Source organism: Triturus cristatus, chromosome 4_1, assembly GCF_964204655.1.
Source record: "Triturus cristatus chromosome 4_1, aTriCri1.1, whole genome shotgun sequence".
Classification (NCBI taxonomy): Eukaryota; Metazoa; Chordata; class Amphibia; order Caudata; family Salamandridae; genus Triturus; species Triturus cristatus.
Window position 1 is genome coordinate 1,340,229,106 of NC_140585.1, and position 72,089 is coordinate 1,340,301,194.

Here is a 72,089-nt window from a genome sequence, read left to right on the forward strand (position 1 = left end):
TGGCAAGATGTCTGACACTGTTGCCTGGTGTCTGACTTTACCGCAACTCCCATCAAGGCCTTGTACTCCAAACAACAGTCACCAGTGTCAGCCATCTTGCCAATACTTTTCCACTCACTGCCAGGAAAGCAGAGTTCCAGTGGGGCTGTTTGGGTTGTGTGTGAGTCTGAGTGTTTGCTATGATTACAACTACCATCAGGCCTGTGCCCACACCCACCTTCCCAGCCATCCCAAACAGCCTACCTGTGACTCAGCTTTCCTGAGAGGTTGATGGCAAGACGGCTGAGGCTAGTGACTGGTGTTTGGACACAAATCCTTGCTGTGAGTCTGTGAGAAGTATGTACATGGTGATAGTTTGATGCATTTTCATTTTCATTGCAGGTATGTTTATCAATATGACATACACATCACATGATCATTGACACGTTTTTTTTTTATATCTTAGAACAGTAATTTGTTGAACTGTATCCTTTACAGGGATGTCTATAGAGGTGTAATTGGTAACTTTATTGGAATGTGGAGTTGGTACTTACCAGACTCTGGTGCTTCTGTGAATCCATAGATGCTCTCCAGAGGAAGGATGGCATGCACCTTTTCCTCTCATGAAGTGAAGAGCTCAGTTGGTGCAGGAGGGCCACTGCCAGTCTGCTGGCTTTGGGTGTGTTCCCTGGCCAACAGTTTCTTGACCCTCCTTCGCACATCATAATACCTGTTCCTGATATCATCCATTGTGTGCAGGCAAAGTGATTCAGCATTCACCTTGTTGACTATTCTGTCCCACATACTATTTCTCTGGGACAGTGGGGTCTATTGGACTTGGTTCCCAACAGTGGGGTCTATTGGACTTGGTTCCCAAATAACTGTGGCCCTACTCTGACTATTATCTTTTTTTAAAAAAATTTTTTAAAGAGTTTTATATAGCGCAAAGTTGACCTGAATCGGGTATCGGAGAGCTTTACATTGCATCCATTACGTTACACAAGGACATATTCATTTTTGTTAGGCACAGGGAGATTGAGTGATTTGCCCAGAATCACAGGATGGTCAGCATCATTGCCGAGACTCGAACCCAGTTCCCCAGATTCGAGGTCGACTGCCCTAGTCCTTAGGCCAACTCCCCTCCCCTATCTACAAGCATTTCCAACTCCTCTGTGAACCTAGCTGCTTCCTTGGAGCCACAGTGAGGGTGGGTGTGAAGGTGAAGTGGAGGGTGATTGTGTAGATGAGGGTGAGTGTGAATAATAAAGAGTGTGAGTTTCTGGGAATTGTTTTAACTAAACAAAAATCAGTGAAAGTTGTGTGGTGGGTGAAGTGTGAGTGTATGTGGTAGAGAGCAGGGAATGTGTGGCAAATCCAGTGAGCTAGCAGCATTTGTGTTGTAGCAAAGAATCATGGTCATATTTTTGGCCCTTTATATAGGTGGATTGGGCTAACATTTTAAAACATTTTCTTAGAATTTAGCTTTGCCAATGCTTGTTTTTGACAATTTCCACTTGCCATTTGTAACACAAACTGATACGGTTCCAAAACCGCATCTGATGCATTGTCATCTGTTTGCTGGGGACCGAGTCTTATTCTTAACCTGAATGCTACTCTTCAGCATTTGCGAATGAGTTGGTCGCAACGGGCTTGTTTACGAATGATTTGGTCGGATGGATTGGTGGGAGTAGAACAGGCATTGAATCAAAATCCGTCATTCAGGCAGCTCGCGGTCGAGTCATTTGGAAAGCATTCCTGAACCCAAACAGTGTCCTTTTTCCTCTCCTATCAGGTAATGGGGTTGGCTCTTTCCTAGAAGATTCTTGGCTTTATTCCCACATACATGCTAGGTAAACGTAGGTAGGGTCCACATCGTAGGGGTATGCTTGATTACTGTCATATTTATCTGCCTGTATATATTCACAGTTTTATTTAGCCCCATGTTCGCATTCTACCTTTTATTTACTCTGTTGGTGCTTGTAATCTCGTACGTTAGCTTCTGTCTATTGATTATTGCAACACATGTCTTTAATACTAGAATGACGCTGGTTCAATAAATAAAAGAGAGAGTGAGTGATTCAGCAAAAAGTACTGTACTGTTTCCATGATTCCTGATGGATCAATGGTTGTTATGTTCAATGGTTGTCAGAAACTATTCGCTCCTTGATAAGGTTAGGGAGCTTATGGCGGTACTGTGAGCTTGCTGGTCTATAGGTCGACACATTCTGAAGGGGTGTCCGCAAAAAGTCTTGACACCAATCCCTTCGTTTATGTTGTCCAACAAACCTGCAGATCCTATGTATTTCTAAAAACCACACTACAATGTCTAGTGATACACAGCACTGGCTGCTTCAACAAAGGTGAATCTAAGATTTTCTACTAAAGTGAGTGTTATCATGCACTACATTTACCATAATGTATGTGGGCTAATAGTGGCTCCCTGCTAAGTGGTTGGGTTGCTGAGCTCTGGATGCCTCTGCTCTCTACAGTTGGTACTAAATCTGAAAAGACTGTGAGCAGCATTGCCAGCACCCCCAAAGTTCACTTGTTACTCTCTATCGAAGAAGGACAACAATTCTGAGACATGGGTCTAGAGATCCACGGCACTAGCGGCACCAACCAAGGTGAAAAACCTTCTACTAAATTGAGTGTTCTCATAAACTGCATTAACTAGAATGCATATGGGCTAATTGTGTGCTAATATACCAGGCAGTGTGCTCCCTCCTCCTTTTGTAATTCTATATCCTGCCGGGATGGCCCTAGCTATGTCGGGTGCTGACTGGACAGTCAGCCATGTTTCTGTCAGGAAGTGGTGGTCTGGAAAGTCGTTCTCCAGATTTCCATGGTGTGTTTGCTGAGCGAGTTTGTGTTGAGGAGGATGCATGATAGTTTATACTCAGGTGCGTGTTTGCTGATTAGAGCAAGAGATATAATGTGTATGAGTTGTGTGGGTGCTGTCGGCATGGTTGGTTATGGTGCTCCACGTGAAGTGATATGGGTGTATGCAAAAGCACCCATCGTGTTTCATAGTGCAGTGCAGAAGCATCAAGGGAGTCGGCTGAGTGACCGAAAGAACAACGCAGAGTGCTGTAGGAGAGAGGAAGAACCAGGGTTTGTGGCACTGGGTGTGATTCAGGCACAGGCAGGCGCACGCAGGCTTGCCTTCAGCACTCCAGCAGGGTACCCGCTGCACGTCTGTACAGCAGCCACTGTTAAATAGGTTCTGAGAGTGGGGGGAGCACAGAGGGCAGTGGTGGGCTTATCGAGAGCACGGGAAAGAACAACGGCATGGGGAGGAACAGGGAAGGAGCGAGAGGATGAGAGAAGGGTTACAGGAGTTTGGAAGCAGAAAATGGAGCATGGGAAGGAGGCACAAAAAGTACCATGAAGCAAACAAACTCAGTAAAAGTAGTAAGAGTGGAAAAAGAGCTAAAGGTAAAAAGCAAAAAATGCACAAAGGGTGAAGAGCAAAAATGCACAAAGATTTAAAAAGATCAAAATGGCACATAGGGTGAAAAACAGTAAAAAAGCCACAAAGGGTGGAGAAGAGCAAAAAGGTACAAAGGAAGAATAGCAATTAGTGAAAAAGTCACAGGGCAAAAGAGCAAAGAGTGAAAGGTAAGAGTTCGAGGACTAAGAGTAAAGAGAAGGGAGTGAAAGGCAGCAAGAGCTAGAGGGGAAGGCACAGGCACGAGGGAGAGGGTTTGAGAGTGGGAGAGGTGGCCAGAGCCTCAAGGTCCAGGAGCCAGGTCCACAAGGGCCTAGACTGGTTGGAGGGCTGCTCTCAATTAAGTCCACGGAGGGCAAGGCCTGGGCACCTTCTTAGCCTTGTCTCAACAAAGAAAGTCAATATGGGGGTGGGAAAAACAGCACTACCCTGAACACAATCAATCAGGACTTGGCCCTCAGTGCCCAATTATGGCTCCATCTGAGTTGCACAAGATCCTTTGCCATGTCAGGTTACTAAATATTTAGAAAGTATACAGGTTGTCAATGCTTTTTGGATATGCTGTTGGCTGGTGCTCCTTTACAGGTACAGTTTTTGTTGGTAGCTCCATTACGGCATCTCCACAAATGGCACAAAATGTTACCATTTTGAAAGACTACAGGCAATTATCTGAAAATGGGGATCTGCCTGGTTGAAATTAAGTGCTCAATCCACAAAATATCATTTTTGCTGGTACTCCAAAACTCCTTGCACTAGAGCTAAATATGCTTTGAGGTTTCATTTCTCATATTTAACACCCTATTTTTATATGTTCATAATGCACTATTACTAAAACCAACCTACCGACAATATGACACTGTATGCCACTGTGAATTCAAACCTGTTGATGCAGCTGACAACAGCACCTGCATAGGGGTGGGCAGTAAACTCCACTCCACCGGAATAGTTTGCAGAGTTTTACCTACTCTTCGTTACACATGTAACACAATGGTTTCAGCAAAACTCTGCCACTCACCACATGACAGAGCTTTTTCTCACTTGCAGCTTGTGAGAATTGGCTATCCTAGTTAGATTTTCTTAATGCAGGCGGTCGAGGATAGTCATGGGCAGTTGCAAACTGTTTGGGTGAGAAAGCTGCAGCTCGAGTTGAAAATGTACTCGAGCGGCAGGCAGCAAAGTAACAGCACCCACTGGTATGTTGCGTGGTGATATTTGTACTGATTTTGCAGCACGGAACAAGTTCCCGGTGTTAAAAATCAGCACGAGCAGCATGATTTTCTGATTACACCCACTTGTGGAACTCCACAGAATCATGCAGAGGTTTCATGTAACTCAGCAAAATTTGTTTCTCGGCATCCTCGGAAATAAAGTCCCTAGTCTTACTAGGCCCTTTGGCTTTGGATCTTTGCCGATGGTAAAGAATTAATCAGAAGCTGCAAATCAAAATTCAAATTATACATTACAATTAAATATCCATTATTTTGGAGTCAATAATGAGATTATACTATGGGTTTTATTAAAATCTTTTAGTAAATATATTCTTTATTTGTCATCAATAAGTAATCAATTCATCAGTAATACAATACAGATCAATTGCATGAAACACGTTCCATAAAGTCAAATCCCTATTTTAAGGGCCTGATTACGATGTGGTTAGGAAAGCATTCCCACCGAACCGGTTTGGTAATGGTTTCTGACCAACCCAGATCGGGAGAGTCTGACCGACCAATTGCAATGCATCCGGATGCTTCCAGATACGATTGTGTCGGGCTCCCATTGACTTCAATGGGATCTTATGTTCTGACCAAATGCATAGGCTCGCTTTGAAGAAAGGGGAAAATCGGGAACCCTATGGCGGGCACCCCCTGGTGCCTGCCACACTGTGCATGGCTGGTAAGGGGAGAACCATGGGACCTCCATGAGCCTGATTGGGAAGGCTCCAGCTGCCAGAGGGCCCGCTACAGGCCAACAATGTCTAATTCCAATTCGCGATTAGTCAGATGGCGCGATTCGAAAAGGCTGTCCGAATCCAGCACCGTAATCAGTCGTTCAGAAATGCAGCCCGTAGAGACGTGCGATTCTGCTCTGTACAGTTCGCCCATTCCAAATGCTGTCAGGTACGGATTGGGATAGTCCTATGCCAAGGTCTCATCGTAATCGGTCGGTCGGAAAACTTTCCGATTGGGTCCGGAAGACACGTTCCCGATGCGATTCAGATGGAGCAAATGCCGTTAGGAGGCCTTCCTAACCACATCGTAATCTGGTCTAAGTCTATAGAATGGGAGAAATGTCTTTTAAAACCCATAAAGAGTTCCAAATTGAGAGATGAAAGCATAAAGCTTTTGTTGCAGGGATTCTGCGCAAACACAGAACTATGCATAGGATTATGGGACCTTAGTATATAGGGACTGAGTAATCCTACCACCTTAGTACCCATGAGCCTGGGACTGACTAGCTATAGTGTCTCACTTGCCCTCCTACTCACTCGTAGAGGAACAAGTGATGAAACACCCCAGAACACTACACAGCCGACTCTCTCAGGAATTGCATTTGCAAGACACACCCTTTCACTCACACTCTTATACTTGTCCACAATAAGAGACAGAAACAGAGACATTAACAAGTTTAAAATATTTAACCAACATGCTCTAGTATGCAGTATACGTGCCACAATAAGTAGAAAAATGCATAACACAAATACGGTCAGCATTGCAAGTAGTCCGTAAATCATTAAAGGAGCTGTCATCGCGAAAGACAGAGTAGCCTAACCTCCCTCCCCTTGTATAGAAGCAAGATGATTATATATTAGAAGATCTCTGGGCGTTATCTGCAAACCCCGTACCTCAGTCTTTAGATGTAGATCTACATCATAGGTGCTGTCATGCTCTTCTCCCTGGAAAGGTCCCTCTCCTGTGTCCGCTACCTATCCTTGTATTACAATAAGACCAAAGTACATATTTCCAAACAGCTGCATCTGTATGTTTTGTCTAGGTGCTAGAGTCTGACCAGAATAGAATAGAATTACAAGGAGCATTGTTGCTTGACCTTGTTCAAAATGTTCTGACTAAATCCCAGGAACCTGCAAAGCATGAACAGAGCTATAGGTTCTCATGTGAAAATATCAAAAGAGTCATTTGCAAAATAAACTTGTATAGTAGTGTGCGCAAAGCAGCGGACAGTCTGCAGCATGCTCATGATAATTTATGGAAGATGACAATATTCCCATGGGCCATGGGACCGCCTCCCCTTGGTCAGGACATTACCCCTGGACTAATAAAGAAGTCACTGGTAATAAGAACCAAAGCGTTTCCATCAGAGGACAAATTCAATTCAAAGTGCCATAGCAGGACTATAATAGGTAGGGAAAAAATAAAAATAAAAGTGGAATGCCATGAGCTCCAATAAGGCGTCAGACCATTCCAGAGTGAAAAGTGATGCCATCCAATTAAAAGAAACAGACATGCCCCTTGTATCCAAAGGCCACAAAGAGCATTCCTGGGGAACCTGTGTCGGCTTCGATGAAACTGAAATGCAAGAGGCGTTGTGAACGAGCAAAGGGACTCGCTTTGGCTGCCAGCCCCAACAAAGGATAGTACACAAGACACATACCCATGGAACAGTCCTGCCTACGGGACATCAATAGACCCATCAACAGTTCATAATCCTGGGCAACAGGTGAAGTAGTGGACAGGCAGACGTCCAGGGCCCATTGAAAAGGGCACCGGATGCAATAGAACACAGGTTGCACACAGGTGAAGTAGGCATAACGGAAGGTCAGTCAATAGTCAATGGCAAGAGCTTCCAATAGCATTAAACCTAAAAGCTGCCTCATCTGATCACGGTAAAGCTGCAACTGTGCCTGGCTGGGCAGTACCACAGATCAAGCAGCCATTGCGAAACAGGAATAGAAGTACCAAAATGCCACGAACCAGGAGGAGAAGCAAGGTAAACTCCAAATATGCTGGAAAAAATAGAATGAATAAAAGCAGGTAATACTCCATAGTCTGACATTATGTAACAAGGCCGGATCCCATAACTTTAAACAAGTGGGCTAGGCCTGCCGTATCAGATGTATTAAGGATTTGGTGAATTAGTTCTCCAAAGTGTAGGGGATGCTCGTGTTTAGCAAAGACTGAATCTCACTAGATTTTCTTGCCACCTGCAACGAGAAGGTCTCACTAGCTGATGTGAGAGCAACTTCTTGTTGAAACCATAGCGCTTTGAGTCTGCTTAGCTTTATTGAAATCTGTTTTCAGAGTCGGAATGCAAGGGCACAGCGAACTATCTATACTCCCATGTGGGAGGGAAACAGGAAATTACTGCAACAAGTAACTCGTTGTGAAACTGTTACTATGTACGGGATGCCTTCCCTTAAACCCCAGTAGTTTTGATTGTTGAGCATGAGATAACTTCCATTAGAAAGCAAAGTGAGAGATGGAATGATAGCGGGAACCAGGGTTTCTTTTAAAGAACAAGCCAAATTAGGTGTTAAAACGTTGCAGGCGCCGTGAAGTTTCACTTGCTTACAAACAAGGACGTGACCGACTGTAGAGTCACAATCCTCCCCTTTAAGGAAAACCTAATTTTCTGCACATGACAATGGAATGCAAATGGCAAGGACCACAATTCATGTATGAAACTGCACCCACGTGGTTCATATCTACCTACAGGATAGTGTTTCATGCAAGCTGTGAATTGGAATAGCGAGATGGGCAATGAAATAACAACATGTGTTAACCATACCGCTGAATCTGTTTCGGCTACAGTAAATGGTAACTGTTCTAGTTTCTCAATGTGTAACATACTGTACGTTGCATGTTTCATAGACATCATTTCCTGTTTATCTGTCAAACTGAAAGGCAAAAACAGTGCAGAAGCGTTCAGGTAATCCCATGGTACTCTACCATTTTTAAGTGTCTGTAAGGTCCAAACAAATTGCATAACTGAACGTAGCTGATTTTGACCATGATACAAAGTAGATACTTCATTCTGAACAATATCAATAACAAACAACATAATATTGTCTAAGGTATATATATATGAATAGACAGTGTGTTTATGCAGTTATCAACCACTGCAAGAACGTTGTCCAAATTATGTTGATTAATTTTGTGTAAGCAGAATGCTGCTTCCAATTGCGATAGTTTCTAGAATTCATGATAGGCTGCATCAACAAAATATTTAGTGTGAGGGAATTAAGGACCTAAAAGAAAATCTGAAAGATCAATGTCACCTGACAAAAGGGAAAGATGGTGGTTCATAGACAATAGTGTGGAATGTTCCAATCATTGTTAACATAATTTACCAACCAAATAAGTGGTAACATATTTGAGTGGGGGTAACGAGGATCAGGTCTATTCTGGGTAAATCCCTTAGAAGCATTTATGACACACAAATAACAAGCATTGGTGTGTGTAGGCCTTAACACCCAACCCTCCAGATTTATCATAGAAGAATTAAAAGTGCCATTTTGTATCATACAAGTCAATTCTTTAATTGTATAGTTAGTATGAGTGTGCCACATCTCATATTGACCCAGAGACGGAATAGATGGAGCATAAAAATTTTTAACAGTGGCTAAACCGAAACAGGTAGTTTGTTGGACTACATGATTTAAAATATTATTTGAGATGGTATTAAACATGCATGTTGCAAGGATTCACTCCCTTGCATCTGACAAACTTTAGTGCCCCAAATAGACTTTGTCAACAGTTTTTTTACAATAATTGGAACCTTTCAGGGACAGATCTTCAATAAAGGATGAGGAATAAATCACTTTAGTCTGTGTAAGCATATATTTGTTCAGTTTGGGGATATTCAATTTAAAATAATAATATGATCCTGGGTCGATAGATTATAACCAGTAAAATATGTCAATGGAGCTTATTTTAGATGGTGTAGGGCAATGTTCCCACTGTATAATAGGAAGTGGGTCTTTGAGTACTAGTTTTGTGAAGAAAGTGATGTTGGTAACAATATAAATCTGCATACTTTTCTGAATTTAAATATAGATTTTCTGTATCAAAAACAGTATAATACTGCAATTCAGAAAACAAAGAATTAACAACACTGACTTCCCAACCATCTGCATTCCAGGTAAAATGATATCCCCCAAAGCAACACGGAAGGCATATGAATTTTGTATGGTCTCTGTAAGACCATATACATTAAATGGCACTTTATCCTAAACAATGCCATCAGCATTCAGGACTACTGAAATATTAACAAAGGCTTGGTCTCTTTATATTTTATGCGAAGAAATATCCGGAGCCAGTACTCCATCAACCTGTTCCACCACCGAATCTTCAGGCAGGTACTGGCCATCAATCAAAAGAAAAAAAGACAGTCACAAATCCAATCCACATGAAGAGGCACACTATTGACAACACGATCCAGATGCAAGTCCATGGTGGGATCAGGTTAGTTCTTTTCAACCATGAGATGAAAACACAAATCCGAGAAGGAGGCACAGCAATAGAGGAAGACAATGAAGATGTATCTGAAGAAACGTTATCTTGGTCAATATAGTAATTGCTGGAGCTGAGTTGAAACAGGATAGGTTATTCTCTATTATAAGCAGAATGTATTATAGTTTCTGGGATATCGACTGTAAATTAAACTGGTACTGGTAGGGAAGTATACTCATTTACCACAGTTGTAGAAGTCAAAGGCAAAACAGGCAACAAATCAATTGAGTACTCAGTCTCTCCTTCCAAATGCAGAGTAGAATCAGAACCCATCTGATGGAGTGACATATCCCAACACGGAATGCTTGTAGGCATGCTATTGAGTATATGCCATATATGGTAACTTAACATGTTCAATTGAAATTAACCGATTGTCTTTGCATCCAGGTAGCGGAGGTAAGATCACAGTTCTGGTGCCCTTTAGACCAAGGACCAGAACCGGAGCACGGTTTGTCGGACCACATTCTTTCCTGTTTGCCACTTTCTTTCTGACCAGATCACCAATTTTAGGAAGCCAGCTAGAAACTGGGACTAGGACTGCTACATCCATTGTTGGGGGCAAATGTGTTTTTTCTAGAGCATCTCAATTCTTTTGTAGATCCTGTAACATATCACAATGGTTATCTACATCAAATGTTGCGGCAGCCGCCACAACGTCTAGTGTGTCAAGGTCTGGCACAAGCACCTTAATGCCAAAGAGCATTTCGTACGAGGTCCACCCACCCAGAGATCTTCTAGGGAGATTATTTAGTGCATGTTGAACCCCATAGAGATGGGTCACCAGCCCCGGCCTGTACCTAATACCCTTGCTGTTAACGATTAATTTAAGTCACAGTTCATCCGCTCCACAACAGAGTTGCCCTCAGGCCGATATGGAGATGAGAAATGCACCTGCACCCTTATAGACTTCATCGAATCATGGTAAGCCTTAAAGGCAAAAGCGGGACCTTGGTCAGAATGGAAGGTGCCACAGGCATAAGTCCCTACAAAGACATGCAAATCTTTTATAACAGTACGAGCGTCAGCACAGCATTGTGGCAAAACCCAGAGGAACCTAGGTCATGATTCCACTGCCACCAAAATATATTTGAAAGCATTATCTGACGTTAAAGGACTGCAGTGATCAAGATAATTGCAACCAAACGGTTGATTTGAAATGAAAAGTTGAGTATGTGGTGGACGTAAAACAGTAGAAGGTTAAATCTGTTGATAAATGTATTCAGAAAGAATGTGTTTGCATGTTTGTTGGTATAAGCTGTAAAAGAGAAATGATGGCTATCACTCCTGTATGTGCGTTAGCCATTCCATCATGGGCAGCCACAATCAATAAAAGTCTGCGATCCTCGTTGGGAATCAAGTGTTCAGTGACTGATGGGATAAACAGAACCTGATCAGCGGTTAAGAGTTAGGATTAATGTGAAGGGAAACCCTGGGAAAACACCATCCACTCCTTCGACACAGCAATAGCTGCTAAAATATCATCACCAATTTTAGCATGGACCATGTAACAGCTGCTATGAAGCATGTGGCTACTGCAGATTTGGCAGCCTCATCAGCCATAGAATTACCCACAGCGTGTGCTCCCACACGCTGATAGCCTAATGTATGGCTAACGTGTGAATGGCAAACATTCTTTAAGATCGGCCACTCTGACTCAAAGCGTTTTATGCTTTATTGCACTACCCTTAGAATCACAAAAATCATTCTGCTTCCAACATAATAAGTTGTCTTTAAAGAATTGTACACAGTTGAAGGAATCGCACACTATAAGAGTAGGCAATTCAGGATCAGCAAACTCAAGAGCCAAAAGCAACGCACATAACTCATCCAATTGTGCTGTGCAATCCCCAAGGGATTGTGTGTGAACCGAGGAGGATTTAAAATCACCGTCCACTATCGTGCCGGCCACAATAGCTCAGTCTGCAGAATAAGCATGTTTTGAACCAATGGCTGGCTGCGCAGACCCATCAGTGTAAATGAAACATTTGTACTGGTCAAGAGGGCGTAGGGCGTAGGGACAATTTAAGAGGATGAACATGTTCATATTGTAAGAACTCTTGTGTCTGCAAAGAATGATCAAAGACGAAATTGACATCACCCGATGTCAATTAACTAGCCTATTGAATCCAACGAGGATGCAGAGCTTTAGAATTTGGTACACTCGCTTTGTGACAGCTTCTATAGCGGGCACAGGCGAAACCATGAAAATGTGTTTGCCCTGAGCCAGAGAGCATTCCTTTAGAATCGCCATCTGCACAAAGTGTGACTGAAAAATCCATTGGAAATATCTAACTTCGTTTTGATTTTCTTCCGAACAATGTTATTTACTAAGACAGAGCTGTGTGTATTCTGTACTGCAAAAGTACGAACATGACTGTTCAAATGTATGTAGTCTAAAACTATGCAATTTGAAATGTACGGTTTCAATATCGGAAAAAGAGGATTATTCATAGATGGCACACAGGGTTCAATTACACCCTGATATTCAAATTGCATTAGAATGTCACTAGCGGATGCTTTAGCATCACGTTTAAAGTAAATATCATCAACATATGAAAAGGCATCAGGGTCAATTTCATGTAAAATCGACACAATGCGTGCCGCAAACACCCCGGGGCTATTCTTATACCCCATAGTTAATCTTGCATAGCGTCTCTGAAAGCTGATAGCGCTGAATGCGGTCAAGTCACAGCATCCTGGAGCCAAAGTGTGACTGAAAAATCCATTGGAAATATCTAACTTCGTTTTGATTTTCTTCCGAACAATGTTATTTACTAAGACAGAGCTGTGTGTATTCTGTACTGCAAAAGTACGAACATGACTGTTCAAATGTATGTAGTCTAAAACTATGCAATTTGAAATGTACGGTTTCAATATCGGAAAAAGAGGATTATTCATAGATGGCACACAGGGTTCAATTACACCCTGATATTCAAATTGCATTAGAATGTCACTAGCGGATGCTTTAGCATCACGTTTAATGGGATATTGTAGTTGAGGCTGAGGTGTAAATCATAAAGGAATATCCTGCAATGGTGAATCCTTATCCCAAACCGCTTGACTGCGATATGAAGCATGAGCCAAGGCTAGAGCCCACTCTGAAGCATAAGCTTGTTTAGTCTCCTCTGGGACATATTGTGAAAAAGAAGGTAGGATTACATCTTTGCCCCTAGAAGAAGCGAGGACAAAAGGTGTAGGCCAATCAACCCCTGCAATTTAAATGTCATAGGAAGATGTCAAACTGTCCCAAAAGACTGCATTTATTGTGCGTTTAATATCACCTTTAATTTGGAGATCTACTTCATAGAGTCTGTCAGGGGCTACGCGGGTGTCCGTAGTTTCAACCGTTATAAATGTGTCAGTTGCATTTGCTTCCAGACGCTGGTGGAGTGTCTGCCGAACTATGGTAAAATCCGCCGCGCTGTAGAGGAGAGTCACCACCCAACTACTGTCCAGCAGGAGGGTTCTCACCGCCTGGGGACTATTTTGCAGTCAAAGCGGCAACTTTTTTCTTTTGAAACAGTGATCGATATTGAAGTGGTTCCTCCCTTTTGACGTTCACGTCAAACTGGTACTGTGTATCTCATGTTTGTTGCGATCCTGTCATCCCACTCCACCTAATTGTTGATACTACATTAAAAACACAAGCATTGTTACAGTACGAACAAGAATATCCTCTTCCGAATGAAATAAAGCCCCCAGATGAGTATGAATACATAATTTACACCGACAGATCTGCCCAGCCTGTCATTGGAAGTAAACAGTAATACAGCGCAGCATATGCGATTGTGAAGGGTCATATTCGGGGTGGTAAGTTCCATTCTAGCAATATGCAGACGCAGTGTCTAGGATATTGCATAGCACAGCTGGCGTAAACTAAAAGTCCTGATAGTGACATTAAAAAATAGGACATTGAGGTGGGCATTTTTGATTTTTTAAAGTTACATTTTTAGCCCTCAGCAGCAAACCCCACGATTGTATCGTTCACACTGTGCAAGTGATATAATAATTAAACGTCCGTCAGATAAATATCATCTACGTAGGACTATGCCTCCTCATCACAGTTTTGAAGTAACTCTGACACTCTTCCTGAGAATAACCCAGGTCTATTCTTATACCCTTGGGGCAGTCTACAGAATTGGCTCTGAGAACCTAGGGCCATAAATGCTGTCAAATATCTGCCTTCAGGTGCTATATTTTGACTAAAAAATCAATTTGAGATATCATTTGGTACTGCAAACATCTTTGAATGTGTTCAAATGCATGTAGTCTAAAACTGGACGTTATGATTTGTTGGGTTTCATTGCGGGAAACAAAGAATTTTTCATATTCAAGTTGATCTAAGTTGTCCCTGACCTGTTTTTTTGTGTCGTGTTTAATTGGGTACTGCCTCTGCGGAGTTGGAGTAGTTTTAACTGGGATTTCATGGTTAGGTGACTCAGCATCTCACACTACATGATAGCCTTCTAATGCAGGAGCTAGTGCTTCCGCCCAATTGTGAGCGTATGTATGTTTAAGAGACTCTGGAACGAGGTCGGAGAAGGTTGGTAATATTATGTCTTCCCCTTTATGGCAGTCTATAACAAACTTAGATTGCCAATCTCTTTCGGCCAAATAAATATCGTATTCATAAGTCATGTTCTGCCAAAAGAGACCTTTAACTTTTCTGGGTATGTCTCCCTCAGTTTGGAGTATTATTTCATATAACTGATGTGACACACTTTACCTTGTATCAGGTGTTTCCACTGTCATATGTTCATTCAACACTGCTGTCACCAGAAATTCCATTAGGTTCTGGGGAGCTATTGTTACTTCTGCTGCGCTGTCTACCATAGTCAGAGTCCATTCTCCATTCAATATTTGAGTCCTCAGTAGTCAGGGCATTTCTTAATCTAAGACCTGCTACCTTCTTCTTTTTAAATTGAGTTTTTGATTTTAGTTTATCTTCTTATTTGATAATGTAGTCTGAAGTGCGATGTGTGTCTCTTGTATTGGCTTGGTCTTGTGATCTGCATTCTGACCGTCCTTCCCTCTCAGAGTTTTTTGATGAACCTTGAAGGGAACGAGAGGAATGTGTATCAATATCCTGATACTTGTTAGGTTTCTTAATATTGTCATGGTTTCTCAAGTCATATTTTCTATCAGCGGGTTCCTGTTGAGGAGACACACCCCGTGACCCTGATGCATTCTGCTTAAAATTTTTTTGATTGTTTGTTATCCCATTTCTTTTTAGAAGAATCAGGTGCTTGCTTTAAGTTATCCTTTTCAGGATTACCTATTTGCGGTTTCACAGGTCTAGCTCCCAAGTTATCTATACCCAGTGAAGCATAAGTATCTTTGATAATCGTAGGTAGTTCTTGCTCCTTTTGTGCAGGAGTGCATTCCCTCAGGCATTGGCGTATAGCCAATACTGTTTTCTCCCCTTTTATTTTAACTAACATAATTGTTGATACCTGCGCAAAATTGCCTATTAATTTCATCTCTAAGTCCAGGGCAAGCTCTGCCCTGTACTTATTCTGTATTTGTTTCAATACTTCTGTTATCACTGCTATTGATGTGGTACCATAAGTTCTAGTATAGACAGCAGTGAAAACTGTACCCTAAGTTGTACAATCTTCTATCGGGGAAGCTATACCCTTTGTCAAGCAAATAGTCAGTATTCTGTGTTTTTCTTATGGGCCTGTATGTGGAAATACTGCCTCAAGCTGTGCTATTTTCTGTGCTATCCAGAACAGCATCTGCTCACGTCTAGTGGGCATTCTTCCCATAATCGCGTTCAGTGTTTGTGGGTTTATTTTTGTGGTTGACTAGCTTGAGTGATCCTTGAAGGTCGTATTGTGTTTGCATAACAAACTATGTAAGATTTCTGTATCACGTCATTATTTCTTTGTAAAGTGGATGTAAGTCTGCTGCTGGCAATGTATCAATCTCTGGATGCGGTGTGTAAGCAGCTAAGACTGGCCAAGATACTCCGTCTCTGCTAAGTGGACAGAGTCTCACTCTATCTGTGATGAGGGCGCCTTTAAACCAATTGATATGTTCTTGGTAAGTTAACAGGACTTCTATGTCCTCATAGGGAGAATATTGTTCCGGTGGTTCTTCTGGAAAATAAGTATAAAAACAAATGAGTGTGTGCATCCGCAGGTGGTAATTTAACCCAAGAATAGAATACCTCTGTTCTGAATGCCTCATGTGCCTCAATCACAAAGGTAATGGTCCCATCCAATGATGGGACTCCATAATGTAATAATTTCATAGCAAGTGCATGTCTGCAATTTTCCAAAATGTTAAGAGCACCATCCTGCTCCGCTTCCTCTGTACTAGCACCATTCGTACTAGCATCCCTGTTGTTAGACATCATGGGAGGAATTATTTAAGAGAAAGAGATAAGGTTTTGCATAATGTGGGGAATTTATAATCCTTCAAGCTTGAACAAATCTACATCCAATACACAGGATATATGCACTCAGCTGCAGCGGATTTTTCCCTCCCCACTCTAGACGTCTCTGGTAATATGTGAATAGGGGTCTCAGAGAAAGCACGACTGAACTACTCAGATTTGACTGTTAAACAAGAACCAAACCAATGTTGGCGGCGCCATGTCATGTAGTTCATACAAATCTATATAGGATCTGCACATTTAGACAAATAAACTAAGGGTTTGGTGTCCCAACTGATTCAGACACCTCCAAATGATGTTTGCCTTTAGACCAGCTAGCTCACAGCAAGCCCCCTAACCTTACCAAGGAGCGAATAGTTTCTGGCAACTATTAAACATGATAACCCTTGATCCTTCAGAGTTCATGGAAACAGTGTCCTACTTTTTTCTCAATCACTCATGCTCACTTGGTCTCAGAGAAATACACAGAATAAACGATGGGGACGTTTTCAATAAGCATTTATTGAACCAGCCTCATTCTAGTATAAAATACATGTGCTGCGACAACCATTAGACAGAAAAAAATATATATGATTACAAGCACGAACAGAGCAAATAGAAGGTAGAATTCTACCATGGTCCTAAAACAGTGAATGTAGGTAGGCATATAGATGCATGGCAGTAATCATGCATACTCCTAAGAAGCTACCCTATCTAAGTGTACCTAAATGTACCTAGGATGTATGTCGGTGTGAAGCCAAGAATCTCCTAGGAAAGAGCCAACCCCATAACCTAATGGGAGAGAAAGAAGGACCCCCTCTTGGTCTCAAGTTGGACAAACCGCAAGGAATGTCAGAACACTGCGTGCTGTGAGTTCTACATGCAGGAATCTCAGAGTCTTGTGTCGGCATGGAAACTTCTTCTCTGGCTGCCCAGTGAAGATGTTCTTCTTTTATACCCAAAAGGTACCCTCAGGGGTTCTACCTAGATGTGTAAGGGTACAGTGGGCCTGTTGTCCAAGAATGGCGATAGCAGTGACTTTTGTACAGAAGATGGTAATCCTACAGGCAGGGGATTAAGATATGATACTAAAAATCCTCATGCATAATAAATTAGGCTAGTCTTCGAAGAAAACCACACATTTATTCTGGCACATACCTAGGTAAAAGGTCAGCGCCAGAGTCATTATGTAGAGCGAGGTAGGACAAATATATTTAAAAGGTTGTGCAGCTACCAAGGCCTATATTGGGGTACATTGGGGCGCATGATACTCTGAGGTAGGGAGACTTCAAAGAAAGTTCGATGTAACACACAAGACTCTGCCCTTTCTAGCCCTGGCTTCAGACACACTAGAGGGGGTATACAGCTCTTTGTGTGGGGACAGGCAAAGCCCCATTCAGGTACAAGTGTTGAGTTCTCCCACCACTGTAGATCCAGGAGACTCATCAGCTGGTGATGGGCCATCAGGACATGCAGGGCACACCTCAGTTCTCTTTGCTTGTGACTGTCTAGAGTGAATTCACAAAGTCCAGCTGTCATCCAACCTAGATGTATTCTAGGGTCAGACAGAGGCAAAGAATGGTTAAAGTAAGAAAAGGCCAACTTTCTAAAAGTGGTGTTTACAAACTTGCAATTAAAAAACTAACATCACTAAAAGATGCAATTTTCTATCTGCTCCCAATTGGAAGATACTTTCTAAAGTTTTACAAGGCAGCTACAATGCTAACCTATGGGTTTTAGATATAGAGCACATGCACTTTAGCACAGGTCAGTGCCCATACCTTAAACCAGCAAAAATGAAGTTCATCACACAGTCAAAACAGGAGGTCATGAGCAAAAAGACAGGGGAACCATGCCAAAAGAGGCCAGTTCTTACAACAAGCCTATGTAAATCTAAGTCTGAGTCAAAATATATGGATGGATGCATGGAAAGATCGTGCTCCACCCCTGTAACACCTATTCGGTGTAAAGTACCTAGGGCCAGATTTATCACAGTGCTACATTGCCTTTGCCTCACGCAAGGGCAACGCAACACTAAAGTCAAGGTTATCAAGCCACACAAGGCCATCTTGGGTGGCCCTGTGATCCTTGGTAAATCTGGAGTAAGGCAAGGAGCAAATGTTGCTGCCTTGCATTACTTTGTCCCACAGAGGCATTCCATGGGTGGAGTGTTGATGTTCCCACTCATCCACCCATGGATTTTGGAGCATTTTCATATATACCATTAGTGGTAGACCTGGGAATGAGTCAAAATGCTATACCTTCTCATGGGGAAGCAGAACAAGGAGAAATATGTTTTTCTCCTAGTTATTTACTTTTCTTATGTGTGCTGCATTCTGCACACATAGGAGGAAAAAGCCTCTGATGATGTGTACATACCTGCACAAAGCTAATCATGCCTACAACACAGGCACCCTTGCACCATGGTGCAAGGCTGCCTGCATAGGCACTAGACAGCAGTTTGTGTGCCAGTGCAGGCAGAGAGCAGGAATGCGCTTTTTAATGTTAAATACATTGAATTCCTGCCCTCTCCATTTCACACAGCACACCAAGATGGCTTGCAGCATTGTGTTGCGTGAATATTTGATAAATCTGCCCCTTAGTATTCCACTAAACCACAAACAAAAATGCAAATAGGCTTTGCATGTCTTAGTAATTGCCTGAAAGGATTTTGTGGCGGTTTCTGCAACAAAAATGACACAGCCCAGACACAAGATCATAGTATATCTGGGCTTCGTTGACTATGGTGTTTCTAGTCTCTAGTTACTCGAAGTGCTGCTTGAAGAGATTCACCCTTTTTGTCTCTGTGTTCCCTAATGTTTTCATTGTGGTTTTTGATTATAATGAAACCTTATGTTGTGATTTATATGCCCACGTTCTCATTGAATAGAAGACGGCAGAGAGTTTGATGGTAAGAGTTATCAATGCCTGGATCCCCTTACCGGTGACAAGAAGCGCTCTACAATTCTACTGATTGATTGATTGAATCCTTATGATTTGGAAGTTATTCTTGATAGCATATAATGACTTGTTCCACTCTTTCACCTTTTTTATCTGTTGTCTTTGTGTTCCTTGATTTTTTAAGAATCTTATTTGAATGAAGTATTCTTTTATCATCCAGTATTGGTAAGCACTAAGGCACTGACATCTTTTACATGATCTGCCATTCTTATAATAGGGTGACAGTGCAGTTTGCAACTGGGACAGCACTATATTATGCATTAGAATTTGCTATACTAACAGAGTGGTATTAACACTAAAGTTACTGTTTAGCATTGCCCTAAAGGTAATGTTTAAATACCTCACCCCTAAATCTGATAATGGTATTACTATTTTGGGGTAGTCTTCACAGAATTAGCACAAGAGTGTGTATTGAAGATGGGACCTGTGAACATGTGTATTATAGGAAATCAAGAGCACCTATCTACCTCTTCACAACCACTATAGACAACTTGCAAATGGAGTTTTTGATGGCTGCTTGCAAGAATGTGTCCTGCATAATCTGTTATCAGTGGTCTTCAACATTGTAGACCATAGTCATCTAGCTCTAGGATAGAATCCAATCATCAGGACAGGACTCAAATTGTGAAATAGCACACTTCAGACTCTCAGTAGTAGGAAACCTTTTGTGTAGTCCCACATAGGGCAGCGTTTTTCCTCCATGCTCTTTAATGTATAATTAGTAGCCCTGTTAAAACTGGTAAAGGTATGCACTGTGCTTACCAAATCTCTTGTAAATAGAAAAAAACTTAAAGGGCTTGGACCTGCCCATTACTTATCACTGGGTCGCTTTTAAATCACTCCCACTGTCTTAGTTCTTATTGGTCAGCACCTCCTCCTTTACTTTTTCTTCCTGTTCTTAGTTCTGTGGAGTATGGACCAATTACTGTTTCCTGTCTGCAGCCAGCATCCTTGACTGGCGGCAGCCTCTTTCAGCTGCTTTTATAAAACACAGTGTATTGCTCTGCAGTTCATATCCCACCCTCCTCCTGTTCTCTCATGTAGTTGTCCCTACACCACTCCCCATCATCCCACGTACCATTGCCCTCCTGTCTGTTGATGCACTCTGCAGAGTCCTTGTGTTTGCTTACCATCCCCGCTTCCACTGTCCAGTCTTACTGCTCCCTTCCTCCTCAATGTCATGTGGCTTATTTTATTTGACTGCTTTGAACCGTCGTGTAAACTGATTTAAGAAAACATGTCTTGCGGGGTCCCGCAAGGATCCGCGCTATCCCCCCTTCTCTTTAATATATACCTGCAGCCCCTGGTGACTGCGCTAGCCAAAATGGACTGCAGAGTGTTCAACTATGCAGATGACACCCAGCTCATCCTAAGGATGGAGAACTCAACCAAAGCTCAACAGTCTGCTCAGAGCATACTCAGGTTCATGGTTGGCTGGATGGCGGCTAACTCTTTAAAAATCAATCCCGATAAAACGGAGGTCCTTGCCATTTCAACTAAAGGCAACCCCTGGAATGACCTGTTTTGGCCGCAGGAGTTAGGAGCCCCCCCCATGCCAGCACCTGTGGTGAAAAGTCTGGGTATAAAGATCGACTCTGAACTCTCCATGACTAACCAGGTTAACGCGGTGGTCGGTACTTGTGTCGGTCTGCTGCGACAGCTGAGGAAACTTGCTCCCCTCCTCTCAGTCTCGACCATGAAGACAATTGTAGCTGCTATGATAGTCTTCAGATTGGACTATGGAAATGCTCTATATGTTGGACTACCTCAGAAGCTGACAAATAAACTGCAGATAGTTTTGAACGATGCGGCCAGGCTCATTTTTAGACTACCAAGAAGATCTCATGCTACCCCTCTGCTAAGTGAACTACACTGGCTACCCATTAGGCAAAGAGCAAAGTTCAAGGGTCTGTGTATCACACACAAAGCCCTCTATGGACATGCCCCTGAGTACTTAAAAGAACGTGTTCTCAAATACGTGCCTGGACGGGAGTTACGCTCAGCAGAAGCTAGCAGACTAATATGTCCTCGTTTTAACCTCGCATCTAAAGGAGGCAGAGCCTTTTCAATCCTCCTGCCTCAGCTTTGGAATCAGTTGCCCGGAGAGCTGCGGAAAGAATCTAGACTTCTTCCCTTCCGTGGAAAACTTAAAACCCTCCTTTTCAGAGAAGCATTTGATCTGGCTGACACCTTTAACATCTAAGGACCCAGCCTGTTCTCGTTGTCTTGTTTCTTCCTCTGTCTGAGCGCTATGAGACCTGTCGGTATATATGCGCTATACAAGACTGAATTAACAATAACAAAACAGAGCACTCAAGTCACTGGGCATTGATAAATTCATGGCATAGGAGACAAATGCAGAGCGCAGGGCACAAGTACTATAAAAAGAAGTGGGGGAACTGAACAAGTAAGACAGTATGCAAATGACATCATGACGTAGAGCTATAAAAGAAATAAAATAGTGCTATTCAAATAATTTGTGTAAATACTGGGACAGACTAACCCATCTGACAGTCTTACCGTGTCTGCATTTATATACAAGGACAGAACAAAGTCAAAAGCATGCCTCTCTTAAGTACCTGCGAAGAGAAGACAATCTGTGTGCCTTTGTTTCCCTCTGCGGCATTTACTTTTAAACATGAGGTTCAAGGCAGCATCCAGTCAGCATATTCAAACAAAAGGAGGCCAAATGACCCCTTAACTTCGGCCCAGCTGGAGGTCCAAAAAGGCTCCCTCCCTCTGCCTGCACGTTGCTGCTGGGAATGGAAAGCAGACAACGTACAGGCGCCGCTGAACATGTCCCGGTGTCTTACACTGGGACAAGTTCAGCACATTTATGTGGGGCCTAACTTCTTGGCAGGGAGAACGGCGTTCACCCTGTGAAAATAGTGGGCAGATGCTGTGTACCTGTGTATACCCCTGAGTCGTGCCCTGGCAGAGGGTGTTTAATGCATCCCCCTCACAGATGTATCCTGGCAACCAAAGACCAAGGGTTGTCATTACAGCAGCCCAGCTCGTGAAGCCTCTGTGCTGAGGAGGTGCACACCCGAATCCTGCCAGTGCCCAGCATTAGGTACAGGGGATCGCGAGCCTGTGCTATCCTCAGGAGCCATTCCCTGTGCCTCCCTGTCCCGTGCACACCGCAGTACCTCCCAGTTCCAGCCCTGAGTTCCCTGTGGACTCACCACAACACTCACTAGCATTACTTAAAAGGGGATGCCGAGGTCACGTCTTCCTCTTTCAACCATATGCCAGCGTACTGTTTTCCTAGGATAATATTTCATTATCACCTACATGCTACACAACACAGGAACCTTTCCATTTTACCTGTGAGACATGCACTAGCACGCATACCTCCTTGGAGGAGGACTGTATACAAATTATCCTTGCCATAATTGATTAAGGAGTCATCGCGGCAGAGACTGCTTGCTTTGCAGACATTGTTACAGCACAGAGCTGGGGTGGGACTTCATCTCCCAGCCTCTCATCGCCAGTGGGCGGACCCCTGATGTGCTTCTAAAGCTTGGCTGCTTCCCCACAGTGCAGGAGCAATCGCAATAGAGACTGCTTGCTTTGTGGACATCGATACAGCACTGGGCTGGGGTGGGACTTTACCCCCCAGCCTCTCCTCTCCAGAGACGGACCACTGACGCCCTCTAACGTGTGGCTGCTTTCCCTCAGCGTGGGAGTCTTAGCGGCATAGACCACTTGCTTTGCGGACATCGTTACCGAACTGAGCTTGGGTGAGACTATGTCCCCCAGCCTCTAATCTCCAGAGGGTAGACCCCTGGCACGCTTCTAAAGTGTGACCACTTGCCCGCAGTGTGGGACATGCACAGGACATGTTTGGGCATGTGCCTGGGCCAAGACCAGTCCAAAATGGACTCGTCTTAGCCCGTCTCAGCCCAAAAAAGTCCAGGTCGGGCACACTCTCTTTGAGTTTGGCTCCTTTGTCCAGTAATATTTGGTTGAGGTCTATTTGTTGGCTGCTTGCTACAGAGGAATACTGAAGTGATTACACCAAGCAGGTAAGTGTAAGAGCATGTACTTTATTGACTGTTCGTCTCCACAGCTTCCAGAAACTAACAACCTCCTGTGATTCAAACCATAGCATTCCATTGTCATGACAGTGACATCATAAGCATTACAGAGTGGATGGACAGCATGCTTGTGGGAAACTACTACAACACCTCCTCTCTTTCCATAAATACATAAAGGAAAAGAGAACAGGCAAAGGTAAAGGAAAGTAAAGAAAACAAAAGAGGTAAGATGATGGGCAAAAGGTGTACCTTCATTGATAATAAAAGGTATAGAAGAAAAAATTGGTAAAATGTCCACAAATAGAAGTTCAAAGATGTTAAAATGTAAAATAGACTACAGATTTAAATGTTTCAGTGGTACACTTGTCCTACCACTCCTCCCTGGAGGAACATATCTCAAAGAGGATTTCCCGACCTGGAAAGGCTGTGAAGAACTCAGCATACTCTCTTGAACATGAAATCTTTTTGGAACAGATTCAGGGCTGAACAGTGTTCCCAAGTGCATAACAACCTTCATTGAAATCTTGTAAATCCTGGATAGGTTCCACCAATTTTTGCCATTGACTCTAACAGCAAAGCGAGAGGTAGCATCCACCTTAACAGGAGGACCAAACTTTGACAGACCCTTGGGAACATTGAGAGGGGACTTAATCCTTATCCAATCCCCACAGAGACAGAGGACTTAAAGTTGGCCACATCCGGAACATCAGGCTGAGGAAGCTTGCTACCATCTCCTTGTGTCAGGACACATCTTGACAAAAAAAAAAAACTTTTTCATCCAAGCAGCACACATGTGGAAGGAAGCTTGCTTACCCCTAAGTAAAGCGAAGGGACTAGAACCTGTGATGGAACTCAGGGTAGTACGATGTGCCCATAACATACTTTGAACTGCTTCCTTGATGTCAACTCTGGACGAAACATCCCACTGAAGACATTGAACCAGAATACGGTTGTTGCACTCAATGAAACCATTGGCCTGTGGGTGATATAAAGCTACACGCCGGTGGGTGATACCGCACTGGGACACAAAAACCGACATTTCCTTGCAAGTAAACTGTACCCCATTCGCTGATACAATCTCCTTGGGGAAGATCTCTCTGGCAAACAGACTCTGAAGAAACCTGATAACCTCCTGAGAGTTTGGGTCTGTCATAAAATGGACCTCCCACCACTTGCTAAAATAGTTGGCAACTACCAGAGCGAACTTGTATTTATTGGGCAGCACATTAAAGGGCCCCACAAAGTCGATGGCTAACTTCAACCAGGGACCATCGGGTGCCTCGACCTGTTGTATAGGAGAAAAAACTATTTTTAGAACCTTATAACTGGTAAAACAAATCATACACCCCTCCACGACATTATTGATTTGACGGTCCTTGGAAGGCCACCAATACACACAGCGAATCCTTTTTTTAGTGTTTGTCTGCCCAAGATGTCTCTCGTGACCATAGTCGATGATGCGATCTCTTAGAGATTCAGGAGGGTCAAACTTATCCCCAGGCATAATCCTCTCTCCACCCTCCAAGGTTAGCTCATCAGCGACCTTGGCAAAAGGATGTAGATCATGGTCTAGATGCTTTTCCTTGGGCCAAGCTGAAACAATAAATCCCTTCACCCTCTTAAGTAGAGCATCGGACTCCATTCCACAAAACCAATCATGTTCAGTGAAACAACCCACACCACAGGCATCAACTGCAGCAGTCAGGCACTCTTCATCTGCATCATCGTCTCAATCACATTTTCCTAAGGGTAAAGGAGATCATGAGAGATAATCAGCTTGTGTGTTTTGCCTAACAGGGATACGCGCCACCCCAAAATTGTACTGTAGCAACTTAAAACTCAACCTAGAGATTCTGGGAGTGTGGTCTTTGACAATCCTACCCTCAAGGATGGAAATGAGGGGCTTATGATCAGTAAGGAGCAATGTTCCCTCTAATTTTTTTCCTCTGTGTGTGGCAGTATAAGGTCTCTGTGCGCTGCAACTAAGGCTATGCGCGCCGGGAACCAGACCGCACGTGTGGGTGCAGCGCCAAATATCACTCCAAACTTTTACTTAAAGTGAAAAGAGAGTGCATTTCCACACATGTAGCGCCATATGAAGTGTCTTAAAGCAGGTTTTCAATTTAGAAATACACGCAATGACATGAATTGGTTACACAGGCAAGTACACTTTGGGTTTAGAAAAGCACAGGACTCCAATGGTGGTACCGTAATACGATTTTACTAAAGATTCTCAACTCGAGCACTGTTCATAGGGTGGGGAAAGTTGGGAGCCTATACAAGATCACATATATACACAATTACATAACATATTTACAATTTTATGTGCAAGCTACGGAGTAATGTCTGGCTTTCCCGTCAGAGATAGTTTGTCACCTGTCCAAAAACGAGCCCCCTACAGCAAGTCGTCATAACAACTTCTGAGTTAAAGTAACTTGTGGTCAAGTCACAGTCGGGGTAGTGAATGCTTTGCAAAGGCTAGTCATTGTTGACACTGCGAGGTAAAGGAGGTTTCCCGTGATTAATCTGGAGAGAGTTGTTTGCCTAGTTGCAGTTTTGATTCATCAGAAAGTAGTACAGAGGGTTATTATGGCTGTTTCAAAAATGTGTATGACGTGTCAAAGAGCTGCTTGCAATCTGCATGGTATAGGTTAAAGTTATGTTCCCTTATCTTTCACTATACTAATGCTGGTAAAAAGGGTGGGTTTGGGTGGAAATGCATTCTTATTAGTAAAGACAACCCTAACCACTCCAGTACGTTTTAACCCCTAGACTTCTCCTGCAACCACTGGCTCAAATTAAGCACTAGCAACACAGTATGTTGCCTTCTGTTAGGGCTCTAATTGAGTTTCAGGTTAGAACTTTGAGGTATGAGTTCTCACCTCAGCATTCAACCCCTTTATGAAAGTATAGCGGTTGGCACAAGCAATGATCCAAACCACCAGCTGCACAGGATTTAGGGCAAAACAGACTAGCATTGGCATAGCTCTAACTCTCGCAAAAGGTCAGAAGAATCATAACAAGCATTGGCATAGCCAATAGGTCTCGCCTTTGGGACCTTATAAGTATTTAGTTATGCAGTACAATATCCTTGGTGCAACAACAACTGTTGCATGGCTAAACACTTATAAGATCCCAAAGGCGAGACCTATTGGCTATGCCAATGCTTGTTATGATTCTTCTGACCTTTTGCGAGAGTTAGAGCTATTGGCATTGTAAATGACAATGCCTTTACCCATGTTTTTTGATTTAGAGTGGAGTGGATGCATGTGCTGTGGAGTGAAATTATGTGGGTAGTATTGGAATTGTTCGTTGTGGAATTGTTCGTTGTGGAATTGTGTGATGTTGAATTGTGTGTTGGACAGTGTATTTGTGTAGTGCAATTATGTGGCATGATGAATAGATAGGGGTGAGATACAAACCGGGTATGTGTGCCAGTCTACCAGTAGCATTCTGCTTTACCACTGAATAGAAAGATTAGAGCATGTATTATACAATGGACACATGAATGGGAGGGAGGGACCCATCTTATGCGAGCACATCATTGTCTTCATTGGTCATTGTGTTACGTCTCCTCATCCTTATGGGCATATTTCCGGTTGCCACGCGCAAGCAAAGGATTTAGGCATTACCAGTACTTAAGAGCAGCGCACAGAGTGTTTTATTCGTAATATATTTTTTGATTTCAAAGGCCTAAATTATGAGCAGTCCCATAAGTTTAGGACCAAATTTGTAGACTCCTTCTCAGTTGTTGGACAGTTGTGCTTGTTGACTTTCTGCATTGCTTTTCCTAATAGTGCAGGGCTGCGAGGCTGATGTGGGCCTTTGAAATAGTATACTATCTCAAAGGCCCACATCAGCCCCGCAACAGCACACTCTTAAGAAAAGAAATGCCGAAAGTCAACAAGCAAAACGTGTGCTTTCACGATTCTGAAAACACACCTCATGTTGGTTAACTTTCTGCATTAATGTTTCTAATGGTGCTCGGCTGTGGGGCTGATGTGGGCTTTTGAGATAGTATTCATGTTAATTGCAGTGCCATTGTTTGTGCTCTGCAATTAACATGAATACTATTTCAAAGGTTCACATCAGCCCCGCCACAGCGCACTCTTAAGAAAAGAAATGCAGAAAGTTAATCAACACGACGTGTGTTTTCAGAATCCTGAAAGCACACGTCGTGCTTTAGATTTGCTACATTAATTTTCCTAATGGTGCGTGGCTGTGGGGCTGATGTGGGCCTTTGAGATAGTATTCATGTTAATTGCAGCGCACAAAGGCGCTGCAATTAACACAAATACTACCTCAAAGGTTCACATCAGCCCCACAGCCGCGCACCATTAGAAAAATTAATGCAGCAAGTGAATGCCAGCCCTCCTTAACCCCACAGGTGGTAAGGGAGACACTTACCTGCCGCTCCGCCGGGTCACCATAGTCTCTTCCTGCCTCCTGCAACCAGGAAATGACCGTATTTCGCGCCGCTCGCGTTTTAAAACCGGCGGCGCGAACAGTCTCTCAGGGGCAGTGTGCATGCTAAATCCAGGACACTGCGTGCTCCGGGTGAGCATGGTGCGCGCGCACGTTATTGGGAACAGTGGTAAAGAGTGTAAACATCTTCCCCAACAAAAAACATTTGAAATGCTCAACAGCCCAGCAACATGCAAGCAATTCTCGCTCAATGACCGAGTAGTTTTTTTCACTCTGGCATAATGCTCGGGAAGCGAAACCTACTGTGAACCCTTTACCTTGCTTGACTTGGGAGATCATCCCACTGAGACCATCTAGACTGGCATCCATGGACACCGTACATTGAAAGAGGGGGTCAAAAGGGGTAAGAATGTTGCATGACCCTAACTCTTTTTTAATCTGCGAAACTCTTCTTGACAGGAGTCATCCCAGAGAAACACCGACTTTCTCTTGAGGAGAACCCTCATGTGGGCTGTCTTGGCAGCAAAATTGGAAATGAATTTTGTGTAAAATTCACACAAACCTAAGAATGAGGAGACTTGTTCTTTGGAGGTAGGACATGGAGCATTAGAAATAGCCTCGATGTGAGACCTTCTCTTGGCACAATCGATCGTGGAGAAATACTTGGCACTGGCAAGTTTTGAAAGGATATCATCAAAACGGGGAAGTGGGTGTGAGTTTACCCAAATCTCCCTATTCAGGCTGCGCAGGTCAATGCATACCCTGAGAGTCCCATTCTTTTTGTGCACCACCACCAAAGGAGATAACCAGAGGGAAGACTCGATGGGCTCAATGACTCCTGATTCACACATTTTTTTAAGTTTTAACGACAAGTCATCCCTGATGCTGAAAGGCACATTGCGCAGTTTGTGTTTAATCAGGAGTGCCCCTTCCTTGACCTTCATAAAGTGTTTGAACCCTTCAATACAGCCAAGCTTGTCACCAAAAACTTTGGGGAATTTGATGGACCAAGAAGCCAAACTCTCTCATTCGGATTGTTCACCCACCACTTAAACTTGTTCAGGAGTGCCAGGCTCGAGAGTCATGCCAAACAATCCCTGGTGAAACCAACCAAGAATGTTTAGGCCCTTCTTGGCCACTTAGACCTTGCCTTGGATGCGCCTGTCCTTAAAGACCAGGGAGGTCACAAAAAACCCCATTAAATCAATTCTTCTCCCTTCATAAGAGACTGGATTTCTGTCAGGGGGATCGAGAGATCTGTCCCCCCAGGAACTCTCAAACAACTCCTCAGCAATCAAAGTTATATGCACCCCCGAATCCACCAGCAGTTGTAGACACTTCCCATCCACCAACACATCTACAATGGGATCGACACAATCTTCGGAATCATCCTTGACAACCACCACTAAATCATTAGGAAGCTAATGACTTCGCACACAGGATCCCTCTTAGGTTCCTCAGTGTACACAACATTGACACTTCCCGGAAACCGCACATTTTGGCGAAATGACCTAGTTTCCCACATTTGCGACAAGAAGCATTCCTTGCCGGACTCACCTTCGAATTAGGAAAATGCAAAGGAAAGCCACACTTGGTACAGTGATTTTTAGTGTAGGAACCTTTTTTCTCAGTTTTTGTGGAAACAAACTTGTTCCCCCTTTGTTCAGGTTGCAGTTTGGTTTTGTCTCCCTGTATTTTCTCACCCATATCCTTATGATCCTTAACAGCAATCACAACACTCTTCTCAGGTTTGAGTTCTTTCAGGGCTTTTTGAGAGAGTTCGATACTCTTGACAATGGTAAGAGATAGATAGATATTATCTACTGGCGGTCGCCAGTAGATAGTTATAGTTAGGACCGTGTTTCCATAGGAAATCTCAAAATTCTATTTTGAATAACTTTGGCGCCGGTTGACGAATCTTCGCGAAATTTTCAAAACTAATGGGGCGCTCCGCTCAGCTCCTACCCTGAAAGTCTCGGGGGGATTCGTCAAGTAGGGGCCGAGAAAAAAGGGGGGTCCCAAAACACGTTTTCTCCATGCATTTTCCCATAGGACCTTTAGTCGAAGGTACAGCCCGAACGGCTGAACAGAATTACTTGAAATTTGGCAGAGAGGTAGTCCTCAGGTCAGGGATGTGCCTTTTGCATATATGGAGTCAATCTGTTCAGTAGTTCCTGAGAAAATTGCAGTTAAAAGCACATACATATTTATAGCCGCGCACCGTGCGCACACCCTAACGTGCGCGAGCCTAATTGTGATTGGTTGTTACATGTCAGTCAACGTTCGAATCGGTCGAAATCAGGAAGTGTCGGCCGCCATTTTGTTTGTTTTCAGTGCGAGAGTGGAAAAGGAAGGTGGCGAACGTGAAAAGGGGGCAGGGTAGAGCGTTCCTGACCCCCTAGCCTTTGTCAGGGGGTCCCTGAAGGACCCCGAAGGCAGAAAAAAAATGTACATTTTCTTTTTTTAAATCGCGGGGGTGCGCGCACGGTGAAAAACCATAAAAAAAATAATAATTTAATACGTAGGTTATTGAAAAATATATATAAAAAAAATAATAATACATACATAACAGCATTTAAAAAAATGTACAAATTCACTGAAAAAACCATAGGTTTAACACACGTTATAGTTAGGAATTAGCATTTATAAAACCTTGCAAATTCACTTAAAAAACCATAGGTTTCACACATGTTATAGTTAGGTGGATATTTCACTCGTAAAAAACCAATGAAATTCCCCCGTTATAGTTAGTTCAGATAACTATAACTCGCGCGACCGCCACTCTATCACAAGGATGATGTCATCAGTGATGTCAAGAGTGATTCCACTGTCATGAGAGATGTAATATGTGACGTCATGAGCAGAGGATTGCGGGCGCGCGAGTTATAGTTATCTGAACTAACTATAACGGGGGAATATATATATATATATATATATAATATATTTCTCTTTCTGTCCCTACAATGTACCACAATTTGATCTCAAATGAGTTGAGAACTGAAATGTTCAAATTCACATTCTGAAGCAAGAATGCGCAAAGCAGCTGCATAAAAAAACTATGCTCTCTTCACTCTCCTGCTCTCTGGTAAAACAACTTGTGCCTAGCAACAACCAAACTGCTCTCCACATCAAACTGTTTCTCCAGCATGCCCACAGCTGGATCATACACATTTAACTCTTCTGCACCCTCAACTGGAATTAGAGGAGGTAGGTGTTCTAAAACAGCTTGACCCTCAAACCCCAGTTTATGTTCTAAGATGAAACGCTTCCTTTCAGCGCTAAATCTTGAACCCCCCCATAGCGCCTATATATTTCCCGAAGGCCCTATACCACACTTTTCACCAAACTGGTGGTTCACCTGGAAGCTGTAAAAATAGGGCGGGGTGGATGCACGTTCTGCATAGAAAACACATAATTGGTAAGATGCGTAAACAGATGAATGGATGAAAAGTCCACTTGGAAAAGATCTGTGAATTAAAGATATTAATACAGATCCAATTCTGTCAAAAATAAATAATAGTCCACCTAAAAAATAAGGAAAGATTATGATAATTGAAAAATCAGAGCACCACCATGTTGAAACTGGACATCCATTTTCGACAATTCACCCTCAAAAGAAAGTAGATGTCACTAAGCAGTACCGTTAACTACAAAGCCACCAAGATGAACATAAATTGTTCCAGAATATTGTTTAGAATGTCACTAGCGATGAAGAAAACATAAACAAATTGTTGTAGATAGTGACAGAAAACGTGTAGTTGTGTATCTCCAATTGCAGTACTAGTGTAATGCCAGTTGCATACCTGAATCCAGTTTGGAAACCAAACGGAACAAAATACCTTTCTGCTTCCCACTAAGAACTCGGCAAAGTAGTTACTCAGCTCCTTGCTGAGGAGAAAAAGAACATTCAGAGTACGAAGTGCGGCGCCTTCCAACACAACAGTGGTCTTCACATTCTCCTCATACGCGATAATGTACACCCTGTGACGTGCCGTACACTTAAGCTTCTTGTAGCCAGGCAACAAGGAGTGATGATATGTTGACGCGATGATGTGCAGAGACTGGCTTCCTGTTGCTAACACCACAGCGTTGAAACTGGTTCGACGCACTGCTTCAGCACGATGACGAGCGCAGACAGGCTTCCTGTAGCTAGGACTCTAAAGACACGCAGCTTGCTCCTTATGACGCATAGACCACCTCACCTCCGCTGACTCTTGCGGGAGGTTCTACAACGTTATCAGGAGGAGAAGACAGCAGCAAGAGAAAGACCTCTCCTCCATGCAGTTTCAACGGCACACAGTGCAAGTGGAAAGCAGCCCGCGATCGCGTATGCCACGGGAAGCAATCCTCACTTCCAAAGAAGTTCAAGCACGAAGAACAGCCACGCCAGCATACAGGGAACTAGAATTATTTTCCCCAAAAGATTGTTCACAGCTAGAAATGCAGGGCAAGATGGAGTGACAAAGGTAGAAGAGGCTCACCAACGATGTAATGCCAGAAGGGATGATGAGAAGTTCCAAAAATGGCAAAGGCAAAGCGGCTGTGAAGAGTCACTCCTCTCTGGAGACGTTGAGAAAGAAAATCTTCTGCACTGAAGTCAACCAGAATGGCTCAGAAGACCAGGAACACGGGAAACCGTCGTGGCACACATGGATGGAGAGAGGAACAGTCAAACTCGTCGCCAAATTTGAAGTGATTACACCAAGCAGGTAAGTGTAAGAGCGCGTACTTTATTGACTGTTCGTCTCCACAGATTCCAGGAACTAACAACCTCCTGGAATTCAAACCATAGCATTTTATTGTCATGACAGTGACAACATAAGCATTACAGAGTGGATGGACAGCATGCTTATGGGGAACTACTACAAATACTTACTTGAAAATGGTAAAGAAAAGTCTTCCATGCCAAAAGGGGAAAGGCTTTGGATACAACACCTTCTATCACTACATATCTTTCCACGGCTATGAGGGCCCTGTCCACTGAAACTAACCTAGTTAAGAATCAGATTGAGGCCCTTCCAAGGAAAATCGCTGATCCATTGCCTTTTACTGACATTTCTCTGACTACGCAAAAAGATATTGTAAATTTACGTACTATCACTGAGCTTATTGGTAAACCGCACATATCTTCCAGTAAGTCTGCCAAAAAGCAAATCAAATGGAAATTAAAAAATCATTGTGTTTCATTTCAATTTGAATAATTATCACAGATTCACCAAACTTTAGCCCTCCGAAAAAATCACCTCCTTCAAAGAGGAAGAGGGGTGAATGTAAAGTAAACGGCTAGCCCCTGGACAAACCCTTAATTATCTGTCAGCAATCTGTCTTAAACTAACTCAAATAACAATTCTAAAAATTGTTGCCTGTCGGCTATTGTTGAAATGGAATAGATGTTATCAACTTTCCAGGAGGAAATTAAGTGCCTAACGGATAAAATTCAGGCCTTGACAGTGGTATTACAAGGAGTCATAGTTCCAACTGAAGGAGGCCAAGCACCGGATTTCCCTAAATCTCAAGCACCTAATCAGAGTGATAGTAATATTCCCCAGAAGTCCCCATGCTGCAGGCTGCAGAACGTAACCGCCACATTTGTAAGCCAACATGCTTTGAGATACTTACAGGAATGAGCATGTTCATACAACACCTTGGAAGGCTGCAAATTCAGTCCTGAAAGCTGATCTGTGAATTTACATCTTCCGCCAGAAAGTACATCATACTCAATTGTTCTAAAAGAGGTTACACCCCTTGCTGAAGGAATTTGAGTATTGTCTATGCCTTACAATCAAAGCTGCACATTGGTGTAGGACTAATGCCGGCTGCCATTTTGACTTGGTGGATAAAATTAATATGGCACACAGAGTGAACTGGGTTGGCCCTTCAAGAAAGATCACATGAGAAGACTGTGTGGTCTTGCAGTTTAGAGACCCGGGGCTGGTACAGCATCTGAATTCCTTTACATGCTTTCCCCGTCATGCCAGGACCCTTTCCGTTAGTTTCTCTTATCACCCACCAACAACAATATTTGATAACAGGGTGGCCTAACCAAAAGTAAGTACTGTTTACGGTCATGTTCCTGGGCCACCTTTACCTCTTTCTAATTGTTTTGAAGCTCTCTCCAGTCTTATTGAATTTGATTGACTGTCTGTCACAGCTGCCATAGAGGGAGAACACAAATTGTGTGGCCTTAAATACAATTTGTGATTCCCTTGCACAGAAAATCCCAAGCCAAATTACTACCCCAACCAAAATAAAGCCGGGGCAGAGGTTGCTTGTAATATCATGGAACACTGCTGGAATCCGACAGAACCTGGCCAATGAGGACTGGATATCCTTTATACGTACATTTCAAAATAATATTTTGTTAGGAGACCTGGCTACTGATTCCATGCATATTGATAGTTTTAAATCATATTGCTCCCTAGCAATCCTGTCACCAGCAGAGAGCTGTGGGGGGGTGTTGGCTGTTTTCATATCGATCAAATTTGGGACTCAATGTTATTTTGGTACATTTTTATTTTCATTTTTATTTCAGTGCAACCTTTGGGCATTATAGAGGAATTAGGGGAAATAATGGAAAGCCATTCAAGTCGCAAGGGGTGTTGCATACCAATTATGTGGGTTGGTGACGCTAATATTGAGCAATGTATTTTTAGCAACAATCGTATATGTGGAGTTATCGATGGAGAAAGGGAAGATATATGCCTAATGCTGTACGTAACATGTTTATCCCTGTAAAGCGCTCTGATACCCTAACGGGTCATGTTCACTCTCTATAAAACCTCAAATAAATTTTTGCAAAAATGAAAGTCATTTTATAGATGTAGCCTATGGTGATGCCTTAAATAAGATTATTTCTTATAAATAATATGTAATTTTCATCTGACTTTAATAACCATGTTCCCACACTTGTGGGCAGAGGTAAGGTCAGCACGACTGATTTAGCGCTAATTTCCAAAGACCTTTCCAAGAAATTAGTAAATTATGAGGTGCGGCCCCTACCATACAGTAACCACAACCTCTATGCTTTCATGTCCTGCTGTTCTTGGGAGCCATTGATTCACAGGATCTTCCTGTTCATTTTTCTATTAACAAAGGATTGCAGATAAAATGGAATTGCATGGACAAAAGTAAATTCTTCAAAGATTTAGGGCCTCATGTAGGTAGCCAAATACCGGTCGGTAACGGCCGAAATTCGGTAAAATCCCACTTACCGACCGGTATTTAGTCAAGTGAGATGTAGGAGGCCAAAAACCTAAAATCGGTAAATATGAAGCGGTAAATACCGATTCATGTTTACCGAGTTCTAAAATACCGATTCATATTTAGCGAATACATGTTTACCGATTCGGTAAATATGAAGTGGTAAATATGAAGTGGTAAAACGGAAAAAGAGATGTAGGTAAATTCGGTATTTTAGAAATCGATGAAATTCGGTAAATAAGAGTCGGTAATTAACACAGATTGAAAGCAGGTGGTAATCATAAACAGTGCATAAAAGAAATCCCAAAATGCATCAGCGTGGACAACATGGCCGCTCTGTATGTCATTGCAAGGCGGCTACGTCTACAGGCAGCAGGACTGAGGTTTTGGAGAAGGGAGGAACGAATTTACAGACAGCGCATCACACTTTTCCAACTGACTGAGGATGAGATACATGAAAGGTACAGGCTACACCCCCAAACCATCATGGACCTAATAAGGGACCTGAACCCACTCCTGGAGCAGCCAACACCAAGGGCGCATGCCATACCACCACATGTGCAGGTACTCTGCAGCCTACATCTCCTCGCATCTGGCAGTTACCAGGTGGTGATAGCTGCGGTGGGCGGTGTATCCCAGAGTTGCCTGTCCCGTTTCTTCAGGAAGTTCCTGGATGCCATGATGCAGAGAATGCACCACTACATCAGCTTCCCAAATACACAGGCTGACCTGCAGAAAACTAAAACTGACTTTTATCGCATGGCACAGTTCCCCCATGTAATTGGCTGTATTGATGGCACACACATCCCAATCTGCCCACCAGCTGCCACTGAGCACATCTACAGAAACAGAAAGTCCACCCACTCCATCAATGTGCAGGTCATCTGCGATGCAGGGAACATCATCACTGACATTTGTGCCAAGTTTCCTGGAAGCACCCACGACTCATACATCTTCCAGAACAGTGGGATCTACACACGACTGCTTGCTGGAGAATTTGGAGAGGGATACCTGCTAGGTAAGTAACAGTGACGCACCATGAAACTAGCAAATGTAAGTGTATTGAGGCATGTGACTGATGGTTCCCTTTCACTCACCCAGGCGACAGTGCATATGCCGTGCGCTCATTCATCCTCACTCCCTACCTACACCCATCAACCCAGAGTGAGAGACGATACAACGTGGCACACAAATCAACTCGCAACGTGGTGGAGCGCACGTTTGGACTACTGAAAAGCAGGTTCCGCTGCCTCCACAAGAGCGGAGGCGCACGCCAGTACACACCCATCATCTGTTGCAAGATCATCGCCACTTGTGCAATGCTGCACAACCTTGCCACAAAGAGAGGTACAGCGGTGGAACTCACAGATTTCGAGGACAATGAGGATGATTCAGGACAGCCAGAGCCCAACGCAGATGGAGTGCCAACAGCAACAGATGGGAGAGTGAGACGGGCAGAGATCACATGCAACTATTTCTGAGTAAGTAAGGGGACACAGGCAGGTGTTGGTTGTCATGTAGTAGTTTAATTATGCGCCACTACGCCACGAAACCAAGATAATGCAAATCAGGTAACATTGCCAATTCACAAGTGTGAAGACCAGGGTTAAGTCACCCAATAGTCTATTGCTACGCGGTGCAGCATCAAAGTTTGCGGCCACGCGCTACATTGTGAGATGGCACGGATTCAGCCTCCTCACTGGTGCCAGCCCCATGCCGCCTGCTGCTCCTGCGTGTTTCTGGGACGGGGGGTGTGATGCTGCTCCTGCTGCTGGTGTCAATGCTTTCAGCAGCATCCCCTGCACCACTTGTGGCCGCCTGACTGGTCAAGAGGACCTCCAGGGCACTGGTGACCTGCACCATCCCCCTAGTGACATCGCTGCTGCAGTGGGTCAGGCCCTCCTGCATGTTCACAGAGCGCCGGCAGAGCAGTGATGTTGCATTCGCAATGCGGTTGAGTGCCCTGGTGTGCCTGTCTCCCCTCTGCCGTTCCCGGCGCCTTGCAGCTCTCTCTGCGTCCAACTTGCTGCACAACAGCTGCATGGACTGTGAGACGTCCCGCAGGCCCACTGCCATGTCAGAAATCCCCGCCGCCATAGCGCCAATGTTCCTGTCCATGTGTCTGAATGTTGTTCTGAGTCCCCGCACATGCCGCTGTACTGAAATTACTGCCTTCGTTTGCAGGCGCTGTTGTTTTAACATGCCGGCCTCAAGGCCCCCAAAGACCCCATGGCCGAGATGGATTGGTGGTGGAGTTGTCTCACGCGACCTGCGGCGCTGTCCTGCACCCGTGTCGGCTCCCTGTGAGGTGGAGGGACCAGTGGTATGTCTCCCATCCTGGGGCATAGGATTTGGCTCCGGGCCCCTGCTGTCATCGTAAGATGTGTGCAACACGCGCAGCCTGGCAGCAGCACGCCTCCTCGACCTCACTATTGTGGATGGTGATGTGGCCGGTGACTCCAGCAGGAGTGGTGATGCTGGCTCAGGTACTGGGGATGCAGGCTCAGGTAGTGGGGATGCTGGCTCATGTACTGGGGATGGTGGCAGTGGCAACGCTCTCTGGCCAGAACTTGTGCTGGCCGTAGCTGAACTGGATTGACGGTGTGCCCCCTCTCCTGTGCCATCTGGAGTCCTGCGCGATGTTACGTCTGTGGACAGAAATGCAACATCAGCTCAGTGTATCTGAAGGCATGCATTGCAAGCATGACAATAAATTGTTCTAAGACTCTCACATTGTCCTCTGTGTGCTTTAGGCTAATGTCTGTACCATGCATCATTGTTCTGTGCTATTCTGTTCATGGTGGGGGATCCCTGACTACATCTCCCATAATGCATTGCCTGTCTGCAGTAACACATGGACTGGAGTGGGATACTCATTTCACATTGGGGGATGTGGGATAGGGGTAGGGGGGGCTACATTGCTGTGCATTCCTCTTACCTTGTTGGGTGGCGGCTCTGGCAGAGCTGTCGGCATCCCCAAGGCCCACGACACTCTCAGGCTCGATTGTCGACTGCACCAGCTCCTCCAGTTCAGTGAGGGCAGGTGCCCTGTTAGTTCCACCTCCTGTCCGGCTGGCCTCCTTCTGGATGTCCCCCATCTTCCTCTTAGTCACGATGCGCAGGTCGTACCATCGTTTTTTTAGAACGTCTATGTCCCTGTGGGTCACTCCCACGGCATTTACCTGCGCCTGGATTGCCAGCCAAATGGTGCGCTTCTCACACTCTGCCACTTGCAGGGATTGCCTCCCAAATAGCTTCTGGTGCTGCCTCACCACCTCCTCCACTAGCACCTGGAGTTCCTTGGGGCTAAATTTCACCTTGCGCCTCCTTTCCCCTCCTGTCCTCTGGCTGGACATGGTGTAGTTTGGTCTCAAGATTCAGCCACTGGCTCCCTGCCTCTCCTCTGCACTTCAAGCCTCTCCTGAGTCAGTTGATTGTGTGCACCTGCCTGGGTGTGGCCACTTCCTACTTGGGTGGGGTTTGGTTGCACAGGATTGGCTGTTTCAAACAGTCATGTGATTTTTTTTTCCGATTCGGTACTTTCCGATTCGGAATTTACCGATTCGGTAAATACCACCTCGGAATATACCGATTCGGTAAATACCACCGCGGTATTTACCGATTCGGTAATTACCGAATCGGAAAATACCGAATGTTACCGAATCGGTAAATGTTACCGACTGGTTACCTACATATAACTTACCGATTCTTAAATACCGATTCGGTACTGTTCGGTATTTAAGAATCGGTAAATATTTTTTACCTACATGAGGCCCTTAGTGACAGAAGCTAGCCAGAACATTTCTCGGGGTCTTTCCATTTATGGCGACCCCAGTGAGATCTGCGATAGTTATACAGTAATTTCCAGGCAGGCTGGACAGTTATTAACAAATACTAGGCCACCTACAAATCATACACAACACCCTTTATTCAACTCAGACTGTACTCTAGCTTTAAAAGCTGTAACGAAAGCAACCAATATAACCTGCGCAATTTAGAGGCAGCACGATCAGCTAGGAAACTCTATAAAAAAAGCTTTAGAAACAAGGAAAAGGGAGATTAGGACCAAAGCATGGAAAGATTTAGATAAAGCAGCCCACCTAAAAGATAGCAGGCTCTTTTGGGAGGTTATTATTTGATTTTTTTCATGGAGGCCCCCCAAATGGAATTCAATGCCACATTTTAGAACAGGAGTGGGTAAGTAATTTTTCCCAAATTTTTAACCCATTGACCAACGGGATGAATCCCATATGGAACCTAAAAGTGATCCACTCTTTTATGATGATGCCTGGCTAAGTGAATGTATCAATTTATCAAAACACCGGGATTGATTCAGTTAGGGAACCTAGAGGCTGGAATCTATTAAACATTAAGTTTGGAAAAAATGCCTCTATGACCATAAATTCAAAACAACTTCTTCCAAAAGTAGGGAGAACCTCTTGCCTACTTTGCTGTTCAACTAATGAACTGGATATAGTTATTGCACTTTTTATATATGAATATGTAAAGTATAGTTACAAATGCATGTACTTCAACTGAGATATATATATATAAAAATCAAAGAAAAAAGAAATAACTATGAAGTAAAAATCTTTTTCCAATGAAATGTTTGAATTGAATATTGACTATTCTTCAAATTGAATATGTTTTGATTTGCTTGTTGACCCACAAAATAGAGTGGTTATGATTAATCCAGTTCATTTGTTGAACAGCAAAGTAGGCAAGAGGTTCTCCCTACTTTTGGAAGAAGTTGTTTTGAATTTATGGTAATAGAGGCATTTTTTCCAAATGTATCAATTTAACAGCAGTTAATTAAGCCATCTAGAGCACTGCCCCTGGTAAGACTCATGGCCCCAATGGAATCCCCATTGATATGTCAAAATGTAATCTGGAATTCTGGGGGCCACCACTCAGTAACGTATTTGGAACAGCTGTAAAGGGGGCTCCAATGAACACTTGGAAGGAATCCATTCTAGTGCCAATACTTAAGAAGGGGAACAGTAATAAATGGTTTAACAGTTTATGACAAATTTAAGTCTAAAGAGAAACCATCTGAAATCATTTATGTTAACCTGTGGGCCAAAAAACACCAAATCAAAATCCTTTTTTATTGGTGAGACCCCAATAATTTCAGATTCTCATTTTTACTATTTAGGCATCCTGTTTGAAGATAATTTGTCATGGGGCGATATGAACAACTGGAGAATATAGAAAATCATTTTGTAAGTTCGCAAAAAAGTCAGGGCACACGCCAGTTAAAGAGATGGTTCAGTTATATAAAGCTAAAAGTCTAGGTGTAGGAACATATAGAGCAGGTGCGTGGGGCCATGAAGCACCTGCTAGAATGCAGGCCTTTAAAAATAAGTTCCTGTGCCAGATATTGGCCATCCCTAAGTCAATCCCAAGTTTTGCCTCCCATAGTTAATTGGGTATGGACTACTTGGAAGATCAAGCCAAAATGGCCCCTTTTTACTCTGGATTAAAACCCGAAATACCCCAGAAGCAGTTTTTTTAAAAGAAATTCTGAGTGACTCCATGAATTTGGATAATAGATACTCTATCACTCGGCTGGCATATGTCAGGAAAACCTTTAATGTCATGGGCCTGAACAGCTTTTTGAGTTGCTAGATAGTATTGGGCCCCCAACTAAGGCTATAGTTAAGGATTTGTAGGGAAATAACCTGACCCTTTCTCCTGCAGCATGTTTTTCCCATCTTTCCTAAAAAATATAGCTGTATTTTGGCTAATTTCTCGGTCCCCTCTAGTGGAATCCACAAACCGCGGGTACCTTTCGAATCTTCAGGATGTTGGGAAAAAGGCCTAAACGTAAACTACCCCAAATAGCCAGAAAAAGGCTTAACATGGGGGGTAAAAAAGGCCTAGCAGAGAAGGGGTTAAAATGTTTAAATACACCTATGATTTGTTTCTCTGTTCTTAATTATATTTTGTCTGCAATAAAACTGAGGAAGAGGTATGCCATATAATAATATATATTTTATCTTTTGATGAGACTGTTAACTATAATTAAAAAAAGATAGCTTTTACGGGTGCCTTCAAAGCAATTCTCTGCCACTCGCTAAATGGGATCAATTTTTTTAAATCTAAATAGTAAATTTATCCTGTTTAGTTACTTTCAAAACTGAAATTATGTAGCTATAAAGATTGCTATCCACATTTGGATTTTTTCTATGGAACGCTGACATTTCTAATGCTATAATGTATATTTTGATAGTGTTTTTAAACAACATGTTTATTGATGAATGATGTCTTTTTATATTTACTAATCTAATTCTGACCCTTAAAAACTAAATGATGTAAAAGGTATTTTTAAAATTGAACAAATGCATACCGTCACTAGTTAGTGTGTACCAATCACCATGTCGTGTTTCCCAGCTACAGCTGAAAGCATCTAGCTATACGTTACAGTGAAAACCCCTGTTAGATAGTCTGTTGTGGATGCAACATTCTTCTCTTTCAACACACTGCAAGTGCTTCTCTAAGAGGATGACTGTAAACGCAGAGTTGAAAGCTGCATCCAACTCTGCAGGTGGTGACACAATGCACTTCTTTGCTGAGTGCACCACGGTTCGTGAACTAATACAGTGGGACTGAGAGCACTATGTGTGCAAAGGTTGTGTCTACATGCGAGTAAACACTGTCTGACTGAGTACATGTTGATGGTGCATAAACGAATATGCATAGTGTGTGGTTGCATACACGTGATCCAGCGCAGACCCAATAATTTTAGAAACGGACGAACATTCAATTATTTCATGTACTGTGGCCCATACACATACACCCAATGTCCCTGTTGTGCTGGATGCTCAGGTTTGCAATTTCCTTACCAGATCATGCATCCCTAATTCAATAGTCAAGAATTTATTCAAATTCACATGTAATCACCTTGGATCAATTCCTCATCTACTTGATCGATGGATCAGTTAGTTGAATAATTGAAGGTCAACAGTCATTTCAAATCATTGACTGACGCAAATAACCACAACGTTCTTTGTAAGTTGCTAAATGTTATCTAACTCAATGCATTAATTCAAGATAACACCTCATGAGAGAGAGAATACAATCTAATAATCATCTAGCAAATAATCAGTCTCAACAAATACATTGGTAGCATGGAGGGGATAGATGAAGAGACATCAGACAAATCGTATCAGATTAAAATTCTCATTTCAAAAAGATAGATGAAGAGACAAAAGCACAAAATGAATTCTCGAGTTATCAAAGATACCAACACAAGGAAATAAGAACAAGGAGAACCACCACCCTGGCCAAGGTAGCGGCAAGGGATCCCTGATCAGAGTGTCGGGGATCAAAGTCTTAAGATCAGGATAAGGATAGGACTGGATCGACTAGGCCTCTCTGCAACCTGACAATCGGCAGCGCACCCTCATTCTCTCCGTCTCCCTCAAAGATCTTGCAGCAGCAACCCAAACCACACCCCTAAATCACCTATTCTTTATACCCTTTTCGTACATGTCCATCCCACTAAAGTTCCTAATGTCACCCACTCTAGCTACGGGATTGGTAAAAACGAGGTGTGGATGGTCATTCGACATTAGATCATGCTTTCCTTAACTACCCCATTGTTCATTTTCATTTCCCACCTATTCAATGTACATCCCTACTCTCTCATGAGGAAAAAGTATCATGGTACGGACAAAGTTTATACAATTTATAAATTCGCAGACTTTCACACAAAAGCACAGAAGTTGGCTGCTCGTCAAGTGTTGTGTCCTTCACCGCATCACACTCTTTCAGCTGGCTCAGCAAGTTTATCCACAGTACCACGTGGTTTGTGTGCGCTGCAAGTTTCACTCATAACAGTTTGGTCAATTTAGGAACATGGCGACTTGTCCATTTACTAAAAGAACTGAAAGGAGACCTTTATTAACAATGTGGTAATGAAACATTCGCTGTTAACCACCCTCCTCTACTTAGGTCCAAGTTAGCAGTTTTTCTAGCATAGCATAAGTCAAAGCAACGTTAATTAGCATTTCTTAAGCATCACACAGCATGCCTTCTAATATACTATGCGCACAATTTGCAGTGCAAGCCATTCAGAACACATTCTACTCACCATAATATCAAATCTTCGGTTATTCACGTTTGGTTAAGACTAATTTCATGCAATTTGTGAAGCTGTTTACCCTCATGTAATATATAGGTGCACATTAGTATTCTATCTACTTAACATTAGTATATGTTACAGGGGTACTCAACAAAAGCGGGCCTCTTTTTCGAATCCCTGCTCCATCACACGTGTACACTGCTTGGTTGCATTTGTTTAAATTACCTATGGGGGCACATATTTTATGACTGCATCAAAGTGCACACCACTCAAGTCGACGGGTGGCAGGCAATCCCACATACACTACACTGCTGTTAGGAGACTGTTTCTGTTGCCCTGTGTCCCGCAATCCACGGCACTGATCGGCTCCCACTTCTGCTTCTGGGTTGAAGACGTCAGCCTGAGAGGATGCAACGAGGGACGAGCGGACTAACGAGAACAGCGAGAAGTAGATTATCGCTGAGAGAGTAAAGCAGGCTGCTTTGAGGTCTGCGCGGCCTCTTTAACGGAGGGGCTTCGGCTCCGGGTCCCAGGACAGAGCTTGTAGGAAAAGGGGAGACTCCCTCACCCCGTATCTCCATCTTCTGGTAGCATCGGGTTGACTTCAGGAGGAGCTATATTGCGACATTGGGGGAAGTGACTCCAGTGGAAAATAAGGGAATGCTGGGGAATCTTGGTGTTCTGCTTTCTCCTGGCTTGGTTCAGCGAAAGGAAAAAAAAGAAGACATCAGGGCTGTGATAGGGTGAGACCACCAGGTTTCACACCAGTTGGTGAGTACCTATGTGAATGAGGTCTCATTTGTAAGGCATACTGGTGATGGTTCGCTGAGTGGTCTCTCCCTTAAAAGTCCAAACTTAAAATTAATCAAGCCAGAACAAGTGAACTGAAAGAAAATGGAGAAGCATTTAAAAATGACTGAAATGATGGGCAATAGGGACACTGCTCAAATGAAAAATGCACCTGCGGCAAGGGCAGAGCGGAACCCAAAAATACGCCATGGCTCTGCAAAAATTTCCTTGAGCTCAGAGGAAGATACCACAGATAATGGTGTTGAGGCTGGAGCAGTGGAGGAGACTACAGATTCACAAGCATTATGGATATTAGAGAGATAAGGGGTGGGAGCAGTGGCGGTGCATCCATTAGGGCACTGGGGCGTTGACCCATAAGCCACGCCCGACTCTCCCGAGGCAGTCATTAAGATCGGCTCAGCTGCTCCAGCTGGAGTCATGCTGACTGACATGACTCAGCAGGCCAGGGGGTGGCACGGAGCACACAGCAGGCAGCGGCATAAATGCACATGTTGCGTTTGGGTCAGGGAATTTTTCCGACCAGCCCAGTCATGCGCACTAGTGTTTGCTCTGGTTGATGGCTGCGCGTTAGGAGAGAGAGGGTTGATCAAAGCTGCAGCCCTCGGTCTCCTAATGGGCGGTGAGTATCCCTGCTAAAACAATCCTGGCGCTGCTGGAGCAGCGTCTGTATTGGCTGAGAGGGTTTGCCACACTGCGCCAGCGCCACGGCCTCTCGCAGTCTGCCAAATTTGATTGCACTGGAGGCTGAGGCTGGGGGAGAGAGAGAGACGGACTGTGAGCCGGAGAGCTCGAGAGAAGAGAAGAGTGGAATTCTAATTTCTGACCAGGACAGGAGGACCATGCTGGCGGGACCGGCTGCAGGAGAGTTACCCACGATGGAGTTCAGGGAGCTGAGCACTGCTAAGTAACAGGCTCCTTCAACATCCCATTCCAAGTGTAATCACTACTATGTGCTGAAGTTTTGCCAAAGAGAGGCCAGCGGGTGTTACTGCTTCGAGATGCTTTGAGATGCTTTGCCTGTCATGTGATCGACAGTATGCCTACCAGTCCATTGGGCTTGTAGAGGAAGACTGACACATACTGAAATCAGTTTATTTACCAACAGCATGATGCTACTAAAGGGCCCCACATCAGGCATGCCTGACATTATATCTCTCCATCCTAGCCCCCTAGACTTTCTAGACGCTAGAGTCAGATATTGGTTACTTTCAACTGGATTTGTTAGGATCTCTCTGCCTGACCTGGTGCCATCGGCACACAGGCATACTTTCCCTAATGGTACTTGTTTGAATGTCACTTTTAAAGACCTAGCATTCAGCAGAAGATCTCCTCAGTGTATCCTTTTATTGATACCGCAGGTCACCAATCTCTCATCTGTATGAGCCCATCATTTTTTTTGTTAATCTGTAACTCACATCACACAGCACCCTGCTGCGAACGCTTTTGTAAACCTTTTCTATAGCATGTTAATGAAGACCTAGTGGTAATCTAAAAGCAATACATCATGAGTTTGCCATTCTGTTTTCTCTGAACCTGGTTGTTAAGGACCACAAGCTTACTACTTGTGGCTCTAATGTCTCTTTTTCAACATTTACATTCACCTGTTTACAACTTCTACACCAGTGGAGTGTTTCCGAAGGCTGACTAGCATGGGTGGCGGAGTCTTTGGTCAAGTAGGAAGAGCCCATGGTAAATGAGGTTACACCAACCTATTGAAGAATTGGAATCACTCAAGCTATTCCACAAAGGAGAGTTCAGAAGTAGATGGGAAAGGGTGGTGAAGGGAAAAGGATAAGGTAGAAGGGATGTGAACATTAGAGTGGCTGGTGAGTGTCTGGCACAGAATATGGGAGCAGGTTGGTGAGGTAATAGTTCATCAGCTGTGCGGGATGATGGTGTGTGGAATAGGGCAGAGCGTGGACCATCCTGACATAGGTGGTGAGGGCAAGCAGTGGGTAAGTGCAGGTGTGATGGGTGGAGAGTGGAAGGGGGTGGTGGACAGGAGTACGAGAGGAATTTGGAGAAAGTGCAGCTGGTGTGAAAGTAAAACGTGGGAGGAATGTGAGTGTGGACAAGGAACATTTCAAGTGACTTTAGGATGCCTTTGTGTGTCATGACAAGGGGACATAGGTCGTGGTGTTCTAGGGCACGTGATTGAGGGGGAAGTATGATTATGCAGTTGGCCATTTGTCCACTGTACGCTCGCTCGCTGCAGTGCAGTGTGACAATAATTTTACGCCTCACCACTTTCAAATTACCCCAGCCGCTACTGAGTCGGAGACCCTATAATCAATTCCACCGATCAGAAAAGCAATGAAATCAGTGAAGGGGAGAAAATCTACACTTTGATACTCATGCAACATCTATCAATGCAATGCCAGACAAGCCAAAAGATTATCCATTGTTTGTAAAATGGAAAATACCAACAAATGCATTTCAAGGAATCCCTCTAAGCAGTGAACTAAGTTGTATAGCAACCATGCAGCTTCAAGTTATAAATCTAAAAGAGATAGCTCAGCAGGATGAAGGTATGCAGCAATCCTTCACTGAACAGTGTAAAGTCCCGATGGCAATTCAGCTTCAGGAGCAGTCTCCTCCTATAATTTCAGATATACATGGCCAGCAAGAACAGATCCTTTTATAACAAGGGGGACCCCAAAATATGTCACTAGTAAAACAACAAGGTGAAGAGACCATTGTTCAGTGGAATATAAAAACCATGCTGAACCTCATTTTAGAAGAAGTTTGAGAGTTAAAAACTACACAAGCTAGTGAGTTAGCATCTTTGCATCAGAGGTTGTCTAAGATTGTAGAAGCAGTAGGCAGTTTTCCAATAAGAATCCAGGAGGCAGAGTCAAGGATCTATCATCTGGAGGACCAGATGAATGCCATGCAGCAACAGGTCACCCTAGTAAGAAAAGCAAAATCGTCACTGGGAGGGAAAATCGACTTTTTTCAAAAGCATATGCGCCATTTGAATTTACACTTGGTAGGAGTCCCAGAAGGGTGCGAGGGGTTGCAAGTTCTCCAATGGGTGGAGTAATTTACAAAGAATATGCGCTGCCAGAGTACTCAGGGAATCTTACAATTACGTGGGCACATTGAGTCCCGGCCCAACCATTTTCAAATTAAAAACTGCCATGGACAATTTTGAACATTTTTGTGGATTTTCGTAGAAAGGAACAGGTTTTAACAAGAGCTATAGTGAGGAAGCAGTTCACCACTGAGGAAATACCCTGCTACCGCATCTTTTCAGATATGTCAGCTGCAGCAGTGTGTCGTAGGAAGGAATTTGTAAAGTTATTTCAGTTTTTTAAGGCACACGGCGAACAGGCAGCAATTGCCCAACAGTCTAAATTAAAGGTGTTGGTAAAGGAGAATTTCATATGTTTTCTAGTTTGGATGAAGCCCAGGAAATGTTACAAAGGATCTCAAACTAAAAAGTAAAAGAAGGTTAAGATATGAGAGAGCTGAATTGGGCCTGTATTAGAGATTGATGGGTACAATGGATGTTGGTATATTGTTATTTTTGATGACAGGAATGAGAGACTGGGCAGTCTACCAGGGTGCAATACCATGGCACCCAGTAGAGATGGACACCACCTTTAGAGGGATATTGTGGGCTATTACTCTCTCAAACGGCATTGTGGAGGTTTGAATTGTGGGTTGATTAGGGGAGAACGGATAGGTTTTGGGTGGTGGTGGGGTTGTTGTGGAGCACAGGTAGAAAAAAATAAGCAGAGTACTAGGGGACAACGGAACTAAAAGAAGAATTGGTATAAAAAACACAATTTATTTTGGAACAAAATGGTTATAGAAGTGATGGGTCTTAAAATACGAATATAATCACGTAACATCAATGGTGTATCCAACAAACAAAGATTTGGTGGTTTAATTAGGTGGTTAAGTTCTATTGCTTCAAGAGACCCACCTGAAAACCAATAAGCCAAACCTTTTTATCCCTAAATATTATTGTAGAGCATATTTTGCTTCAGCTGGGCTGGCAGTGAGGGGGGTAGCGGTGTATCTTGGTAAAGGGATAGATTGGGAGGACATACACGTTTGTCGCGATCCTAATGGTAGATGTATTTGGGTTACAACCCAGATAAATGGGAATCCCATTAACTTAGTGAGCTATTATGCTTTGGTAGTTGACGACTCCAAAGCACTCCTCCAGGTTAGTGAGGTGGCCATGCGAGCAGAAGGCCCCATAATTATAGGAAGGGATTTCAATTCCATACAGGACTTGGTAAGGGACACCTCAAATAAAACTAAGAAGCAGTTAAAGCCTTATACCAAGAAAATAATAGATATACAGAAATGGAAATATCAACTGGTAGATCCATGGCATAGGTCTAATACAGAGTCTTCACAATATACTTGCTTTTCACAGCAATTCAACTCTGCCTCTCGTTTAAATAAAAAAAAAATCCCACTCTTTTAACTGTGTGGGTTCTGAAATATGGGTTAACGCTTTGTCTGAGCATTCATTGGTCAGTATCGATCAGCAGTTGAAAAGGAGAGGTCCAGGTGGAAGATGGATCGCTCCCTTCTCTCTAACCAGCAATGGGTAGCAGATATGAGAAAGCATATAGAGAATTTTTTCAGATAATCAAGGACACTGCATCTTTGTTTTCAGTTTGAAGATTCTTTAAGGCAACAGTCCGGGGACAAATGGTGGCATTTACGGCTGCACAATCCAAAAGGTCGGCAACAAGTATAGCTCAACTTCAAACCGCAGTCGACAATATTTTTCAGCACAGGACTAGTCGCTGGAGAGACAAAATTTTGTAGATTGGCAATTAACTAAAGCGAAGCAGGATTTAAGAGTTTTTTTTTCTAGAGGAAATACAGAGCTCACAACTTTATCAGCACCAGTTGTATGCGGAAAGCCAGATCGTCAGGAAGTACCTTGCTTGCTCAACCAGGATTAAACAGGAAGCGGCAATGATTATGGAACTGAGACAGGTGCTGTAGTCTGTGAAAACGATAGGATAGCTAAAATTGTCTTGCAGCATTATAATGACTTCTAAGCAGCTATATATAGGGTCACAAAGGAGACTATATCTTATTATTTCCAATCTATAAAGCTCCCACAATTGACAAGCACACAGTGAGAAGAATTGGAGGCAGATATTATAGCAACAGGAATCCAACTTGCCCTGGCCGCAATGCCTAGATGCAAGGCTTGTGGCAATGATGGCTTCTCAACAGAATATTACAAAACGATTTCTAGAGCACTGATTCCTTTTTTAGTCCAGTTTTTAAATTTTATTAAAAAGGAGAGGGAGATTCCATCAGATTTTAAAGAATCAACACTTCTCAGCTTTTTCATGCAGGGCAACAACCTTAGAGATACAGACCAATAAGTTTACTAAATGCCGATTATAAAATGTTAATGAAATTTGGGCTAATCATGCAACCCTAAATAGCTCCGAAGATAATCCATATGGATCAGACAGTATTTATCGCCGATAGGATGATGTCATATAACACAGGTTTCTTAGTCTAGGCACACAATGGTTTTTAACATTAACCAGGCACTGGCAATAATAACGTTGGTAAATGCCGAAAAAGCATTTGATCTATTTAATTTGGATGCTCTTTTCTTTGGCCTTGAGAGGTTTGGCTTTCCTATTCAGTTTATTAATATACTTTGCCGTGTATATCACGGCGCACAGGCAAAGGTTCTTATAAATTCGAATTTAGCATGAAAGGTCGAAATAAAGAGGGAAACTCGTCAGGGTTGTCCCCTTTCTCCTGTATTATTTACCTTTTTTACTGAACCTTTGGCTGCTAGCATTAGAGCCAATATGGGTATTGAGGCACCGGTTGCAGGAATGTCCATGCTTAAACTATTTGCAGACGATATAATACTTTACCTCGGGCCAGAAGAACAAAATATTAAAGAAATACTGTCAGAATTTGACCAGTTCCAAGCAATTGGGGGATATAAAATTAATTACAATAAAACCGTATTGCTTTTATTTTATGCCTTTCTCGGTATACTCCTTTTCAATCTTCAGCAGCAGGCTGCTGAAAGTGAACCAATTTGTTATGTGGGGATAAAAGTAAATAAACAATATGCAGACCTTTATGGATTAAATTATAAAACGATGATGGGAAAGACCAAAGATTTGTTGGATAGATGGCCACTTCTCCCTCTTACATTGATAGGGCGAGTAGCACTCATAAAAATGTCTATTTTACCTTTGTTGATTTTTCTTTTTACCACTATCCCAATCAAAATTAATATGGTGTATTTTAAGGAATTGGATAAACTTTTTGGGCGTTTTATTTGGAATAAAAATGCTCAAAGAATTACAATTCCAGTTCTTCAGCTGGATGTTAGCCAGGGGGTATTAGTATTACCTAACATGTATACATATTATGAAGCAGCCCTTATAGATAGGATAGTTCTGTTTATAGATGCTAAGAGATCTCAGGAATTTGTAATATAGAGAAGATGGAGTAGGAGGTAGGATCCCTGCTACCGATATTTATAAAGAAGGCAAAACTCCCCAAAACGGCAAGATAAAAAACACTCCAGGAGTATTGCTGGAGACTTCAAGCAATTTTTTTGCTCAAAAGATCAATCTGCAGGGTATGGGTATTTGCAGCTAAATTAATGGTAGGCGCTAGGTCTGCAAATACCAAATAGCAATATGATCAATTAGAATATAAATGTATTTAAATAACTGGAACATTTTTTGGTTGGAGGGAATCATAAAACTTGGCAGGATCTTCAAGCTAGATGCGGAGATAGCCGCAAGCTTTTTTACTTGGATACCTGCAGATTGTACACTTCGTGAAAAACATGTAGCATTCAAACGAGTTCCATCTCCTTACCAATAATGAATGCCTTGTTTAGGACAAAGATGAGGGGGTATGAAATTGGTATAGGCTACTACGGAGTCAAGGGGAGTACTATTTAGTGAAAGGTCTTAGAAAAGATCACATTGACAACCCAGTGTACTTTCTCTGGGGCCGAATGGCAGGTGGTTTCAAAATTAGGAAATATGGCCTTAAGAGCCGCAAACTTTAACAGAATGCCCTTTTTAGCATAATGGATGGCTTATTATACTCCTAAAGCACTCTAAAAAAATGTCCCCGAATTGGAGGACCACTACTTTCATTGTAAGGGGGGGGGGGGGGGTTGATTGGCTACATGTTTTTACCCTGTCCAGGCATTGCGTGGTTCTGGGAACAAATACTTGATGCCTTAAGCAGAGGGTTAAACAGACGGATGGAACCTGAGGTAGGTGTGGCACTCTTCGGATACTCTAGACAAAGGCAAAATCTTTGATTTTGCAGAATTGGAACACGAAGAGCGCAGTACCCTATCAAGAATGTTATAACAAGAGGAGTCGAACTAAAACATTCGAGGAGGCCAATACAAAAAGGGTTGGTGGTCTCAAAAGATTCAGTGCCTCCTGGCAATTTATGCAGGACATTGGAAACAAATAGGGCAGGATTCTGACCAGCAGTATTTGATATCCCCGGCGAGCTAATAAGTAACATAGTATATTGAAATATTTAAATCTCCATATTAGACCAACATTTTAAAGATTTACTTTCAAAAGAATGGTCTCTTGAGGAGATTAAGAATGAAAGCTGACGAAATGCACTTTTTGGTTGGCTGCTAAACAAAGCACAGCTGCACTTTCCTTTTTATGTGAGGTTTTCAAACATTGGTGAAATATGTTGGTGGCAGGATTATATATAGTGTTTATAGAGGATCAAGACTGAAATTCAAGGGATTTTTTCATGAATGGCTTTCCTCGACTGCCTGCTAAATCTTGCTGTGTTGCACTTTATTGAGAGGATATTCTACGATCCCCCTTCAAGCATATTTGCACTTTCTGGACATTTAAGGATCTATGTATTGAAACAGACGGCTGCTAAATTCAACACTATTGCACTTTTTTGAAAGTATACTGGTCTATCCCCCTTTTGTACATCTGCACTTTGTAGTCATATTTAGGATCCAATGTATTGATTATATGATAATGATGAATGTGTTGTATCCTATGTATATGCTTAATAAAAAATAAGAAAATAAAGAATAAGTGCACACCACTATTGTGTACCTGCTTATGCTGTAGCTGACAGCTGACAGCAAGCGTTCCTCCTTTCATCTGTGCTGTTTTTGTGTGTGCATATGTTGTTGCTGCATATAAGAGTTATGAAAATTGTTGGTACATGTGTTGATCTTGTATGAATTTTTGTGTTTATTTGAGGGTTCATATTTCAGTTCAGTTCAATAAACTTTATTCGGTTTTTAAAACCATAAAAGTTACACAGATACAGTACAAATAAACAATAAGTTGTGACATATTTTAAAAACCGGCTCCATTGCCTCACAAGGATTCATCTAAAAACAAGTCTAGATAAAAAGACTCTACATGTCCATAAAGTGCCTAGATTTCATAGTTGCCTTTAAAAACCCTACAACTAAAATAATATAATCATCCTTCAACAGTTGGAGATGCATTAATGTGATTGCATCTGCGTTGTGATGTTTGTGTATGTATGTTGTGGGCTGGGTGCATGCAAGTGTGATGGTGCGTTTGATTCTCTGTGCACGTGCACAGCCTGCACGTATTTTGCCTCTCTGTTGGTTGTGTAGAGATAAGTATGAGTGAATGTGCGTGTGTGTCTAGGCATCCTGTGTGCACATGCTTGTATAGTGTGAGCACAAGCATGTGTGTTGAATGCGAATGAAGTGTCACTGGTCAGCACGTGTGTGTGAGAGAAACCGATAGTGGAAATATTTGCAACAGTATGAACATCATTGCACAATAGATGAATCGATGGAGTTCCATACGGAATTCATCATTGTAAATTGGCATGTGTGAACTGATGAGTAACTGTTTTCCAAGTGTTCTTGAGTGCAGGGTTGAGTGTGTGTCCGTGTCTAATAAAGAGAGCTTGAGTCACACTTCCTGATGATGGGCGTAACGCAGGAAACATAACAAGGGTGATGTGTTGTGATATTCATATTCTACTGAACTGGTGCCATGGTGACAGTACCCTATCGCCCTCTGATGTATTTTCTATGAAGATGGTACTCTGTCACCTCTCTTAATAAGGTTTCAGTTGCGCTTCGAAGCGGCCAATTTTAGACCCGACATCTGCAGTTTTTGTGGGATGTGGTGCTTGTGAGGCGAATCAAACACTCCTTGCATCCAAGAGCTCTTACATAGTAGGTGTACGATGCCACGAGCATAATATCATCTGACTGGAAAACAAATTCTGAAATTTACCTTGCCATAGTTATATAAATCCTTTGTGAGTCATTTTTCTATTCTAAGAGCTTTGGACTTTGCACTCTCTTCCTAATTTTGTTGCACCAACATCACACAACGAGTAATTGGCACATGCAAGTCCACTAGAGGCGCTATGAAACGCCTGCCATGGTTTTATGTAGGCGCTTTACTGCCATAGTTTGTACTGTTACAAATGATTGGAGGAGGCTGACAAAAAGTGATTCAGGCCCTGTCCTCCTCTGTTTGATTAATACACTCAAGAAGGCAAATTGTTGTTATAATCAATACAGGCACTATAATGGTCTCGTTGGTCTCCCCCGCCCCTACACAGAGCTGTCAGGGCTGTGGTCAGGCAGTGCAAGCGCTGGACCAGTGCTACTAACAGTAGTACCACCAAGTTGTTTCGGGGCTTATTTATGAAAACTGTGTTAAAACAGCATTGCAACAGTTTTCACTGTGCCCTCCTTGTGACAGGATGGATGCGCCTTATTTACTGTACGGCGCTCCAGGTCGAAAGGAGTAACAGATGCATCAGTAAACCTGACATAACTGCCGTGCAAAAGTCACGCATTGCAAGGAGTTGTTTGGCAATCATGATGGAACTCCAGCAATGCATGAGGCAGGCCCACACACACAGCACCACATCACCCTTACATCTGCTATGAGGCAGGCACAAGGTTTTGACACAGTGGCGTCCTAGAAGTGGCGCAGCTAAATATGATAGATTTCACTAGACCACTCCTACGAGGCTTAGTTGCATGGGAACGCCCACCCTGCATACATTATACCTGACACTGGTATAATGTGGTGCAGGGCTTTACAAGGTGACGCATCTGCCTAGATGTGTCACTTTGTAAATATGGTGCAGCGTGGCACGTGGCTCTGTAATATGAAGAATGAATACACCAGGGAGGAAGCTTAGACCATAAAGAGCAAAGAGCAAATATAGCAAGGGAACATCCCTAGGGCTAGCTAAACCATAAATGAGTTTTAGCACATCCCCTGCCCAGCCCGCTCTAGCTGTGCTGGTCATCTTTGAGTTTTGAAGCCCAGGTGAACTGTGTATCACTCCACTCTGCTGCACACAAGTCCTCGTTACTGCAGCATACTCCATAATTGCAAGTTATAGGCTCTTGTAGCATTTGTTTCTTCTATATACTGTACGTTTCCCACGTTCATCACCTCAGCCTGAATGCAAAGGTTGTCAGTGCCTAATTTGAGCTGGTGGGTGCAAGTAGGGCACACCACACTCATTTTAGTAGGATGATAGCTTATTTTTCTTCATTCAATTTTGACGCACAACAAGACATTCGAAAAATACACATGGGATCAAAATAAAGAAGATACAACCTGTGACAAAGGGAGAAAGCAGAAACCTGCAAGAGTGAGATAAAGAGGCAGATAGTGTATGGTGGTAGATTAAAGACTAATGAAGTGGAATGAAGACTACATAGTGGTCAATGGTGGCCTCACCATAGCACTTTTCAAAATTTTACTTGAGGCCATGTTGCACAGCAGTCTGCACTGCTGTGTATTTCTTAAAAACATTTACAATGCCAATAGGTCTTGCATAGGCGAAACCTATTGGCTTTGTGAATGATTGTTTGAATACACATGTGACATCCACGTCATTTTTAAACTTCCACCTGTCCTTAGCTTGAGGTTGGAGAAATTTACTTCCACTATTCAGGACATATTTACAAGACACTAGCGCCACAGAAACATCTCTTTTAGTGATGTTCCTGTGGCGATATGTGCTTTGACTTATTTACAAGTCGTCGTTAAGCCACATAACGTGGCAATGACTGTTATGGTGGGCATTCCACCGCAACAGCCATTGATTTTGACGCTGCCCCATATGTACAAGGGTGGCGTAAATATTTGGCAGCATCAAAATTAAGACCTAGGAAAACCTGGTCTTGAACAGGTGCAACAAGGAGAAATGCTTAATTTCTCCTCGTTTATGCTGTTTCCCTGTGTAGTGCGTTGTGCAGCACACATAAGAACAGCAAATGGTGCCAATGCAGGCGCCCTTGCAGCATAGTGTAAGGGTGTCGGCGTTGAGGCAAAGATTGTTTATGTGCAGGAAGGTGTCCCGTCGAGCACATAAACAATCAATAAAAAGAAATGACATTTTGCAACTTCTATGCGTGCTGCATTAAGGAGCACACAAAGAAGTTTTCAAAATGCCATGTAATGATTGTTCATGTCCAGGAATGGACACCTTCCTGCAGATATAAAAATCTCCCCGTCAATGCAGACACCCTTGCAACATGGTGCAACGGCGCTTGCGTTGGTGCTAGTGCAAAATTTAGTGCTGGCGCACAGCCGCGGCCACTGCAGGGAAGAGCGGTGGGGCGGGGGGGCAGGTGAGAGGGGATTTCGAGAGATGACTAGAAGGGAAAATCAAATAATATATTATTTTTCCCTTGTGGTCGTCTCTCAAAATCCCCCCTCACCTGGCCCTCCGCCCCACCGCTCTCACCTGCAGCGGCCGCGGCTACCAGTGCAGGGGGAAACGCAGGACTGCACCATATTTTTGTAAATATGGTGCAGCCCTGCGTTTCAGAAGTGGAGGAGCGTGGCGTTAAGTCAAGGAGGCTAACGCCGCGCTCCGCCAATTCTTTAGTAAATATGCCCCTTCATTTCCTAGAGAAGTAGCTGGGAAAGACATTTTTGAAAATGAAAGTCAACAACCCAACAAAACCAATATGGTGCTGATAGTAGGTCCTGCTTCTGCCCTACCACAGGAGATCTGGCCGACAACAATGAATCCTCGTCCTGCTCCCTCATGTAAGATGCAGACTGTGACTCTGAATTAAGCAAGCACAAGGAGTTGTGTTTGCTGTGACTCGGAATTCACAGTGCTAATGTAGTTTCAGGTGTTGGACTATAGCGTCTCCATTTCCCTGAGAGATTGGAGACTAAGCAAGTACTTAAGATGAGCTTTGAGTGTCAGTGCCGCTAATTTGATATCCATTTTATTAAACAAATGTTCACATTTTTAACTTTCCTCATTGTGTTCAGGCAGTGATGGTCGTGGTTCTTTCTTATCACACTATTTCCAGTCGGAACCATCCAGGGTGGCTACTTAGCTCAGTGATTGGTTTTCTGCTTATTGTTACTTAAATCAAAAAAATGTGCTGAAATAGAAGGCCCTTCTCACGTACTGGAGCAAGTGTTGAACCTCTCTTCTTCTGAGCAGTAAGGAAATAGGGGAACTTAACATTTAGGTGTTATCTGAAAACTTATTTATTTATAAACCCTTACGGTGCTAATGCCATATTTTTAGCTGATTTCTCTTTGTTTTGCATTATTCTTATAGCAAAGCATTAAAAAACAGAGTTTAAATTGGTGAGCATGTGCCAATCCACCACCACCTGCGGGTCTCTAGAGACAAGCTAGGGGAATGATGGAAAATCAAATGATGGAGCACTGTTTCTCGGACTTCCCCTGACTCCCTCGGGTATCTGCAGCGCAGAGGTAGATAACAGCATGTAAGTGAAGCTCTGTCTACACAAGCCACCAGTGGCGGCTGGTGACATTTGAAAGTGGTGAGGCGTAAAATTATTGTCATACTGCACCGCAGCGAGCGTAGCAAGCGAGCCGGAACAAACTACAGGGGTTCGAGGGGGGGGTTCTCCCCCAAGAAAATTTTGAAAAAAGAGTGGACAAATGGCCATCTGCTTAATCATACTTCCCCTCAATCACGTGCCCTAGAACACCACAACCTATGTCCCCTTGTCATCACTCTCAAAGGCATTAGCACTCACCATTCTTTTCTGTAAACCCCACATCCTCCACCTCTGTTCACACCCCCATACACCATCCTAAAGTCACTTGAAATGTTCCTTGTCCACACTCGCATTCCTCCCACGTTTTACTTTCACACCAGCTGCATTTTCTCCAAATTCCTCTCGTACTCCTGTCCGCCACACCCCTTCCACACTCTCCACTCATCACACCTGCACTCACCCACTGCTTGCCCTCACCACCTATGCCAAGATGGTCCACCCTCTGCCCTATTCTACACACCATCATCTCGCACAGCTGATGAACTATTACCTCACCAACCTGTTCACATATTCTGTGCCAGACACTCACCAGTCACTTCATCGTTCACATCCCTTCTACCTTATCCATTTCCCTTCACCACCCTTTCCCATTTGCTTCTAAACTCTCATTTGTGGAATAGCTTTGGTGATGCCCACTCTTCAATAAGTTGGTGTAACCTAATTTACCATGGGCTCTTCCTACATGAACAAAGACTCGGCCACCCATGCTAGTCAGCCTTCGAAAACACTCCACTGGTGTAGAGGTTGTAAACTGGTGAATGTAAATGTTGAAAAAGAGACAGAGCCACAAGTAGTAAGCTTGTGAACCTTAACAACCAGGTACACTTTGGTATCTATACAACTAAGGAAGGTCACCCCGGCTAAAGAAAGAAAGTGCAAAGAGAGTTATTCCCCAGTCTTCGTAGGTCCACTGCAACATCCGGTCAAGTTAGTTCACAGTATTTGGTATGAAATCAGAGAAAACGGAATGGCAAACTCATGATGTATTGCTTTTAGATTACAACTAGGCCTTCATCAACATGCTATAGAAAAGGTTTACAAAAGCGTTCGCAGCAAGACGGTGTGTGATGTGAGCTACAGATTAACAAAAAAATGACAGATGGGCTCATGCAGATGAGAGATTGGTGATCTGCGGTGTCAATAAAAGGATACAATGAGGAGATCTGCTAAATGCTAGGTCTTTAAAAGTGACATTCAAACAAGTACCAGTAGGGAAAGTATGCTTGTGTGCAGATGGCACCAGGTCAGACAGAGAGGTGGTCTGGCTTGGAGCGTAAATGGAGATTTCTCAACAAATCCAGTTGAAAGTAACCAATATCTGACTCTAGAGTCTAGGGGGCTAGGATAGAGAAATATAATGTCAGGCATGCCTGATGTGGGGCCCTTTAGTAGCATCATGCTGTTGGGAAATAAACTGATTTCAGTATGTGTCAGTCTTCCTCAACATGGTCAATGGACTGGTAGGCATACTGTCGATCACATGACAGGCAAAGCATCTCGAAGCAGTAACACCCGCTGGCCTCTCTTTGTCAAAACTTCAGCACATAGTAGTGATTACACTCGGAATTGGATGTAGGAGGAGCCTGTCACTTACCATTGCTCAGCTCCATGGACTCCATCGTGGGTAACTCTCCTGCAGCTGGTCCCGCCAGCATGGTCCTCCTGTCCTGGTCAGAAATTCGAATCCCACTCTTCTCTTGAGCTCTCCGGCGAGAGGCCGTGGCGCTGGCGCAGTGTGGAAACCCCCCTCAGCCAATACAGATGCTGCTCCAGCAGTACCAGAATTGGCTTAGCAGGGAAACTCGCCGCCCATTACGAGACCGAGGGCTGCGGCGTTGATAAACCCTTGCTCTCCTAATGCGCAGCCACCAACCATTTGTGCTGCTGCCTGCTGTGCGCTCCGCGCCACCCCCTGGCCTGCTGAGTCATGTCAGTCAGCATGACGACGGCCGGAGTCATCCCAATCTGCTGGCTGCCCCACCTACCCCCTTCAGACAGTCAGACTCAGAGCTGCTGAGGGAGCAGCTGAGCCTGTCTTAATGACTGCCTCGGGAGAGTCGAGCACGGCTTGTGGGTCAATGCCCCAGCGCCCCAATGGACGCACCTCCACTGCAAGCCACCATCATCCTGTGCAGCTCCTTGGCTGACATGAGTATGCTAAAGCTGCTTAATGAATGATAGGCTTGTAGAGGGCATATCTTCCTCAACTAAGACACTTGGGGCCGTATTACAAGTTTGTCCCAGCGGTGGAGGTCCTACAGTGGTCAGCTGTCTGTCGTATTACAAGTTGGCTTGAGTGGATTTGCGTAGACCGCAGTTGGAATGCAGGCACCACCAGCACATTGCCAATCACGTGGTCGCGGTAATCCAGCTTTCAATAGGCAGTACAGAGGTGCAACTCTGCCATCCGTGTTACGAGTTGGCTTTCGCATGAGCAGACAGCGGTGGTCAGCCTGCTTCCTCAAGTTCTGCAGAGACAAAAGATTTGAGGTGCATTTTTACGAATATATGACTTAACAACGCGGTTGTTACAACGACCACGTTGTTATTTTGCATACCGTTACAATGCAAGTCGGAGCAACAACTTACTTTTAGGGGGCGCTGGCTGACTCCGGCAATGGGTAGGTGGTATTTTTCCAAATATATCATGCATATGTGGGCATTCTACAGATATGAGGTCGGAATGTACATCGATATGTACATCGATATGTGTGGAAATACATTGCCCAAGGCCACAAGTCCACTACAGAAACACCTCTGGACCCTGGGGTAACTCATAATATGGCAGTCAGAAGCCCACAGATGCAGCGGTCTCCCAGCAGTCGCAGATGTGGTCCTTCTGCGATCAGACCGCCATACTCGTAGTAAGGCCCTAAGACCAGGTCTTTGGTTTCTGATTGGTGGATTACTCAGTGCTGAAGAGTCAGGTTTTAATTTGTGTAAAAAAGATGCTTTCCGGACAGAAGTTCAGTTGTCCGAAGGCAGGGTATTCGCTAACAAAGGACCAACTGCTTATCCGTGTACATCAAAAATATGGTGTGCACCCCCTGCCAGCAGCCCTCTGCAGGGCGTAAAGGGGGGAACAATTGACCGTGAGGACAATAACCTGGACCTTGAGTATGATCTCCCAGTGCAAAATCTCCCTCCAACTTCTTGCCGAAACACTGTAGCAGAATTATTATTAAATGAGTGCAACTCCCTAGGTCTCAGGTTCATTAATAGGAGCTTCAGCCGTAACATACCTTCGGGCTGGAAAAACTCAGCTGGCAAGTCCATTTCCTACATAGATTTCAGGCTCAGTATGGTGGGACTCTTTAAACATATCAGAGACTTCTCCTTAGGTACGTGTCTTGACAGCAATCACAGGCCACAACACATGAATTTCACTATTAGTCCCTTAAAAATGGAGGCAGCCCCATCCACCAGATTTAGCTTGGGGACAGAGAACTTAAAATGGCTGAATTGGGACCATAAAATCAGCAAAGAAGTTATTACATGGATAAGAGCTCAACTCAAGGAAGTCACAACCCCGTGCAACCCCCCATCAGACATTGGACCTGCTTTGTTGTGGGAATTCCAAGTTAAACTAACATCATGTGCTTAGCCTTGCGACCTGCTTCCTACAAAATTTAAATCGACAGAAGACTTGAAGTCACTGAAAATAGACGTCAATGGCAAAATGCGAGTTCTCGTCAAGCAGCCCTCCTCAATAGCCGCAAGACACAGTCTGAATATATCAAGATACCAATTTGGGAGAGCAATCTGGTCAGCCAAAAGGGGGAAAAACAAGGACTTCTGGCTCCAACTGCTAGTCGCAAGCAAGGGAAGGAATACAAAATAATTGTTATCATTGATCAATCAAGCTACAATAGGCAGCAGGAGAGGCCCTAAGGCAAACCTCTCTGAACCAGCGTGGGTCTCATTTTGACGGCCTATTTTTCTTCAAAAGCTGCATGCTCCACCACCACAAGCAGCTTGCCAAGCAATCCACCTGCGGTTCAGAAGGTCAACAACATGTCCAAAGTTGCAAACCCTCCAGTAACAAATGCAGCAAAATGGAGAAACGCTGTCAACTAAAATTGACAATGCTGCCTTTGCTTCTGACCCTGCTTTCTGGTCCGAGGTACTAACACTGCTGTTTAAATATTGTTTAGCAGGCAATTCCATCCCAGACTCATGGAGAGGATCCATCATTCAAACGATAGTCAAAGGAAGCTAGAATTCAGATACTTGCCACTCACTGCTCTAACTGACAACAATGCCAAAATGTATGCCAGCCTTTTACTTGATGACCTTAGAGCCTGGGCAGAAGATCAAGAGACCGTACCTAAGAATCAATGCGACTTTAGAGACTAACGCAGCACCTCCTCGAACTTGATAGCTCTGGCCCTTATGTGTGACAAAGCAAACAGAGACTTTATAACCGCATTTGACAGCATACCAAGAGGGCCTCTATGGTGCAAATTACGGGAGTAGGCCCTGCCAGATGCCTTGTCGAGAGCAATAGTACAGTTGTACACCAACACTTAGGTGCAGATCAAATTCGGAGATGACCTCTGCATCTTAAGGAGGATCCCACCAAAACTGGACTGAAGCAAGGCTGTGTGATGGCCCCACTGCTTTTTAACTTCTACATGGCCGACATGTCGAAACCTCTTGAAGCAAACTGCCATCCACCGAAACTAGAAGGCCAAAGAATGACACAGATGATTTGATGCTCCTTACTCAGACAAAGATCGGATTCTAATGGCTACTGACCACCTTACATGACTACACAGTCAAGAACATGTTAGAGATCAATCTAACAAAAACTAAAACAGTCTCATTTAGCCTAAAATCTCACTTGGCTAGCAGGTGGCATCTCAAAGGCATCAGGCTACAACACAGAAAGGACTATAAATACCTGGGAATCCTGCTAGATGCCAAATGGTCATTCATCCCTCATGCATGAGCCATAAATAACAAGAGCACAAATCTAATGCTTGCTCATTCATCCATCATCCTGAAGTTAAAAAGCCCCAGTCTCGACCCGCTCCTCCAGGTGATGAAAGGAAATATTGGTCCAACACTAACCTACGGAAGTGAAATCACCCTAGGAAGGGAAGTTGGGTCAGTGGAGAAACTGGTCAGCAGAATTTACATTCCACTCTGCGCCTTCAAAAAAAGAGTTCCACCAGTGCCAGTGAGACTTGAGTATATTTTCATAAAACAGTACTGGGCTAGAGGCAGCTGTTTCCTCAACTTTTGTTACAGGCCCAGACTAGCACCAATTGATTCCATGCATGGCTTAATCTGGTGCGAACTTGAGCGATCCCACTAGAGATCATCATACAGGCAACATCCTGAGAATAAACGGAGGGAATCCTCACTGTCTGAAGCCTGGAGCAAACACCTCCCTCAACAGGTCTTTAAGAAATGAACATCTCTCACGGCCAAATAAATGTCAAAATTGGAGGATTTGATAGCCTTAATCAAGCACTCCCATGCGTGGCCAGTCATAAGCTGTTACTCTTAAACCAAGCTGCAGGATGACATCACTTACACTTGCATACATGGATTAAAGCTCGGCGGCTCCAACACTGGGCGAGGGGAACATTTGCACTCACCTTCCATCCTGGCGCCATCCAGCCACTCAGGACATAAGCTGCTGCTTATGCGTACGAGGAAAATAAACCCTAATTGATGTTTTATGCATTTACCCTCAATTACTGCAAAACCTTCATTCGGCTTGAAGTACTGGGTATTTTAGACCCAGCGGTGCAGGGGCACACACCCTATGACTTCTGGGTTTCACCCTGTTCCGGACCTACAGAAACACAGAGTCTTCTGGGTGAAGTCAAAGATTCGTTTATTGGCTGCAGACCAATGACAGGTATCCTAGAAGTACAACAGCGTGTATGTTCTCAGGAGACTGCTGAAAATCATAGGAACGGACTTCTCCTTAAGTACAAAATATCATGCTCCAGGCACACATTCCTTGGTTTACGATATGGCCATATAAAGGCATACATTACAAACGAAAAAGCAGAGTCATGATGACCATCCCACATTCCAGTTCGGCCAGCCCACAATGATTTACACAGTAAGGTTCAGATCCCATGTTTGAAGTAAATAGACCCCCCAATAAACATGAGCATCTCCTGTTTTGGGAAACAAGTCATAAAGCAAGAACAAGCAGGTGTGGAAGAGATTAGCCGGGGGATTGTATAGAATGAAAGGACTTTATGACGGGTCAAACCCTGATGCTAATCACAGGTGGACGGAGGAAGGGGAGCTCGTGAGACCGGTTTGACCCGGGGAAGCAGAGCCAGCTGCCCAGGTCACAGAGAAGTCAGAGGGAAAGCCCATGTACTGTGAGGCCCGTATTAACTCCATCATAGCCTATGTGAGGGCAATGACAAGATGGCCACTGCTTCCAAAATGGAACCCGCGTAGTTGAGCAGAATAACGTGTACACAGTGCATTCATAGCTAGAACGACATATAAAGCACTCGTACATGCCGCATTTACCATTTGCGGTTCGCTAATACCAACATAGACAGGGGTAGGGCCCTGTCCCCTACGCGGTCCCGAATATTAAAGTACGACAGACCCTCCTTTTGCCCTTACATAGGCAATCACTATACTCATCTTAATCCGAGTCTAGGTCAATGTTCACGAAGTCATGGAGATGTTGCTGTAGCATCATCCTGTTACTTAGCTCGTCTCTCGATACAGGCTTCCTTATACATAAGGTAGCACAGAGACCACATATCGCGGGAGCACACTGTATACATAGACAGAACAGGAAAAGAATGGCTAAGATCATTCCAATGACCATCATAACTTTCCAACCCCAGGCAGATATCAATTCCCAGAACCACCCCATCAGTGACCAATCTCCCTTATCCACGTGTATGGCTTCAGATATTTTATGGAGTTTGGAGATGGCTTGATACACTGTTGGAGCATTATCTGGTATGAAAATGCAGCAACTGGATTGGATGACCTTGCATACCCCACCGCGGTCTGCAAGAATAACGTCTAGAACCATGCGGTTCTGCAGAGTCATAAGGCGATCCGCTTGGAGCTCAGCTGTCAGATTACTAAGGGCACCAGCCGTTACATTGACAGTGGATTCAACCACACGTGTCAGCTGTCTCAGGTTCCTACTATTGACCATAGGTCCCCAAAACGGCAGGAAACCCAAGAAGAAGTCTCCTGCTTCCTGACCGGCAGTGTCCTCCTTACTAATCACACCTCTCACAACTCTGGTCTTGTGATAGTCAGAGGCAGCAGTAAATGTCGGCGGTAGCAAGTTCGCAATATAACATGTGCCCGAGAAATCAGGGGGCAGCCACGTATATGCTCGGTCATGACAGATAAAATATGTGCCCTTAGCAGCCAAAAACGCAGGGGAAAACTGTGACGGGAAAGTGTACGTTTCAGTACAGTCACTCCTTCCCAGTTGAGCTCTAGGATTCTGACCATTACCCTGTAAGCAGAACCGACCCATGTGGGGTACGACCCAGATTGGAGATGAGATTTTTCGCTGTCTTTCACCCAGACTAATACTATACCCCGTCGCGTTCCATCCTACATAAGGTCTCAGCTCTTCTTTGGGAATGGATGAGTATGCATCAATATCTCTACTCATATCGGCAACTCCTTTCATCAAAGCCTTATTATTGGTGATGGGTCTGATGGAACGCGGTTGGCGAGGGGAGTATGTATCTAGAGCATAGAGAAACATGGTTTGGAATGCCCATGACGATCCATTGTAACTGTACGGCAGCACCAGGTAGGGAATACCCTTGTTAATGGTATGGGGCATTAACCCACAGACCCAGCAATTGGTCGTATTCATTACCAGTTGGTGCTGGTGCAAGAGCTGGATAAACGAGTTATTTACGAACTCTGATCGTCTGGTCTGTTCGTGCTCAGGCAAAGGGTGAAAGAGGAGGCAGTAGAAAGAGATATAGGCTGTTGAGTGGGTGCAATGGGTTTTTGAGCGGAGAAAAACACAAATCCTACAATAAACATTATTATGCTACACAGTGTAAAAAGGCACAAAAAGACAAAACATTTACTTTTTACAATTCTACACATCCTTGCGTTAAAGTTCATTTCCTCAATCGGTCTCTCCATCTTAAAAAACTTCATCCTCTACTCGGGCCGCTCGCGGTGGATGAGTTTCTTCTGCTAAGGAGTACGCCTGTCAGTCCAGGGAAACGCCCTAGACCAACCAGAACCGTCGACCTAGCGTCTTCGGCCTGTACCCCAAAGTCTTGGCACCGCGACCCTGCGGCAGAACCCGGATGGTGGTTCGAAAAACAAAAATCAAGAAAGTCCTTCAGATGGGAGAGCAAAAATGTCAAAAGGGAAATAATGAGGAAATCTTTATTTGTCCATGGGCCTAGGTCTCAAATTATAGCGGAGACGGCCAGGTGCTGTTTGGTCTTGAAACAAAAGTTCAGGCTCAGTGGTGTCCAGTCGACTCGATGGTGGCACAGCTTCCTGCAGAATATTGTCACTCACTTGGTCTGAAACTGTGTCTCTTAAGCGTGCGTCACTGAATGTTACAAAACGAGGTACAATGTCTGTCTCTGAGTCGGCGATACCCTCCTTGACCCACTGGTCATATGGCAGAGGCAAGGGGACTACTTTGCAGTGAGTACCATGAATCCAGTGCTTCTTCCCTTTCACTCGCACTGCTGATCTTGTCGAAAGAAGAACAAGATGAGGGCCGATCCAGCGAGGCTCGTCGTTGCTCTTGCGCTGGAAGTTTCGGACCAGGACCCACGAGCCAGGGTTGATAGGGTGTCCAGGAGGTTCAGAGGCTTGGGGAAGGGTATCATGTACCTGTTGGTGCAAAACACGCAGTTTAACAGTCAAATCATACAGGTAATCGAGCAGTACTGGATGCTCAATCTCACTGAACTTCGTAGGTCTCGGTACACCCCATACGTTGGCGGGACGGCCAAAAACGACCTCGTAAGGACTAAGTCCCACTCGTGAGTGTATGGTCATTCTAGTAGACAAGAGTGCTAAAGGCAGAGCGTCAGGCCATTTAAGACCGGTGCTCGCCTGGATTTTGGCCAACTTGAGCTTTAAGGCTCCATTGTAGTGTTCTACTAATCCAGCTGATTGGGGGTGATTTGCAGCGTGGAACTTCTGCTTTATCCCTAGCCCTTCACATACATTCTTCATCACTTTACCCACAAACTCACTTCCATTATCACACCACACCATTCTTGGCATCCCAAACCTAGGAAAGAACTCCTTCACAAGGGCTTTGGCTGTGGATAGGGCAGTGTTATCGTTCAGAGGATAAGCCTCAATCCATTTTGAGAAAGCACAAACAACCACCAGTACATATTTCAGGTTGTTGCATCTTTCCATGTGAATAAAGTCCAGCTGCAAAACTTCAAATGGACATGATGGGGGTGCAAAGTGACCAGCCGGAGTTGGGGTTCCCCTACCAGGGTTGTACTTCAAGCATACTATGCAATTCTTGACCACATTCTCTGCACACTTGGGAATCCCAGCATTCTGCCATACTGGAGCCAACAACTTGCATATACCTTTCGTACTGATATGTGCCATTCCATGTGCCATAGTAACTACTGGAAGCACATATGCATCAGGCAACAACCATCGCCTATGTTCTGTCAGATCAATCCAACAACCATTCTCATCCAACTTACCCATACTTTCTCTCCACTTGCTTAACTCTTCCTCTGTGGCTTCAGCTTGAAGCGACTTCACACTCTCTATTGTGTTCTCACACATTCCCACATCATTAACCCATCTTGCGGGACCTGCAACATACATTCTAGTCTTCACATTCTGTGCAGTTTCTCTCGCGGTCTCATCAGCAAACGCATTCCCACGTCCAACATCATCTGCGACTTTCCTGTGCGCACTGCATTTCATGATCGCAACTTTCAACGGTAGGGTCAGTGACTCAAGGAGATCATTCACCAACTTGCCATTCTGAATTTTAGCTCCATGTGACGTCAGGAACCCACGCTCCTTCCACAAACGCCCAAAATTATGAGCCACGCCAAAGGCGTACTGGCTATCTGTGTATATATTCACTCTCATTCCTTCAGACAACACACATGCTCTCGTGAGGGCGATTAATTCTGCTGCTTGGGCCGAATTATGTGGCACTCGTGCAGTTTCCACGACCGTGTGTAAAGTCGTGATAGCATATGCAGCAGTCGTGTCACCATTAGGGAGCTTGAAACAGGACCCATCTACCCATAAAGTGCCATCACACTCAGTCAGGGGAGTATCTTTCAGATCTACTCTCCCTTTCGTTTCTTCTTCTGTTCTGAACAGACAATCATGTTGCTCAATCTCGTCTGAGTCTGCTGGAATTGGCAACAATGTAGCTGGATTCAGCGTATTACATCTTTTTATATGTATGTGATTAGCTAACAGTGTAAGTTCGTAGCCCGATAATCGTGCACTAGTCAAGTGTTGTGTCTTAGTTCTATTTAATAATGTGTCTACAGCGTGTGGAACCATGACAATCAATGTGTTGTCCATTACCAAACCAGCCGATTGTCGGATAGACATCGCCGCAGCAGCTGTCGCTCTCAGACAGCTTGGCAATGCCCTCGCTACAGGGTCCAAGGTGGATGAAAAATACGCGCATGGGCGCGGTCTGTCGCCAAAAGGCTGTGTTAACACTGACAACACACATCCATCTTTCTCGTGAACATACAATGTAAAAGGCTTACTGTAGTCGGGAGTGCCCAACACAGGAGCTGAACATAACGCATTACGCAATTCCACAAAACTTTTCTGGCACTCTTCAGACCATGGGATAGGATTCGGCGTGTCTTTGCATGTTAAGGCTAACAAAGGTTTTGCCAATAAAGAAAAACTAGGGATCCAATGCCTACAGTATGAAGTGATGCCCAAGAAAGCACGCACTTCTCTCTGTGTTTTCGGCACACTCAACTGTGCAATGGCTTGAATTCTTTCTGGGGTCAGTTTCCTTCCCTCCTTCGATAAGAGATGACCTAAGTAGGTCACTTCTTGTCGACAATATTGCAGCTTAGAGAGAGACACCTTGTGATGGAATGCGGATAAATGGCGCAACAATGACAATGTGGCTTCGTTACAAATCTTCTCAGTATCCGCGGCGATCAGTAAATCGTCCACGTACTGAATCAGGATAGCGCCACTAGGTAAAACAAGTGCATCAAGCTGCGCTTTCAAAGCCTGACTATATATGGATGGACTCTCACAGTAGCCCTGGGGTGCGCGTTTGAAGCGGAAGCTTCGGCCTCCCAAACTAAACCCAAAAATATCTCTGCTCTCTTCTGCAATTGGGATACTAAAGAAAGCATTCTTTAAATCGATCACTGAAAACCATGCCGCAGAGGCTGGAATCATCGTCAACAAGGCAGTTATATCGGGGACAACCGGAAACTGTGGCACAACAATCTTATTAACCTCTCTAAGATCAATCACAAACCTGTAAACAGGTGGCTGTGAAGGGTCCGTTCGTTTTAAGACAGGTAAGATCGGACTATTGCAAACGTTGCCTCTTGTCTCTTCTATCACACCCTTATGAATCAAGTCGCTAACAATGTCTAACAATGCTTTCTGCCCTTCATTAGAGATCTTGTACTGGGGAATACGTGGCAGTCTGGCATTAGCCTTTAAAGTCACCACATATGGCGGTATCTCCAAGAGGCCCACATCATTGGGACCAATAGCCCAAAGGGCATCCGGAAGGGATGACAATTCAGGTGGCATCGTGTTTTTAGACAAGTACATTGGGGAAATTACTTTCTTGCCTAATGTAAGTTGTACTCCCGAAGGAGAACAATACAACGTGGCATGCAATCTTTTCAACAAATCTAATCCCAGTAAATTCTCACCACAACCTGTTGTCAGGATCAGGGGTGCTTTCAGCTCACGAGGTCCAACAGAAAGTGACATGGGACTAGAAATCGGGTTCCTAACTGGGGCGCCAGAAAAACCTACTGAAACATTTATATCGCCAGACAAAGGTGCGCCAGGGAGTTTTGAATGCATGATTGAACTCTTTGCAGCACCAGTGTCTAGCAGAAAAGGCTCCGTTACATTGGCTGTAGTCACCTCAACATACGGTCCACTCTGATCCACTGGCACTGAAACAACTCCCTCTCTCTGTCTATGGCTGTCCTAGTAATCATTATTCTCTGCATCACCGTCCTCTACATAATAATCATTATTATAATACTGGGCCGTATTGCTAATCGCGTTAGCTTGCTGATCAAAGCTATTGATGGTACTTTGAGGCGGCAGAGGACGCGCGTTCTGGGGAACACTTCCACGCCCTCGGCCTCTAGGAGCTTGCTGACCACCCCTTCCTCTTGCGCCATACGCATTACTGTTCCGCTGCATTAATTTAGGGCAACTGTATTTAAAATGACCTTCCTCTTTACAGTATGAACATTGGTTGGGACCTACAGGGACACGTGGTTGGTAATACCCGTTCATTTGCTGGTTTGCCTGAAACTGTTGGGGTTGGTGATAGACACCTTGGGGTTGCCTATAATTATTACCACCTCCACGTGGCGGATAGGCCTGCTGTAAAAGGACCTTTGTCTTCAGTTCCTTCGTTTTCTTCTCCGTTCTATCTTTCTCGTCTTTATCTCTATTTTCATAATACTGTGCAGTAGCCAGTATTTGCGCTGAAGAAGAAACAGCCCAAGAACTTTCTGAATCTTTTAACTTTTTACACAGGTCAGGAAGTAGATTCTGCACAAACTTATCCACAAACAGCCGTTGGCCACCCTCAGTACTCATATCTTGCCCACTGTGATCAATAAATGTTTCTTCAAACCTAGTAAAGAAGTCTGACACTGTCTCATCTTTCTTCTGCTTGCATGCAGATAACTTGTCCCAATTTACGCGCATTGCAGGCATTAGTGTCTTCATATACGTGATGATTCTACCAGGGAGTTCAGCTACTAAAGGCTCAGGTTTCGCGCCACCAGTTTGTCTTGCATCGGCAGCAACAATGTTGGCCCATGTATCCCCTAGTTCTGCATTGTGATCTACATTACGAATTGATCCCCATAGAGGCTGTGGAACAACATTGCCAAACAACATGTCTATATCGGCCAGATTCATAATGCATGACCCTGCCGTCTGTGACAACTCTTTATAATAACCTGCTGGGTTTTTACGGGGATCAGGCAAGGACTGCTTAAGCGCTAACACCTCAGAGCGCTTCCATGGAACATGCACCCAAACACGCTGGAAATGCGCTGCCACAGCGGGGTTACCACCGACAGCTGCAACCGCTTCCTTCCATACCGGGGGAACTTCTCTCATGGGGTATTGTCGCGCTTTTGCCTTTTTCCCCACAAGGACCTCTTGTTCAAACAATGACTGTTGGCAATCGTCATTTCTAAGTGACAATATAACCGCAACTGCTTTATCTACTTCGCGGTCTACAATCATACCAGCTCCAAAATCGAACCTCACTCTACACAATTCCTGCGGGTTCGGATTTCTACCACTATCCTCCAATTCCTCACAGAGAATTTCGCACATTTTCTCAAACACATATCTCTGTTTCGGGGCATCCCATTGATGGAAAGTGTTAACAACTGATTCCACATCATACAGTGAAGGAAAAACGATCCATCTACGCGCCATATGATCTATTACCTTTTTCTCATCGGGGTTAGGCAATTGGCTGCGCAACTGCTTACGCTGTACACCAGGAGTTGCACCAGATGACCCAAAGAGAGGAGACATTAATGTAGTAACCACATTAGCTAAACGCTGTCGCGCCGAAGGAGAAGCTGAGGCGAGAACAGGGGGAAAAACAGAGGGAAGAAAAGAGGATGTAGAGACAGGTACTGGAGTGATGGAAGGAAGAGTGTTAGGGGAGGCAGTTACTGGATTAGGCAAAGTCGCAGGAAGTGCGGGGGCAGTTGGAAGCACAACTGGCGGCGCTTGAGAGGGCTGCGCTACAGGAATAGGAACTGGCTGCAAAGCAACTGGCGGTTGCGGCAAGGCTTGCAGTATATGCACTGGAGGTGGCATATTTACAAGCTGGGGAGGCGCCGTGGCAGTTTGAGCATACGGGGGTGGCGAACTCAACAAATGTGACATCAAGGGATCTTTCTCCTTTTCTTCTGACTCATCCTGCTTAGAATGTGGCAAAGCTGGGTAACATTTGTCAATCCCTAACTTACGCTGCCTGTGCAATTGCTCATTCATTTGCTCCTCTTCATTGTCTTTAAATTGTACAGCTGCTTGCATTACTGACATACCTCTCTCTCTCTTATTCTTTTTCGCTAACTTAATTTCCTTCTGTTTGGCTTCCTTTCGCCATAAGCGGAAAGAGTCAAACATCGCCGGCCGGGCTTTCTTCTTAAATAATTTAATTTCCAGATTATCTAAAATATCGGTATCAAAACTACCATTTTGGGGCCATTTTAAAACACCATCTTTCCTGGTGTAGTGGATCCACACTTCGTTATATGCAATGGGGCCTACGCCATGTTTCACATAGAGCTCATAAGTTGGAGTTCCAACCGGAGGAACCGGACATGATTCCTCTAGCTGGAAATCTTTTCCACAACCCAAACAAAATAATCTACCAAATAGTCCAGAACCAGGCATCTTCGCTCACTAGTCTAGATCCAAACGTCAAAGGATTATCGAATACGATATTCTCGTGAATACACGAATCCTCTGGCTTTGGGGTTTGCAAACACCAAATCACCAATTACCAAATCAAACCAAACGATCCCGAGGGATACCAAAACAAATGGGAGACGCTCCACTTATACTTAACTGAATATTGCTGATCGATGGCGTCACCAGAAGACTCTCTCGATTGTTTCGCTCTCTCAAACTCGTCAAGGGTCCAAAACAGGTCGATTAATCAGGGCAGCAGTCCTTCGTAGCCGTCGGGACGCGGAGAACCTCGCAGAAAAGACTTTCGGACCACGTCGACATGCAGGGGTCGATGAAGTGGCGGCCTTCCTCCGGAATTTCCACACGAAGCTCCTCACGAACCTCTGGCTTGGACTGGTACCGCTGAAATCGGCCCGAGTTGGGCGCCAAACTGAAGTACTGGGTATTTTAGACCCAGCGGTGCAGGGGCACACACCCTATGACTTCTGGGTTTCACCCTGTTCCGGACCTACAGAAACACAGAGTCTTCTGGGTGAAGTCAAAGATTCGTTTATTGGCTGCAGACCAATGACAGGTATCCTAGAAGTACAACAGCGTGTATGTTCTCAGGAGACTGCTGAAAATCATAGGAACGGACTTCTCCTTAAGTACAAAATATCATGCTCCAGGCACACATTCCTTGGTTTACGATATGGCCATATAAAGGCATACATTACAAACGAAAAAGCAGAGTCATGATGACCATCCCACATTCCAGTTCGGCCAGCCCACAATGATTTACACAGTAAGGTTCAGATCCCATGT